The 63164-nt window shown below is 44.2% G+C and overlaps 1 long non-coding RNA gene across 1 annotated transcript; it reads left to right on the top strand.

Annotated features, from left to right (window-relative positions):
- Window positions 1–2556: 2556 nt before the first annotated feature.
- LOC147916691 (uncharacterized) lies at window positions 2557–18462 on the top strand. Its single transcript, XR_015552803.1, has 3 exons — window positions 2557–2696; window positions 5950–6105; window positions 14718–18462. It is a non-coding gene; the product is annotated as an uncharacterized LOC147916691 (long non-coding RNA).
- Window positions 18463–63164: the final 44702 nt, after the last annotated feature.

The raw sequence follows: 63164 nt of genomic DNA, 5'->3' as shown, positions 1-63164 counted from the left end.
GTGTCAATAGTGTAAAGGGAAAGACGTGGAGGTGAGCAGTGTTTGATGATGCAGGGGAAAGTGGGGGAGAATTGATGGAGTAAGATATCTGGAACACAAAAGAAGGACTGGCCTTGAACAGGTAGCAGAATGTTATTATTCACACAAAACTGCCGTCATTATTACTGTTATTGTTAATGTAACAACAATGACAACAACGGCAGCCTGGGGTGTGCCAATGGGGCTGCTATGATTAATGTAGGAGTATAGCTCAAAAAAACAAAAACAAAACAAAACAAACCTCTAGCCCATCCTTCTGGAAATAATCACTTAGCTGTTGGGTCTTGGACCTGGTAGCGTTTTTTGATTGGAGTAATTGCAACTTCTCTTTTGCAGAAAGAGGTCTCAAAGCTGCTTAGCAGCTCAGCAGCCCTACAGCCCCGGCACACCTCTGCAGCATGTCTGACAGAGTGGCCCCCTGGGCTTCTTATTGGGTAGCTTTATTGCAAGCTTATGGTGAATGTTTTATGAAGTCCCCATGAACAGAGAAGCTACATTTGCCTCTTTAGAGCCAATTAAGGGGGCTGGGCAGACCTCCTTCAACCTTTGCAGCAGGCGGGCTCTACCGCCAAAGAGATGAAGTGACTGGTCCAAGGTCACATAGCAAGTGGTGGAGCTGGATCTGAAATGCACGTCTCCAGGCCCCGTCTCTTTCTATTGCACCTCAAACAATAGCTCATGTACAGAATGTCACTAGAAAGTTTCTTTCTATAAACAAATACACCCTTCTATAGTCTTTTCTCAACACCTACTTCAGATTTCCCTTCTCAGTGGAGGATAAATGCTCAAAGCCATGTTTAGGATCTGACGCGGCATCCAGACATGGGCACAAAAATGTCTCTTGGTACTTTTAATCGTTTAATATTTTCCTGTCCCAGAGGGTATTAGTTTCCTATGGCTGCTGTAACAAGTTACCACAAACTTAATGGCTTAAAACAACACAAATTTATTCTCTTGCAGTTCTGGAGGCAGAAACTCTGAAACAAGTTTCACTGGGCTAAAGTCAAGCTGTCAGTAGGTCTGGTTGAGGTGTCAGCAGGCTCCAGGAAAGAATTTGTTTCATTGCCCTTTGCAGCTTCCAGAAGCAGCCTATATAGGCCCTTGGCTGATGGTCCTCTTCCTCCATCTTCAAAGCTAGTAGTGGGTCATCTTTAAATCACTTCTTCTCTGTCCTTTTGCTTCTGTCACCTGTCCGACTCTTCTGCTTCACTTTATAAGCACCCTTGTGATTACAAGGGGCCTACTCAGATCATCCAGGGTAATCTCGCCACTCAAGATCCTTAATTTAGTCACATAGCAAAGTCCCTATCATGATGTAAGGTAATATCCACAGGTTCCAGGGATTGGGACATGGACTTCTTGGGGGGCCATTATTCATCCTACCACACAGAGTAAGGAACAAATACACACTGTTGTAGACATATGTCAATAAATCAATTAGCAAGTATTTATTAAACACTTACTGCATGCCAAGCTGTAACAGGGGAAGTATAGGAAACATATAAAAAAATATAAGACATGTTCTCTTCCCTCAAGAACCTCACAATATTGTTGGGAAGAAGAAACTAATACTCATGAAACAATTATATTTTAAACTCTGGCGTATTAACTCTAAATTTGATCTACGCTCATTTGATCTGTGGCTGCTTTCATGCTACAATGGCAGAGACGAACAGCTGTGACTGAGAACATATAGCCTGCAAAGCCTAGAATATTCACAGTCTGGCCCTTTATAGAAAAAAGGGAAAATCTGCCAACCCTTTCCCTTGTTCGAAGAATACTCAGTAAGGCTTTTAAGCAGGAAAGATACTAGAAAGGACTCAAAGCAGAGACATGGCCATGAGGAGACTAATTCAGCCAAGGGCCCTCTTTAGTTCAGCTCAACACAATGTTTTCTGTTCTCAAAACTTCTACCTAGCACTAGAGTGTCCAGGCCCTATCATGAAGTTGCAATGGGTCTCCAGGCGTTACGGCCTTTGGCTAGTGGAGGCAAGCTCAGGAGAGTGGCAGGTGGAGGCAGGGACAATTGCAGGGCAGTGACTTAGGAGGCTAGTTCCTGGGGTTCCTGGGCAAATCATCCCTGGTTTGCATATCTCTGTTTCTCCTTATGGAATATGAAATGGGTCATCCCAGCCCTTATCTGCTACCCTGGGCTCTTGAGAAGAGCTCATGGATGACAGGTATCTCTGATACAATCTTTAAAGGAAGAGGACTGTGACAGCTCAGGATATATTTTCATAATTGTTTCAAGGGGACAGGTGTATTAGTGTTTGTTCAGAGTGTGAAAATGTGCCTCCCGTAAGGCTCAGCTCAGAGATTTTGTCCCTCAGTTAGTTTGCTCCAATCCACTCTTCTGCATGCAGCCCTGTACCAGCCACACTTTTCATAAAAGCCTCTTGCAGGTCAGAAGAGGGACTGGACAAGAGAAAGAGCATAGACCAATCATCAAAACCTCCTCACTCCAAACAGCTGAGCTTATTTGTATTTTTAACAAATATTTATTTTGTACATAGATTGTGGAGGAAACAGCGAAAAACAGCCTCTGCTCCCCAGGAGCTCTGAGCCTAATGAAAGAATCCACACGAACTCACAAGGAAGAGTTAAGTAAGAAGAGAAGGCAGAATGTGATAAAAATGTCAAAGTGAAGGAGACAGATGGTAAGTGTGATAGGAGGAATTTACAGAAGGAGGAGATGGATGTGAGTTAGATGTGCATAGAGCAGTTTGGGGAAGGCCTTGGGGAAAATGGGATTGGATCTGGTCTTGAGGAATGGATCACATTTGAATTGGGAAAGGGGAAATGGAATACATTTATGATGGAGAGAAGAGAATGGTCAAAGCTTGGAATTGTAATTATGAATAACAGTCCAGAAAATAACTAATACTGTTGGGAAGTTAGGATACTAAATCATGTCCAAAGTACACAAAACTGCAGGGATACCATCATATCTACAACAGAGTTTTCCAATGGAGGTAAGACCAATTCATCTTTAGACAAATACACATGAGGTGAAAAACAATGATAGAAGACAATGTGTGGTAATTGTCAAATGGGTAGTATGGACAGTAACTACCATAATCGAGTCTTTCCTGGTTGAGATGCTCATGGCTCTCTGATAGAACATCATTAAAGAAAAGTGAGGTGTACTCTGACAGGCCACTCCCTGATTTTTGCTCATTATTACTTCTTCTTGCTACCACCCAAAGGTGAAATGGAAGATGAGTGTTCTCTTACTATTTATAGCCTGGGAACCACAGAGCTTGCTACCCAATTCTTGCCAGAGTTCTTCCTCAGTAGGGCTGTTTTGGCTAGACCATAGACTCTGCTCCAAATTTGAGGATGGGCTAGAATGATTCCTTGGACTCAGTTCAAGGGTTTTTTTTACTTGGATTACTTCCAAAGCAGCAAAATAGTGCAAAGGATGGAGAGAAGATAGGCACAAAGATGAATGTATATGGCCCTCCATTGTTGCCTTTGATTGTGAACATATGTACCCAAAGCACAGTTGACTTAAAAGTGCACCGAAGTGAGATGTACTCTAAGTTGAAGAAAAATAGGGCTGTGAATTCATTGCCTTCTTTAAGCACAGCCATAGCAGCCCCCACAAAATATGAATGCTAATTATTTTAGTAAAAGAACTGTGTCTCCCTGACCTAATGACCGGAACCTAGAACCTGACACTCAAGCTTAACCAACACTGGAGCCATCTCACCTTATGTGCACCTGCCCGTCAAGGCTTAAGACTTTTTCACTTATGTGTACTTTGGGCTTTCTGTGGAGATGCCTAACCACAGCCTAACATATATGCTACCAGCAACATCACACTCATCATATCCTTTGGAGTGTAAGAAGCCATGCTGGTGTGAAAATTCTCTAGCTATAACCCACATATGGAGAACAGGGTCAAGTATATTACACATATAGAGTTACAGCTTTGTCCTACTGGAGGATGTCCTCTCTGGTAATTTCCTCAGTTCTTGGTTATTTTTGCTCAGTTATCTCATTGGACACTGTTGGCTTCTACTTTTCCAGACAGTGACAGATTATATTTTCCAAAGATGGCTGCAATAACATTCTCCCATCTCACATGCTTTTCTACAAGGTGACCTTGCAACTCACCTATCAAGAGGGAACCAAGAGAACGCAGTGGAAGTGATGTTTCGTGACCTCTGAGGTTGGGTCAGAAAAGGTCATGCAGTGTCCACCAGGTTCTCTTGGAAAGCTCACTTTGAGAACACTCCCTAATGAAGCTCAGCTGTCACTTGAGAAATCCAAGCCACATGGGTAGACCTTGGGCAAGTGTTTCAGTCGACAGTGCTGGCTGAGCCCAGCCATCAAACCAGCTACCAGACATGTGAGTGATGAGGCCTCCAGATTCCAGCCTCTAGATATTTCAGTCAGCCCAGCATTGGAGCCTTCCCAGCTGAGGACCCAGAAATGGTGGAGCAGAGACCATTGGCCCTTTCAAATTCCTGACTCACAGAATCTGTTATAATAAAATGTTGTTGATTTACACTACTAAGTTTGGGGCAGTTTGTTACACAGCAAGAATAACAAGAACATAGACCCAACCACAGGTTTGAGTGAAAATCACAATCCCTTTGCTGCTTCCTTTTTCACCTTTGTCCAAAGTCTAGTTTACTCTCAATTAATATTTTCCAATTCTTTCCTTGAATATCTTCATAAATTATTTTATCTCTTTTCTAGCTCCTTCACTTCTCCTACACTAGAGTTTTGTGTGTTTTTACCTGTCATTAAGTTTCTTGTCCTCTGATGAAGAAACTACTGGAAAACTAGGTCTTTTAAAAACTTTTCAGGGGGCTGGCCCAGTGGCATGGTGTTTGGGTTCATGCACTTTACTTTGGTGGCCTGGGGTTTGCAGGTTCAGATCCCAGGTGTGGACCTACACACCCTCATCGTGCCATGCTGTGGTGGAGTCCTACATATAAAATGGAGGACGATTAGCACAGATGTTAGCTCAGGGACCATCTTCCTCAAGCAAAAAGAGGAAGATTGGCAACAGATGTTAGCTCAGGGCCAATCTTCCTCAAAAAAAAAACAAAAACAAAACTGTTCAGCATATCCAATCTATTCTGTTCCTACTGGAATTACTAGGAATGCTGTATATGCTTCCAGGGATGCATTGTAAGATTATGTGTAACTTGGAATATGTTCAATAGAGAGTGAGAGAAATGTTTAGGGACTTTAAATTTTGTTATGGAATGAGTAAAAGAGTAAGGGTAGTTCAGGCTGAAGTAAAAAATCATAAACTATCCAGGAGGTGGGGACGGGGCGGTGAATTTGAAATCACTATTATTAGATGTGAGAATCTAAGAGCAATGAGTATTATTTTGTTTGGGCTCTGAATGTAAAACCAGGACTAGCGGATGGAGTGTCAGTCAGATTTTTTACTCTGTGTAAAGACCTTCCTAACACTAGAAATGTCAGAAGATAAAATGGACAGTTGTAAGAGGCAGTGTATTTCTCATCACTAGAGGTCTAAAGCAATGACTAAATGTCTGCTTGATAAGAATACTGTGGAGAAGGGGCCGGCCCTGTAGCGAAGCGGTTGGGTACGCGTGCTCCACTGCTGGCGGCCCGGGTTTGGACCCCGGGCGCGCACGGGTGCACCGCTTGTCAGGTCATGCTGTGGCGGTGTCCCATATAAAGTAGAGGAAGATGGGCACGGATGTTAGCCCAGGGCCAGGCTTCCTCAGGAAAAAAGAGGAGGATTGGCATGGATGTTAGCTCAGGGCTGATCTTCCTCACACACACAAAAAAGAAAAAGAATAGTGTGGAGAAAATTCATGCATTGAAGAGGGGGAAGCCCCGGGTGGGGAATGCGGGAAAAGATGGCCTTTATGATCCCACCCACACCTGGGATTCTATGAATACTTTATTTTCTTTTAGGTTCACTGGAAAAATGGCAACACATGTTTATAGAGCTGTTGACATCAACAGCAATTTCTGCCAGAGACGTCAGCAGAAACTTGTCATGCTTTGGCATGAGTAAACTGGCCAATTCAGTGAAGAGGACCCACTGATCAGGATGAAGACAAACAGAAGGTAATTTTAAGTGAGACACGTATTAGTAGGAGCATTGCAAGTGTAACTAAGTCAGGCTTTGATTTCAGTTGAGAAAGTGAGAAGAAAATAATCCTCTGGGGCAGTTTGAAATAAGGAAATATGGTGGGATGAGGAGGGATGGGATAAGAACCTGTGAGTCAACAAAGCTGCTCTGCCCAGGAGGGAGTACCAGGTCTTTCTTGGAGTAACTGTATCCTTAAGCTCATTAACAGAACTGAAAACTTTAAAGAGTGATGCTGGCGCTGATGGAAATAACCAGATAGTTTAAAAACTCCTATAGGGAAACCTATTTTTGTACAAGTCAAGAAACAGCACCACCCACCCAAGCAGAGCCTAAGAAATAGAGTAAGTTGTTGTATGAGTTTCCCAGGGCTCTCATAACAAAGTACCACAAACTGCATGGCTTAAAATAACAGAAATTTGTTGTCTCAGAGTCCTGGAGGCTAGAAGTCTGAAATCAAGGGGTTGGCAGGGCCACGCTCCCTCTCAGGGCTCTAAGGAAGAAGGCTTCCTTTATCTCTTTTAGCTTCTGGTGGTTCATGGCAATTCTTGGTGTTCCTTAACACGTAGCTGCATCACTCCAATTTCTGCCTCCATCTTCACACGACACACATAGACAGTGTGTGTCTATCTTTTCACATGGCCCTCTTATAAGGACCCCAGTCGTTGGATTTAAGACCCACTCTAATCCAGGATGATTTCATCTTTACTGATTACATCCTCAAAACACCCTATTTCCAAATAAGTTCAAGCGGTTCCAAGCGGACATGAATTTTGGAGGGACACTATTCAACCCGGTACAGTTGGGAACCCCAAATTTTGTCAAATAGTGCTTGAAACTAGTTGAAAAAAGAGAGAGAAGGGCACCAAACTGTGTCTACGTGTTAGTCTTACCTAAAATTTTTTGACTCACCATTTTTCTCTTTTCAGCAATAATGCTAGCTAACATTTGTCGAATACTTCTTTCGTGCCTCATACTATACTAAGTTCTTCATATGCATTCTCTTACTTAATCTTCACAAGATGAGTGTGATTATTAGCCCCATTTTTTTTTTTTTTTTTTTTGGTGAGGAAGATCAGCCTTGAGCTAACGTCCATGCCAATCTGCCTCTTTTTGCTGAGGAAGACTGGCCCTGAGCTAACATCTATTGCCAATCCTCCTCCTTTTTTTTCCCTTTTTCTCCCAAAGCCCCAGTAGATAGTTGTATGTCATAGTTGCACATCCTGCTAGTTGCTGTATGTGGGATGCCGCCTCAGCATGGCCCGACAAGCGGTGTGTCAGTGCACGCCCAGGATCCGAACCCAGGCCAACAGTAGCGGAGCGTGTGCACTTAACTGCTAAGCCACGGGGCCGGCCCCCTATTAGCTCCATTTTAAAGAGGAAGTAACTGAGGCTTAGAGAGGAAAAGTAACCTGTTGAAAGTCACTTCGGTAGTAAATGCCTGAGCGAGGCCTCCAGCCAAGGTCTGTGTGACGGAAAGACTGATAGAGATATGTAAGTGATTACTGATGAATACATATTTATATTGTTATCTTTCTGCACTCGTGTTTATATTAACATCATAATTGGGTGGAATATGTGCATCAATCTCAAGCTTCTCAGTTATCTCTGCTTGGGAAGGAGCGTATTCTTTTGAACATTTGTTATCCATCCACCTCAAGGCAACTGTGTTGAACTGGAGGCATTCTGCCTCGGAGAAACCAATCCGACTGTTCTGTAAGACGGTGTCTCACATTCTACAGAATGAAAGTATTTTCAAAGCATCGCTTTTACGTGCACCACATGTCAGATGCCTTTATGCCCACTTGAAAGGGAAATTGCTATTGATGAGAAGGCAGTTCCTCACACATGATTATTATTACTATCATTAAGTTTTTTTATCGTTATAGTTTAAGACAGTAGTTCTCAACCAGGGTGATTTTGTTTCCCAGGGGACACATGGCAACGTCTAGAGACATTGGTTGTCACAGTTAGGGGGAGGGTGCTGTTGCACATAGTGGATAGAGGCCAGGGATGCTGCTAAACACCCTGCACTGCACAGGACAGCCCCCCACAACAAAGAATGATCTGGCCCTACATATCGATCATGCTGAGGTTGAGAAACTCTGGTTTAACAGTTAGTGGTAAAAGAGGGTGCTCCTCAGGGGTCTCATTCCTGGGTATAGGGTCTCACTGCTTCCTTCCCAGCCTCAGGCACTTAGAATTTTTCTTGATCCCCAAACTAGTAAGTACTCTCTCAGTAGTGATGACAGATGATAATGATGATTAATATTGATTGAGCTCTTACTATATGCTAGGCACTGTTCTAGGTGCTTTTCATGTATTGAGTCAGTCAACCCTCATGGTGACTCTTTTAGTAAAGTGCCATTATTCTTTTCATTGTACAAATGAGGAAAGTAAGGCACAGCAAGTTTGAAAAAGTTGCCCTAGTCTACAAAGCCATGTGGGGCATAGGCAAGATGCTGCTCCTCTAACCGTCGTTCCCCTCTTCCCCTGTCCCCATTCCAGCAGTAGATCAGGCTGAGTACTGGTTATATATCTTGTGGAACAATACAATGGGTGGGACGAGGACTCCCATTTAACAGGTGGGGAAGTAAAGGCATTAACAAGAGAAGGAAACTGGCACACTGCCCATGGGCATTAACCAAAGCCACTCTCATAAGATGCTTAGCCTATTTTTCTGCCGATTCATATGCCACACGTGGATTTTTTTCCTTCCCAAGAAGTCTTCTCTGAGAGTGACATGTGCCTAGTGGAGTTTGAGTAACTCTAGTAGTGCCAAGTAAATACAGCTGACTGGATAAATGGATGGATAGATGGGTGGATGGATAGATGGATGGACAGATGAATGGGCTGACGGTCAGATGGCTGAATGGCTGAATACTGAGCTACCAGGTGGGCTCAAGGAATGGTATGTTAGGGGAGAGGGACTTCATTCCTACGACTGCAACTATGATCAAGAATCCCAAGTTCTCAAAGGTGACAGCAAAGTTGGGAGCCTGCAGAGCTGGAAAGAGCCGGAGACCAGAGAGAGAAGCAAGACCCACAATTTCCCTGAGCCCTAGTGCCACCGTACATATCAGACCCTTATTCCACATGGCCTGTAAGTCAGTCACCTTTCAATGTGTTTCTAGACCAAGGTTTCTCAGCCTCAGCACTATTGACATTTAGAACCAGATAATTCTGTGTTTGGGGGGCTTTCCTGTGTATTGTAGGATGTTTATCAGTATCCCTGGTCTCTACCCACTAATTCCAGTAGCACCCACTCCAAGCCATAACGATCAAAAACATTCTCAAATGTCTCCTGGAGAAGCAAAATTACCTCCATTTGAGAAAAACTGCTCTAGACTGTGAGTTCCTACAGGGCAGGCCTTGGGTTTCTTCACATTGTTGGCGGTTGCCGAGCTTGGCACAGTGATTAAATCTTTACAGATGTCTGCGGATTGATAGATTGCTTATGTCCTTTGGCAGGAGAAAGGTCAAATTTCAGGGGGGAAAAAACTGCAGGAGAAATGAGGGAGGGAGAGAGGAAGGGAGGGAGTCAAGGAGTGAAGGAGGAAGGAGGGAAGGAAGGGAGGGAGGGAGGGAGAGAGGGAGAGAGGGAGAGAGGGAGGGAAAGAAATGAGAATGGGGAGGGTGGGAAGGAAAAAGAAAAGGAGCTGCTCATAGATGCCAGCGAAACCCCACGTGTGGCCCATTCCTGTGCTGGTGGCTCAGCAACAGGTGTGAAGTGAACTCTCAAACCCAGCGAGGAGCCTCAGGTGACTTCACCTCTGCTTGAACCAGAAAACTCACACGGTTTTTGCATTCATGTTGCTTAGAGGGGACCAGGGTTATCTTTTTGTGTATATGGATGTGTGTGTGTGTGAAAGTATAATTACCCATCACTGATTACTCTTCAGACTGAGTCAAGCATTCATTGCAAATCCTTGAAACAAACAAGTCTATTTATATTTTAATTAATTTTTTTTTTCGGATTTCAGGTTGATTTGTCTTTCTTCTGCATATTTATGAAGCTGTTGATCCTATGGTAACCTTACCCTTACCTCCTGTGGAGCAGGAGGAAGAGAGAGCAAGAAAGAGAGAAAGACAGAGAAGTTGGCTTTACCCCTTCCCTTCCCCAGGATGCCACGGCATTCTGGCATTCCCTGTAGCTCTAGAGGACAATGAGGATGACACAAGAACAGAGACAGTTTTTAAAAAAATCAAGGTGTAATTAATTAATTGGGACCCCCTGCCCACGGCTGTCATTTTTATTGGAGGTGACCTCAGCTCTCTTGCTGGAGTCTGATTTTAGTCCTGCCTCCGTTTGCTTCCTTGTTACCATTATACTCAGTCCTCCTGCATCTTTATTATACCTACATATTCCAAATGACCCAAATCTGTTCGTAAATAGTGCAGATTTTTCTATGAAATTTCATCAATGAATTTGGGTTATTGGAGAGATTGTGCAGTTTTTCTTATCTGACAGTCCATTGCATCTGGACATGAAAAAATGGAAATGTGAGGTTAAGGGTAAACTGTTCACCAGACTGGCAAGTGGATGTACAGCCCCACTTCCAGTGATGGTCCACTAACAAATGTCGAAATGGCAGCATACTTAAAAAACTAGATCCAGTAGTTTGGGGCTACACTAGATACTCTTAGCTAGTGCTCTGGCTTCTGTTGTAGATTATATGTCTACAAATACTCACTCTCTCCAACAGGCCTCCATGGAGGAGTATGGTCCCCCACCTCATTGATGTTGGGCTTTGCCATTTGACTTGCCTTGGCCTCGTGGTGAGAAGAGTATGCTTTCCTGTTTCTTACTGTGGCCAATGGGGTATTAACAGATATGACGCAAGCAGAGGCTTAGGCTCATGTGTTCCTATCACTGTGAAAAGAATATGTCTTGAGAATCCGCTGGTCCAGAGAGGATGAGAGACACATCCTCCTTGACCTACAATTTGGATTAAAGCCTGGCAGAGTCTATTCTAGATCAGCTGAGCCTCAGCTGACTAGCAGATATGTCGACAAGAAATTAATGGTTGTTTTATGCCACTGGGTTTTGGGATGAGTGTTTTATAGTTTCAAAGTTTTATTGCCTTGGCAGACTCAGCTTTACCCAAAATGCCTGTAAGAGGTGTGATCTGTTAGAGCCAGGTCTCAGGAGACCAATGCCTGCACTTCCAGAGCACAGAAACACTGGCTTATCCAGGTCCATCTTGTGACTACATAAGAACTATTATAACTATTATATAATAACTGTTTGCATAAGAGCTATGCGGTTTTCAAAGTACTTTGACACACTTTGCTCATCTAACACATCAAGACTATAAAGTTATATTATTTCCATCTCCATTTTACAAGTGAGAAGACTGGAGCTCAGATAAGTTAAATGATTTTGCTAAGATTTGGTCAGCAAATGGAAGATCTTGGACCTAAGTCTTCTCCTTCCAAATCTCACCCTTACATCATACTGCCTTGTTTGTTGTACAGAAAAATTAAATCAGGTGATGACAATTGGTTAGGAGGCAGAGTGGGTCTTCAGTTCCGCTTTTAGCCCCGTGGACATGGGGCAGACACAGTGCATCTCATTCTCTCAGAACCCGTTCTCAGATGGAGAAGACAGAAGTTTAAGAGTTCACCCTCTTTCATCCCTCCCTCCTCCCCCTGCCGCACCACCTGCCCCCCTAAGAGGTACTTGTCTTGGCTTAAGGGTCTCTGAACATCATGCGGCTTGGAAGTTCTATACTGAAAAAGTCAGTCCCACTCAGCATGTCTTAAAATCAAATCAAGCAGGATGCCTGCTCTCAGTAGATGATAGCAGAGGTTGGAAAACTTTTTCGGTAAGGGCCACATAGTCAATTTTTAGGCTTTGGGGGCCATACAATCTCTGTTGCAGCTACTCGGATCTGCAGGTGTGGTGTGATAGCAGCTATAGACAACATGTAAATATACGGGCCCCAGAACCTTTATTTACAAAAGCAGATGGTGGGAGGGATTAAGCCCAGCGGCTATAGTTTGCCTGCCCCCGGTTTACTGACTAATAGTGAAGAGACTTGAATGCAAACGATAGCATTAACCCTCTCATTTTTGAGGTTATGTCTTACAGTAAGACAGTGAGAGTGCTTTCCTTCTTTCCTTTCCTTCTCTCTCTCTCTCCCTCTCTCCCTGTTCTTTTCTTCCTTCTTTCGTCTCTTTCTTTCCCTCTCTTCCTTCCTTCCTTCCTTCCCTCCCTCCCTCCCTCTCTTCCTTCCTTCCTTCCCTCCCTCCCTCCCTCCTTCCTTCCTTCCTCCCTCCCTCCCTCCCTTCCAGCAAATACTTACTGAGCATCCACTTTGTGCCAGGCACTGGGCTTACAAACCAGGAACCTCAGCCTCTGGCCCTCCCACTCCCAGCTCTCCTGGTTTCTTCTACCTCCACAAGCTCTAGGCACTTTGCTCCTAGGGGTGCCCTGGGGAGCAAGGAGGGAGGGGACAGGAGGGGAGAAGAGAGAGGGAGGACAATCCAGCAGGAAAAGGAGGGTTGCGACAGTGTCATCGCCCGGGGCACGCGGCATAAATGTGCAGAGTCTGCTCCTGAGAGTCTCTGTTCCAGCACTCCTTTCATCTGGAGTAAGACTCTTTAATTTGTAAACATTAATAACCATTATTATTATTAAAAAGGAAAGAAAGTGAGTAGCCCTGTAACTAATTACTTTAAGTGTTCTCAACAAGGCACAGTTCAACTCCTTTATAAAACCTCCTGCTGTGAGGACCAGATTGTCATTATGATCAGATCCTTCCTTAGACCTATTAATTTTACCCAGAATAACAGCAGAACAGATGCAAGAAGAAGGCTAGTCTGATTAACATAATTCTTTTCAAAGACCATTTCCTCCCTAAGGGCCACCGTACTGAGTCTTCTATCTTGTCTCAGATCTAATTACATTCAGGAGAATTCAGACACTGACGGGCCATCTCCGCAGATGTCACTTCTCAGATTTGAAGCACACTTCGGGATATGAAACCTTATCAGAAAATCAATTGAAATTAACAATTCGCGCTCTCTTTCTCTCCATCTCTTCCCTCTGCCAACGCTCCCTCTCCCTGTGTCTTTTCCTCCCTCTTTTCCTTTTCTTTGGCCAGATTAAAGTTGTTTCCAAACACTAACCTTTCTCAGGAGGAGAGACAGCATTTCTGGGAATTCAATAAACCTGAAACTCAAGCCTACGCTTAGCTTTTGAAGTGTTTCTCCGCTTCTCCCTGTCTCACATAATGAGTGTGTGTGTGTGTATTATGAGCAGCAGTTCTTGAGGGTCTCTATAGGGTACAAAAATAAGGTAAAAACAGGAGAAACAGAGGGGCTTTCTGCAGCACACTGAAAGGATACACACCACAAGCTGCCTCTTAAGTATCTGATCTCTGATTGAAACCAGAACCGATTTGGATCCCAGTGTCTGATCTTTGATGGGCAAGAGCCATGGGTTTACAATGGAGTCTCTTGCTGCTTTTAATGAAGTATTTGACTTTTCGCCTGCTGCTTTCAATTGAGCTCTGGGAGCTTTGGATAGAAGCTCTCGGGGGAGCAGCAAATGAGTGGGGGCTGGGGTTTTGGTGCCTGGTGCCTAGGTCAAGATTTGGCAGACCTGGAGATCCAACAGCACCAGAATTCCCTCTCTTTACTCAGCCTCACCCTTAGCGCCAGTGCCTTTTGCTCTGGGATCTCAGAATGTGGAAAATGAGGCCTGGAAAACCAATTACCCGAAAACCAAGCACGCTTTTTTCTGCTGCCATGCTTAAACTCCGTTGTGGTCTGCATTGCTCTGCCTCTCCGAAGTTGCCCGGGTATGGGAAAATAATGCCATAGACAGGAGTATTTGAGGACATGACTGTAGGCAGAAACCGTGGACAAGCCATCTATTTTACACATCCTGGGAGAATAATGAAGTAGGTAGAAAGTGGGAACATGCAGTTCTGCATTATGCATTTGCCTTTTGCGGTTCGCAGATGCTGTTCGGGGCCTTGCTGACACGGAGCACAAGCCGGCCTCTACTCCCCAAAGTCCCATTGCAGCAGCTGCTCTTGCCTGGCAGGCCTGGCTCTGCATCTCCGTGGTGGTGTTCCTCAGGGTGGCCAGCTGGGTGTTCTCCCCAGATAGCCGGCAGCCTTGGCACCTGCCCTCTGGGAAGCTGCCACAGCAAGAGCGTTGCAGCAGGATGGGCACGAGGCATCTCTTTGTGGGGGCCCTGAAGAATCTCCTGATCTTTACACTGGTGGGGATAGAGCTTGAGAGGAAAGCAGTAGAAGCAGGACAAGGGGTGGAGAGAATTATGGAAACCAGGGCATCTCTGTCATTTTCTGATTTGCATTGTGCATCTTCCTTACCATCTCATAGAGAGTCTGGGAGAATTTGACTTTTAGATACCTGTTCATGCCATATGGCCTTTCCATGGTCCAGCTGTGAGAAGGACACCAACACGTGCATAACTGATGAGTGAGGAGTCTATTGGCTCCTGAGAGATTGCTGTGTCTCAGCCTTTATACTCTGGGAATTCCTAAGAAGGTTTAGAGTTATGCAGTAGTTGAAACAATAAAACAAGAGGAAACCAATGCCTATTCTCTTCCAGGGTTCGCCTGTGTAATGTCATCATTACACAGTCTGCTCTTGTGGATGAGAGGAAGCTCGTCACGGTGGAAGGCAGGACCCTGGTATGTCGGTGGATCCTTAGCAGTGAGTGGTTTCTCATACCATCCGTGCTGTCACAAAGCCTGTAAACAAACAAATGCATTCAGGTTGGTGCCGCTCAAGCCTGCCTGGGCCTGTTAGGTGTCCCCACAGTGCTTATCTTGCTGCTGCCTTTGGGTAAGGGAGCCCATCTAGGGCTCAAATGGAAAGGATGGACGTGAGTCCCAGAAATCCTGCCTCCATCTTGCCTTCTCTGAGTTTAACGTTAAAAAGCCCTAAGCTCTAAATGGACAAAGGTGATGCTGTGTGATTGCAACATCCTTATGGCCAGTCTAATCCAAGATTCAATGAAAAAATAATTACTGAGTGTCTTCCATGTGTAAATATTTTCATTTACTCAGCATTTGTTAAGCAACTATTATATACACAGCAATGTGACAGATACTAGGGAGAGGTGATGAGAAATAAATCAGACATGGTCTCTGATGCTAAAATAGTTTACAGTATGGTGGACACACACACATACACACACACATACAGAGAAGCGAAAATAGAAGGGAATGTTAATATGGAGGTAATCAGTTTCAAGGTTTCGAAAGGAATTATAGTTTTTGTGATATACAGGGGCTGCTTTTATTTTAAAATTACGTTTTTTTTCCTTTAAAAACAAATACACTACTTGCTTACTAGTGAAAAATGTGGGAAAAAAGAAAAATTCCTCCTAATCTTACCACTCAGAAATAATCACTGTTAATGATGATACTTAGATGTCTCATGTAAATCTCAAGCATTACAAGCTTATAACTGAATTCTTAATTCTACACACACTCATGCACGCGCACGCTCGCACACACACACGGCACCTGACTCCTAGACAAGACCTGCACTGTCTGTTCTATTCTTCCCACCACAGCCCCCTCTCAATGGCACTACCATCCACATAACTGTTTAAGGCAGAAGCTGGGAGTCATCTTGGATGACTCCATCTCCTTCTCCACCACTATCCAATCATCCCCAAATCCTTTCTCTTCTAACCTACAAAATACACCTCAATCTATCTATTTCTCTCCCTCTTCACTGCCACACCCTAGCTCAAACCACCTTCTCATGTAGATTACTCAATAGTCTTTCATCAAGCATTCTGATTTCACTCTAGTCTCCTCCACTCCATTCTCCATATCATATGGTGATTTTTTTTTAAATGTAAATTGGATCAAGTCATAGCTTCAGCGGTTTTCAACTGCATTTAGAATAAACTTCTGTTTCTGAGAATAAGGCAGGCTAGGCTGTTTGCACAACCCTCATGTTGGGAAAACAAATAAAACTGATGAATAATTTTTTTGAAGATTCTTAAAAGCATCAAAAGACCGATGGCTATGGTAAGGAATTACTACCTCAAAATCAATGGGGAATTAGGAACTCAGAGAGTCAAGTAGGACATTTTTGCCCTTATGGCATTTATGAACTGGATACACTGCTTACAGCCTCATGGGTCAGTGAAGACAAAAATCAAATCCTTGAGCCTTTATAAAGGGGAACATGTAACAGGATGCCTCCTACCACAAAGCTGGTACACCAAAGGGCTGTATCGTCAGGTTAGCCACCCATCCCAGGGATTTCAGGGAAGAGTTCCTTACCCTTGAATAGATCAGGAGGAGAAAAAAATAACCTCTCTCCTAACGTCTTTGGAACAAAATGGTCCTTTAGTAAATTAGTGGGCTAAATTCACATGAACTGAAAGGTGCATAAAAAACTCTGGATTTGGTTTGCTGTGAGCAAATTCTAGGAGTATGAATAGGCAAAAACAAAACTAAAGAAAAACATAAATTCCCTTTGTATAAAATTATTCTAGGCTTCAAAAATGTTCCAGAAATAATTTTCCAAGGTCAATGAATAGCACAGTAGAAGATACAAAGATACAAAGGAAAAGCATCATGGGGGAGAATCAGCATAAACAACAGATAGCAAAAACAGACCCTCAAAAACTTTAGATTGAATTAGCAGAAACATTTTGTAATACATCATGTTTATTTATCTAGAGAAAAAATAAACTTAAAGATATCTTCACGGAACAGGAAACTATAAAGAGCAACCTAGAATATTTGAAATAGAAACAAATAGAACTTCCAGAAATGGAAAAATACAATAATAGACACTCAATTGGTGGGTTTAAGAACAAACATGCTAATAAAAAAGAATTAGTGACCTAGAACATAACTCAGACAGATATTACTCAGAGAGCAGTACACATAGAACAAGAAATGAAAGAGATTAAGAAGATATAATGAGATCTGGTATTCGCTTAACTCAAGTTCTAGATAGAGAGGAGATACCAAATAAGGCAAAGATAATGTTTGAAGAGATATTGGCTGAGAATTTTCCAGAACTGTTTAAAGACATATTCAAGAGTTTGTACAAAATTAAATAATATAAACAAAAAGAAATCCACCCTTAGATACATCATTGTAAATTTTAGGACATCAAAGACACTGAGAAAATCTTAAAAGCAATCAGAGGAAAAAGTATAGGTTACCTTCAAAGGAGAGGCAGTTATAATGACAACCGAACTCTCAAAACATTGCATTTATAATAAAATTGTATTTCTTTATTATGGCTCTTAGACTCTGTACGATCTGTGGTGCCCTCCTTTCCTACCTTCTCTTGTGCTGTTCTCTCCCTCTCTCCCTTGCTCTGACTCACTGGACTTCTCTCATATCCATGAACACACCACACTTTCCCCCACCTTTGCACATTCTGTTTCCATCTGCTTGGAATGCTCTTCTATCTCTTTCTATGCGACTGGCTCCTTATCATCTTTCAGATCTCAGCCTAAATGTTATTTCTTCAATGAAGCCTTCCCTAACCACCCGGTCTTGAGTAAGTAATTCTTCTTATTTTTTCTTGCATAATTTTATTTTTTTCATTCTTTATTTTGCATGTCTCCCACTAGACTGTGCTCCATGAATACCAGAACCACAACAATTTTGTTCACCCCTGTATTCCTAGCATCCTGAACAATTTCTCACTTACAGTAAGAATTCAGTAAATAACTGTGAAAGAATTTTTAGTATAGATACTTCTGGTCTTTTCCTGGGTACATTTGTTTGTATAGTTATACATCATTTTTGCTTTTTTTGTTTTTATAAATATGGCAACATTCTATTTTCTAGTCTACTTTTTAAATTTATCAATGTAATGTAAACATTCTCCATGCTGATAAACATGCTTCTACAACTCGATTTCTGATAGCTGCATGATAGTTCATCATAGAGATATCATCATTTATGTAAGCAATTCATTATTGTTGGAGGTTTAGATTGTTCATCTAAATCATGATGTGAATAAATCATCTTTTACTATATCCTTAACAATAGCACCTGGGCAATGCAGTGCAAAGGGAGACAAAAAACTATGTGTTGGAATTCTCTCTCATTTCTGTATCTCAGCCACATAATTTCCCTACGGAGGGACAGCCACTGTTACCCACAAAAATGGCAATTTTGTCAAATTTTCCTTTCCTTTCACACAAGTTGTACCTTAACAAATCCAATTTACTGCTTCTTTTTTTTGTCCCTTGACAGTATACTCTGGCTATTATTCTCTATTAGTTTATAAAGATTTGTCAGATTCTTTTTATTGTATAATATTCTACTGTATGTTATGTATATATTATATCATATGTATTTAATCAGTGTCTTATCATTGGTCACATCTAGATGTAGAATTGCATATGTAATTTAAATTTTATTGATCTTATTAAATAGCTCTCTTTAGAAGTTGTACCAAAACATGTGCCTACCGTCAAAATATGTGTGTATTTCCTTAGACTCTCAACACCAATGTCTTATGAAACTTTCAGATTTTTACATCAGATACATGAAAATGGTATCTTGTAGCTTTGTTTTGCATTTCTGTTATTAGGAACAAGGTTGATAACCTTTTCGTTCATCTAAGAGCCATTTGTATTTCCTTTTTTACGAACTGTTTATTTCATTGTCTATTTTGTAATGCGTTGTTGGTTTTTCTTTACTGATTTGTAAACACTCTTTATATATATGCCTTCCATGTCTTATCCACAACCCTCTGAAAACAAAAAGAGTTTTCATAAATTCAATGCCAAGACTCATTTGGTGGTAAAACTTAACCTGGACTAATGTGAGATTTTATCTATCTCATTTAGTGTGAATATTCATTTGTTTTCTGCAGAAATAATAATGTATTTGGTTATAGAATGCTGCCCCACACTCTACTGGTGGTGTTTCATAATATTCAATATATTACAATATTAGCATTCCAAAAAAACTATAAACCCAGTGGTTTCAAATAAGAAACTATGGAGAGTATTGAGAAAAATAATTTTTTTTTTCAGATTAATGCACTCCCCTAACATATTCAGAACCAGAAAATCTAGGAAAGGGGCAAAGTAAAAGTTTCTTCACATCCAGTATCTAATCTAGATTTTGCACCATTGGATCATAATCTTCCTATATAATTGTCGTGTTTCTATGTGAAAGGCATTTCAAAACACCTGATGGAATCAAAGTAGCCCATTGAAAGTTCTTTATTTGCAAATTCAAAGTTGGCAGATGAGTCTGCTTACAGAAATGTTAGTCACAGTATCACAAATGTGGGCTCTATTTCACACAATATTTTTCTCATCTTCTATTACCTAATAAATCATATATTTATGGGAACAAATTTTGAGACAACTTAGTAGAAAGGCTTTCCTCATGTGGAGATTATAAATGATTGCTCCCCTGTTTTCTCATAGTATTTTTGTGGATTCCTTTTTCATATTTTACATTTGATCCATTTATTTTGGCATAAGCAGTGAGGTAGGGCTCTAACTTAATATTTTACTGGATGGTTACCCACTGTCCCAACCAGATTCATTGATAATCCATCTTTACTCCATTAATTTGAAATGTCATTCTCATGTGTATTTGAGCCTGTTTCTGGGTGTTTCTGTCTGTTCCTTTCATAAGCTTATTTAGTCCAAAGGGTGAGCTATTGCTTCATATTGTTATATTTCTCTCCAGAAAGTTTCTATCAATTTACACTACCATCAACAGTGTATGAGTATCTTGCGCCTCTACGCCCTTGACAACACTCATGTCATCGTATTTTAAATCCTTTTCATTTTGGAAGATAAAGAGTATAATTTAATTGTTTTTTATTTGCATTTTTATTACTACCAAAGCTGAAGTGGGTTTTTTTTCCATTTATTGAACACTTATGTTTCTTCTCTTGTAAATTAGCTGTTCGTATCTTTTTGCCCATATTTCTAAGGGGACGTTCAGCTTTTTCTTGAGGCTAAGGGCATCCTTTAAATATCTTCGTCAGAGGGGCAGTTGATGTCAAGAACTGAGGTCAGAAGAGCAGGCTGGATGGAGGAGATCATCCTAAAATATAGAGCAGGCTGGATGGAGGAGATCATCCTAAAATATATCTTCAACAGTATGTCCAAAGGCAGAGAGTCTTTTAGATGGAGAGGGGGGAGGAGATAGATTATAACAATACCTGCTATGAACTGAAAGTTTGTGTCCCCCTAAAATTCATATGTTAAAGCCTAATCCCCAATGCAATGACATTTGGAGGTGGGCCTACAGGGGTTAATTAGGTCATGAGAGTGGAGCCCTCAGGAATGGGATTAGTGTCCTTAAAAGAAGAGACAAAAGAGAGCTTGCTTCTTCTCTCTCTGATCTCTGCCATATGAGGACACGGCAAGAAGATGACCATCTGCAAATCAGAATGAGGGCCCTCACCAGACCCTGACCATGCTGGCACCATGATCTTGAACATCCCAGCCTCCAGAACCATGAGAAATAAATTTCTGTTGTTCAAGCCACCCAGTCTATGGTACTGTGTTACGATAGCCTGAAATGACTAAGACAATACCTAACATTTACTAACCACTTATGTACCAGTATTTTCAAGTGTCTGTTCATTGTATCATCAGAATAACCTTACAAGGTAGGTATTATCCTTATTACCATTTCTCAGATAGAGAAGCGATGGCTTGGTGATTAAATAACAAACTCAATGTCACATAGCTAGAACATTACAGAATTGCAACTAAAATCCAGCTCTCTGACACCAAAGCGGGTCCTCTTAATGTTGGTGTATACTGAATTCCAGTACCTCTAGGCTAGTGGAAAAGTCAGATCTATTCATACACAAAATCATAAGATAGAGAAAGTTTGTCTTCAACTGACTGGTTTCTGCATCTTTCACAAGATGGACAGGTGTCTTACACACTGCGCCTTCCTGTCCCATCAGCACCCCCTGTCCTGCTGCCTCCAGGTGACCAGAGTTCTTGACCACAGCACCCACTGGGCCTGACCCCCACTGGGGGCGTTCCAAGCTGTGACATGTCCCTGAACCCTTCCCTTTTTTCTCATCAAAATATCCCTGGCCTTTGCACTAAAAGCCATAGTTTCTGCTAATTTGCTCAACCAAATTGGGCTGAGTTTTTCATGAATGCTAATGAATTAATATATTTTTCACGTAGAAGGCAGGAAGGAGAGAGGTACAGAGAAAGGGAGAAGAAAAAACTGAGCAAAGTTTACCAAGCGACAAAGATAAATTTGACTTTCTAGGTAGTGTGGGATCTCTTTCCTTAGGAACTCTTCTGAGGAGGAACGAAAGATGGCCCAAGGCTAAACTGCAGGAGGAAGACAGTTCGGAGGACCAGATGGGGCCTAGCTGCCAGGTGCACTGGCTTCATGGCAGACCTTGGTCTCCAAGGCTTACAGCCCACCTCGTCACAGCAGCTATTCCACCCCAAGAGTCCAGCTGGGCGAATAGACTGGTGGCTATGAGGGCAATGTGAGGGAGGCTGTCCCTGGAGAGCTGGGCCTTCCACAGGGGCAAGGCTCCAATAGGCAAACCAGAGAAGACTCAGCTCGGATCCAGGGAAAGACTTCTCTAGCCCCTCCAACTTTCCCCCAATTGATCCAGAGCTAAATAAAGAGTAAGAAAAGACTTGAATAACCCTGCATTTATATCCAACTCTTAGAACCTTTTAAACTTGAAGGTGGTTCCCATTTGCAGAAGATCTACCTTATTTGCTTTCCTGAGGATTGTTCCTGCTGCTCCAACATGAAAGACCTAGGAGAGGAGGCTAGACACAGAACGAGGGAGCCCCTTTGTATTTCCCACCTCGGGTTGTACAAATAGCTCTGTTTCTGTAGCAGGACAAGGGCTGGGCAAATGGGAGGCGATCTATATATTTTGCAATTAACAAGGATAATGAAATATTTTCAGAAATGTTTGCTTGAGGCTCCAGGTTTTCTCTCTCGACTTTTTTCCTTTGATAATGAGAGACGCTTGTGAGGGATGCATGATACAAAGACCTGAATCCATCACTGTTATCCAGTCTTAAAGCGAGGGTCTGAATGAGATGAGCTCTCAGGTCCTCTCCAGCCAGATGCTTCTGTGATTGTGTCTGGCTTTATCTGAAGTGATGAACTGCTTTCAGAATAGGGAATGAGAAAGGATTAATTATACTCAATTGAATAGAAACATTATTAAGAGTAACCCCTTACATTTTTCTTATTACTGTGCCTTTTTACTCTCTTGAGGCACTATGATATTTCAAGGCTAGCATGAGTTTAAAATAACCTCACCACCAGCACTTTGAAATAGATAAGGTGTATATAATCCTCCCCTTTTCATGGAAGAGGAAACTGAGGCCTAGGGAGGTCCAGGGGCTTGCCTAGAATCCCAGCGGGAGCCCAGGTTGCCAGCCAGAGCTGTTTCCACTGGATGTGCTGCCTCTCCCTGCAAGACGTGGTCTGCTGATTAGAGTGGTTTCTTTTTCCCAAGCCCCATTGCATTGGACAGACGCATTAAAAGCATCCCTGGGTAGACAAATCCTGGGACCGACAGGTAGCTTTCCATTAATAAAGTAAAAATACAAATTAAGCCGTCCTCTTGGTGATGTTGGAACAGGACTCACCCCCACCTCCCCTCTCCCCCAGGAATCCACAAACATATTTTTAAATAACAAAAGAAAATTGAGTACCTGATGCAGTTAGCAGTGGCCCCATGGGGGCTGGGGATACCAGAAAAAGAGTCTATTATTTTGCACCTGTCCTGCCCAATAGCTCATTGTGCAGCAGTATTTACTTAAAAAGCAGAGGAGGAAATCATTATTTGCTCTTAGTCCTGCGATTCCCGTGGCTACACTCTTTGGAGGAAGTGTTTTATTTTATTTCTTTTTTCCCCTTCTCCTATGCCTGAGTTGCAAGGGGTAAAAGTGGCAGTGCCTGGCGCATGCGATATGGAGCCAGGACGGGAGCTTAGCAGACACGGGCCTGCTTCCTTTCATGTCTGGACAGCGATGAAGAGAAATGAGCTCAAAGGGAGGCTCCTCTCTCTCTCTCCTTTCTCTCTCTTTTCCTCTCCTTTTATTCTCTCATTCTCTGCCCCCATTTACAAAAGCTGCATATACATTATATATGCACACTATATGTGAATGCATACATGTACATAAACATATACACTGTTTTTCTATACAGATATATTTTATACATATGTGTGTATCATGCATATATTATCTAAACATATTTACATTATATATATGTGTATTAAATACACACACACAAATACTTTCCACTTCCCTCTTCCCAAATAGAAATGATGGTGGAACACAAAAAATAAAAAATATACAACCTTGAGCAGAAAAAAGGAAAAGCAAAGCCCCCGTTTTAAATGTTATAGGTATCTTCTGGTTACTAATGTCTCCCCCTCTTAATGGCTGTGTTTCTCCAGCTGGAAATTGGCAGCAATCAGCTTTACAAGTGTTGGGGAAAGATTTACTTGAACAGATGAAGGAAAATCATTTCCTCCTAAATGCGGCACCCACCACAGATAATGGGGCACTCCCCTGCCTGGCAGAGGGCAGCACATTTGGAAGGAGCTTGTTTTCTTGGAAAATATAGTCATTGGGCAGGGAAGACAAAAATATGACCGGGCTGGTAAAAATGCTATTGTTAGAGGTAATAAGGTGTTAAGGGCAGTGCTTTACAAGTGGAGAGCATTTTGTAAAGCTTTGAGAGCAGGGTGGCAGAGGGATAAATGGCATCGGGGGAGAGAGAGGCCCAGCAGGACTGGCTGACCTATCTTTAGCAGTTTCTATGCCTTTTGCATTCCTGTGGAATGTTAGCGCCGAAAGGGACCAGCGAGACCATCTTGTCCCACCCTCTCATCTCTTAGGCCCAGGGAGGAGAGAAAGCAACGTGCTCATGTCACAAAGTAGTTCGAGGTGGGACTGGAGCTGGCCGTCCCAAGTCTTCCAGCTGCATGCACTTCATGTCTCATTAACTGCGTGAAGTCCAGTGTTCTTTACAGACACAGCAGTTTTCAATATCTCTGTGTTTCAGGGGCTTTCAGTGGAGGAGAGAAACTAGGAGCTGGCTCTTAAGTTCGGGCTCAAACCTTCAATCAGAGCAGCTCTACTTGTTTTCATGATTAGTCTTCAATGAGATAAAATTGTAAGAAGAGATTGAGGGGCTGAAAAGAGTAAGAAAACCAATGTTGGGCAAGCCCTGGTGGCCTAGTGGGTAAGTTCGGCACGCTCCGCTTCGGCGGCCTGGGTTAGGTTCCCGGGCACAGACCTACACCACTTGTCTATCGGTGGCCATGCTGTGGTGGCAGCTCACGTACAAAATTGAGGAAGATTGGCAACACATGTTACCTCAGGGCGCATCTTCCTCAACAAAAAAAAAAACACAAAAAAACAATGTTTCCTCATTGATCCACCCCTGGGCAGCTCTCTCAGGCTACCACATCCTTTCTCGGTCTTCACCCTATTGCCGCTCGTGGCCCTAGACCTGAGTCTCTCTCCTTGACTTACTTTTTGTACCAGATTGCTAATTTATCAGATTTTGACCTTTCTGCTAGTTCTTGCTTTCCTGCCCCAATCGTCCATCTTCCCTTTGCCCTTTGGACATCAAGTTCAAGGCTGTGCCCCTCAAGGTGACAATTCCTCTAGTGTTCTAATCTGCTCCCCACTCACGGAATAAGCTGTCATAGGCTGCCCTGTGTGACTGTCCCTGCACTCGACTCACACGGGCACCTCTTTAATCTCTATGCTGCTGAAACCCAAATCAATTTCTCCCACCAGATCACTGGCCCAGGTTTCAGACTTATATGTTCCAATACAACCTAAGTATCTTCCCATGAATGTTCTATGTCATAACCTTTCTACACAAACCCATTCCTACGTCTGGGTTTGCAGTCTCACGCAGCAGGACCAGCACCTAAACCAGAGGGGAGGATCAGAGAGGCAGCCTTCTTCCAAACCAATCAATTGTCAAATCTTGCCAATTTTACCTTTCTTTCAACAATTCCATCTCCTCTCCATTTCCACTACCCTCACCCTGGTGTGGGCCCTGATTGTCTCACACCTGGCCAACCACGGTAACCTTAACTCCTGTTTTTGCTTCCCCTGTGCCTTCCCCACATTTGTTCTCTGCACAAACACAAGAACCACTCACTTGGAAAGCAGGTCCCGCCGTGCCTGGGACCAGCCCCTCACCACGGCCTGCCAGCTAACGCTCTCTGTGCTCTCACCCCTGCCTACCCCTCCAGCCTCATCTCTCCTCCCTCTCCGCCTGGCGCTTTCACTCCAGCAAATGAAACTGCATGCAGTTGCACATGTCTAGGTGTGTCTTCCCTCCTAGTCTTTGCGTTTGCTGACCCTCTCTGCTTGTCATGCCCTCCCCACCACCTCCTCTTCCCCTGGCCAATTTGAACTTGTAAGTCTCAGTCGGGGATCTCCTCTGCCACGAGCCTTCCCTGTGTCCCCCATACACAAGCTGGCTTATGCCCTTTCCTATGAATCTCTTGGCACTTTGTGCCTGCCCATCCCTATTTGTTCATTCCACCAGTGTTCATCGATTGCCTGCTTTGTACCAGACACAGCGCTAGGGCCATCGCAGTGACTTCCACAAAGAAAAACCTTGCCTCTTGGATGTTAAATTCTACTGGGTGAAAAAGAACGGAGCAGGATACATAAGTGACATGTTCACTATGTTAGAGAGTGATAAATACTAAGAAGGAAAATAAAACAGAGAAGGGGTAAAAGCAGTGAAGTGACTGGGGTTTCAGTCTAGATAAGGTGACTGAGGAAAGTCTCATGGAGAGGGTGACGTTTGAGAAAGATCTGAAGCCTGTGAGGGGGTGAACTGTGCAGACATTCGGGGAAACAGCATTTCAGGCAGAGGCAACAGCAAGTGCTAAGGCCCTGAGGTGGTGGTGTGCCTGGCACATATGAAAAATAGCAAAATGTCTGTGTAGATGGGGGAGAGTGAACAAGCAGGAGCTGATGTCAGAGAGGTCATGGGGGCAGGGAGGGCAGGCCATGTCCAGTCCTATGTGTCACTGTCAGCTCTTGTAGAAACAGTGGCTTTTACTCTGAGGGAGATGGGAGCCATTAGGCAGAGGAGTGACATAGGCTTTACATTTTAACCAGATCTCTCTCTGTTGTGTTGAAAATAGACCATAGGGAGGCACAGGCAGAAGCAGGGAGACAAATTAGGAGGCGATAGCAGTAATCTAGGCGAGACGTAATGTTGGCTTGGCTCAGGGATTTGGCAGGAGAAGTGGTGAAAAGCGATCATATTATGGGTGTATTTTGAGATAGACATGAGAAGATTTGTTGAATTAGTAAATTAATTGATTATTGAATTAATCATTGATTATCTAAAAGGCAAAGCATTGTGTTTGGGGAAAGGAGAGATAGAAAGCTAAGTCAAACACAATCCACAGTTCCTTGTCTTCTAAAACCCTACAATTTAAGCGAGGCAATATGGCAAGTACACATAAGTGTTAAATAACCATAAACAAATAGTGGGGTAAGATTGGAGCGATAGCCTCCTCATGAGTCGGGATCAGCTAACTGCTGTAACAAGTAACCCCCAGCTCTCAGGGTTCACTTACTCAAATGGATTTCTCCCTTGCGTCGCTGTCCATGAGGGTTGGCAGGTGATGGGGAACTTGGTGCTCTCTTCATCATGATCAGTCAGCCTCCTACATTGCGTGGCTTTACCATCCTCAAAAGTCTCTGGGTTCTTTTCTGCATCCTCTTCTTACATTGCCATTTATTTTAATAATTGAAAAATCCTTTTTTATTTTTCTCCAGTTTCCTGACTACTGATCAATTCCAACAGAATATGAGTGGAAGAGAACGCATCAGGTCTGGGCTAAAACTGTTAAGAATGCTAATGACTTTCCTAAACTCTCTTTTCTCAACTCCTGATCGAAAGCATAAGATGCGAGGGAGGCTGAGCGATGCAGCTGATCAGTGTGTCGCGGCAGGATATGGGTACGCACCCTCAGTTTCTATCACAGCCTTTCAACTGGCCCCCTGGCGTCCTTCTTACATCACGCCCAGCCCATTCTCCACCTAGTTGCCAAGATCATCTTCCTAAATCACAGAGAGGATTACACGATTTTCCTGGTTAAACGCTTTCACTGCTCCTTATTTCTTTCAGGTTCCATGGGAGGACACATGAGGCCTCCTTTCCAAGCTCACTTAAGCCATTCCTTACCACGCTCTCTACTTTGTACCATCCTGTGTTTCTATGAACACACCATACTCTTTCTTCCTCTGTGCTTTTCCTTGGGTTTTTCCTTTCGGCTATCTAGAATGCACTTCCTTTCTCCACCAGATGAGCTCCACTCATCTGTGAAGACCCTGTGAAGACTTTGTGATAGCCTAGGCTGAGTGTGTACTTCCTTCCCTGTGGTCTCTTCACAGTTATATATGCTTTGTCTCTATCTGTGCCATCCAATATGGTAGCCACTAGCCACATGTGGCTCTTGTGTACTTGAAATGTGTCTAGTGCCACTTGTTGAAATGATATTTTGGATTTATGGAGTTAAATAAAATTTCTTTCACCAGTTTCTTTTTACCTTTTTTTTGTGTGTGTGTGTGAGGAGGACCAGCCCTGAGTTAACATCCAATGCCAATCTTCCTCTCTTTTGCTGAGGAAGACTGGCCCTGGGCTAACATCCGTGCCCATCTTCCTCTACTTTATATGGGACGCCGCCACAGCATGGCTTGACAAGCGGTGCATCGGTGCGCGCCCGGGATCCGAACCTGTGAACCCTGGGCCGCCGCAGTGGAGTGCGTGCACTTAACCGCTGGCGCTACCGGGCTGGCCCCTCTTTTTACCTTTTTTAAATGTGGCTACCAGAAAATTTTAAATTACATTTGTGGCTCATATTATACTTCCAGACAGCATTGGCTATAGTATTTTTCATACTGTAAGGTAACTATCTGAATACATGCCTGTCTCCTGAGCTCGAGTATGAGCTTCTCTGCTGTAGGGAAAATTCTTACTCATCTTTGTGTCCAAAGGCCTTTGAATGGAGCCTTGTCCGTAATAGAATCCCTACCCCCAAGGTGTGCTGAATAAATGATTGAGCTCTATAAAAGAGACACAAACAGAGTTGGTGGCGGACAGGGAGGATTTTGGCTGATGGAAAAGAGAAACATGGAAGGAAGTAGTTTCACAGGAAAAGCAAGTGTGAATATGCAGGGATTTCTGAAAGCACGGGAAGTAGGTAGAGAGTGAAGTGAAGGATTTGTCTGGAATGCAGGGCTGGGGACAATAAGGATGGAAAGATGTGTGATGGGCAAATTGTGAAGGGCCTTCGAATGCCAGAAGGAAGGGTCTGGACTTCCTTCTATAAGCAAGGGGGAGTCACTGAAGAATTGTGAGCAGGAAGTTGCTGCCATCATCATATATAACACAATGGTCATCAATAGCTGTAGCTTGTAGTTTCATAGGCTGTCACACTATTTGCCAGTACAAATTATTTGTATTTATGCACTTGGTTTGTTTTTTTCACCTGCATGCTTGTGGTTTACAGCCCCAATTTCAGAATCCCCAGGGCAAACCCCCTGCTTGAATTCCCTTGCTCCATCTCAAATCCCCTAGGCCCAAAGGTTTTTCAGGGAAGGGAGAAAACCCAGTTCCCAGGAGGCTCTTCCCTGCTGAAGTTTACTTTTTGTTCCCTGGGAGGTGACTGGTGGAGCCCTAGGGAACAAGGCTGGAGGATTCCAGAGGTTTTTCAGGCTGTGGACCCAGAGCTTTTGTTCCTTTGAACACAACTGCTTTGGAAACAAGCGAGAAGATGGCCATAGCACCCAGCTCCTGGCTTTGATCTGGGACTGCCGGGCCTTTGATGAGTGCGTAACCAGAGCCAGCCTTGGGGATAATTAAGACTTTTCTTCATAATGAAGTCCAATCGACTCCTTAATTATATTTTTCCCCACCTTATATTAAAAAAAGTGAACCACCTAGGTTGGTTGATCAAAACGTGTGTAATATGTGATGGGAAGAAGGAAAGAATCAGATTTAAATCTGAGCTCTCGTTCTTTATTAGTAGATGAAAGCAGAAGCCTGGGGAGTGAGGCTGAATCCAGAGATGGGATCAGGGCAGCAGCTTGACAGAAGACTGTGACAGCTCATAAGCAAGTCTCCTTGGGGACACACAGAGCCTTGGATCAGAACATCAAATCCCAGGAAGGAAACACTGGAAGGGATTTGAGATATTTTGGCACCAAACCGTCATTCTGTAGATGAGAAGTCTCAGGTTGAGAGAGGAGAAGTGACTTGTCCAAGATCACACTTTCCATTGTGCCAAGCAATGAGTTTCCAAAGACTCCAGCCAAAATTGTGATGTAATAACAGTTCCCCCTTACATATTATTTTATGCTTCAAATGGCTCTTTTCTAGCCGTTCTCTTGTTTGATCCTCATGACAATCCTGTGAGCTAAGTCAAACAGTATGAAGTGTTGCCTTTTTTTAAGAATCTGAATTTCAGAGTGGCTCAGTGTTTGCCTGAAGCCACACAGTAAATGCTAGAGTTGGGAAAGGCATGTAAGTCCATGTTCTTTCCATTTTGCTGTGCAGCCCTTGTGTACTCTCATCCCTGATTTATTTACTTGTCAAACACTAAGACCCCAGGGCCAGGGCCCGTGCTAGGCAGTCTTCTTTGGCATCTCCCAGCCCCTTTCTTCTAAGCCCGATCTGCCTTCACGGAGTAATTAGGTTTTTAGCCATAGGAAGAACATGATCTGGTTTGAGTTGTAGGAAAATCTCTCCCGTAGAGTATGAAAGATGGCTGGTGAGAGTAGAGCCTGGAGGCGGAGAGAGTAGCAGGCCTGCGGAGGGATGAGGAGGCCTGGAACGCAGAACTGCAATGAGACCTGAGAGATAGAAGGGAGGCTTTGAGACAGATTTCAAAGTAGAATGTGGTTGCCAAGGAAAGAGAGCAACTGAAAGAAGTCTGAGATTTTATAGTTTAGTTGCTTGGTAGGTCCAAATAGTGTTAACCAGTTTTAGGAGATAAAATAAAGAGCCTGGGTGTCTGAGGGTATTTGGGTAGAAATGTCTCACAATGCATTATGTTCATTTATGAGTCTGGGGTTGAGGAGAGAAGGGAGTCATCAGAGTGTTGGTTGATAGTGGCCTATAGGAGTCGATGTGACCACCTAGGAAAGCGTGAAAAGCAAAAAGAAGGCTTGGGGTGAATTCTGAGCCAGGCTCTGCTTCTAATGGACTCACCTGGGCTAAGTCATTAACCTCAGTTCTCTCATCTGGAAAAGCTGGAGCAGATGACCCACACTCTGCCTTCCAGCACCGGCATCCATCATGTCTGTGATTAGATTCACATAACGATGCAAGGATATTGCAGGAATTCAGAGTCTGGCCCCATCTCCCAGCCAGCTGGATCCCCTGGCTGGTGTTAAGGAAGTCTGGTGGCCACATACAGCCACAGTGCGCTGTGCCCTTCTTTCATTGGCTTCCCTCACACCTGCATGTGGCGTGTTGTTGAGTAACAGCCACCTCGCCAGCCTCTACTTCTCTACATCGCTCTGTCCTCTGCCCCAGGTTTTATTACTCAGTGAGCGATGTTTGCTGGAAACACTGTCTTTATGACCTATTAATAAAAAGCGAGAAGGGAGAAACAGAAGAAACACAAGGTAAGAGAGCAGGATTGTATCCAAGTAAAACACTTTTCAAAGTGTCAAAAGGTCTTTGGGGAAATAGGAAAAATAAATGAGTCAAAGTGAGAAGTGAGTGAGAGGCAGGAAACTGGCTTCAGGAAATAAGTCCTCAGCCACAGCAATTTGAACTGAAAGCAAAACAAAACAAAATAAAACTTGACAAAACAAAAACTAATAATAATCATTGCCATATTCCTCATCATGGTCACCCTCACTACAACAACTCGTGTTGACATATTATTTCGAGACTGAACTGATCTGAAAAATGACCGGGTCACAAGGGAGTAATACAACATAGTTGACGATGGTGGCACGTGGATCCAGGAAGAACAGAGTGATTGGACCTGGCCCTACCCCTCCATGGGCTCCAGCAAATGATGGTCCTGAGTCCAATGGGGCTGGGGAATGTCTCCACGGATGGGGCAATACCTTGGATCAGGCTTCATTTCAGAATCCAGGGGATCCAGGGTCTCCAAACCTCCCCTGAAACTGTCTTCTTGGAAAGTAGAAGGTAACCACCAAGATTGCAAATGCACGCCCTGTAGGTGAAGTGGCGGGCAGACGAGGGGAAGGAAGCTGCATGCTTTGGGAACTTTTGAGATTCTTTGTGAGCTGTGAGAGAGAAGGTGCAGCCTGTCAGAAGCCTTGCAAAACCCGTCATGCTTCAGTGATGGCTCCTAGGCTGAGCCTTCCAAAAAGGTTTTTGTGCAAAGAAAATGATGCTGCTCTCCTATCCTCACTTCTCCACTTCTGAAAGTTCCCGATTTCAGGAGGTTTCCCCTTCTTTCCAACCACCCCACGGCCTTAGCGTCCAGGACACTGGCTGACCTAAAGGGTATTTCTTGAGTTCCTTTGCTTCATGAACGTTCACTCCCATGGTTTTGTCCACGTTGATTCTACCTAGAGCCCCTCTCCACGTTCCATCTTAATTCTCCCTTTTGAAATCCTATCCATCTCCACAAGGCACAACTTGATGCCTCCAAACAGAAGTAATTTCTCTTCCTTTGCTCTACTTTTTATTGTGCATATCATATTCATGCATATTTTATGAATACCTGTACACATTCAGGACTTATCTTCCGAACTAGACCACAAATTCCCACAGAGAGGGGACCTTGTCTTCTTTTTCTGAATAACATTCAGAACAGGGAGCCTAGGAAGTTTTCCAGCTACAGGGATAGCGAGTAAAAATGGAGAAGGCTAGATGCTTTCCCAGCATGTAGAATCAGTTCAGCAAACTGGACTGAGTGGCCTAAACCCAACTCATCCTTCAAGCCCCAAGTCAAATGCCACTTTGCTCTTAAAGCCTTATCAGTTATTTTCATTTGGAAGTGCACTCTCTCTTCCTGGATTTCCTGTGAAGGGCGTTAATGCTGTTCACCAAATATTTCCAGTTCTCCTTCTGGACACATGGTCAGATTGTATTTCTCTGGCCCTTTTGAAGTTCATTGTGGTCATGTGACTTGCTTTGGCCATCAAATAAGAGCAGAACCTATTTGTGTCACTTCCGAGTGGAAACTTGCAGAGCCAGTGGAAGATTCATTGTGTCCTCTTTCTCCTGCCTCAGCAATTGTGGAAGCACAGAGATGGAGCTTCACTTTAGCTGGAGGTCTTAACTGAGGACCTCATAGAGCAGAATATCTCTGGTGACCCATGATAGAAATACAGGAGGAGCAGAAATAAACCTTTATGTTTTATAAGCTACTGAGAATTGGGGTTGCTTATTACTGTAGCATAACATAACCAATCCTGTTTGATACACAGCATAATACTTTCCAATATTATATCATTTGTGGAAATGTCATCTCCCTAATAATTGTTGAGCATTTATTCATCTGTTCATTCATCTATTCTGTATTTCGCTTATTCAACAGTTATTTACGGAGCACCGCCGTGTGTTAGGCACTGTGCTAGTTGCCTGAGATAGTACAATAAGCAAAGCCTGGTACCTGTTTGATCTGGGCGGGAGGGTAGGTAAGTAACTAGGCAGTGTCAGTGAAGTATGGTGCGTACCATAGGGGGAAATTCAGAATGCTATGGGAGCACAGAGGCAGGGCATCTAAACTCTTAGGAGTTTCGGAGGATTAGGAAAGGATCACTGGAGAAATTCCCATGTAGGCTGAGACCTGAGACAATTAGGAATTATTCAGGTGAAGGGGTGAAGCGAAGAGGAAGGTAGAATAATCCAGGCAAACGAGGTGACATGTATGAAGGCAAGATGGGCAAGAAGGAACAGGAGAGGTTCAGAGAAGTGCAAGTCATACAGTGTGGCTGGAGCACAGAGTCTGAGACGGGTGGGATGATGAGGCTGGGCGAGGCAAGCTGGGTTTAGATCTAGAAGAGCCCTGGATGCTAAGTTCAAGACTTTAGTTTGGACTTTATGGTAAAGGAATAGGGAGCCACTGTAGGGTTTAAAAGTGAATGAGTGACATAATCATATTTGTGTTTTAGATTTTAAAGGTCATCCTGGCTGCTATAAGGAGAAGGGATTGGAGTGGGGCGGCATCATAAGCCTGTGAGGGTAGAGTTTGTGTCTGATGCACCTTGATGGCCCTTCCTCCTCATCTCACACCAAGCTCAGAGTACTGCATCCACATTCCAGAAACACTAATTGGATGAAGAGATGACAACAGGCATGCAAGTCCTCAGCCCTGCTGAGTCTCTGTCAGTAACACCTCCAGGCTCTGAGCAGTCACTCACGAATGGCAGCCACTTGGAGTTTGGAGGTGTGATGGTTTTAGATGCCAGTATTCTGTCACGAGCAAACCTGAGCAAGCTCCAACCTCTCAATAATACAAGCCTATGCTGGGCAGAGCAGGCCTGCCCTCTTCTCTAGGAGAAAGAAGCAGCTAGGCACTCCCAGAGGGAAACAATTGATTGCTGAGTGGGGTGGGGCATTATAAGTGCACCACACGGGGGCTTTGCCACATCACATCCCAATCTGGCTGCAGGCTCTGCTGGATCCGTGCTTTCCTTGGACCTCCGAACCTTGGAGGCAGGTGGGGCAAATAGAGGCTCCTACGGGTCACGAGAGAAAGAGAGGTATTATAACCCTTTGTAGGCCAGAGGTGCGGTGGGGAGGCACCAAAGCACCACTAATTCAGGCAGGAGAGTTGTGCTTTTCCCCGGGAGCTGGGCTGTGGGCCGAGCCAGGTACCGCGGAGCAGGAGGGCTGCTCACACTCCAAGAGCCAGGCCGGCAATTCCAGAAGGCAAAACTTCAGTGTATTCCAATTTTCCAAAATAGAAAGAATAAAACAAATCAGAGCAGATGTTCCAACATGTAATTATCAACTAATCAGTTTGGACTTTTTTTAAAAAAGGGAAATTTCAAAATAGCTCTCAGATTTCATCAACTGCAGCCCTGGTGGAGGGCTGGCTGGTTGGAAAGGAGTTACTGCAGAGGGCTGCAGGTGCCCAGGTTGGGGGCTGGGGGGCAGGTGCCGCTGCTGCGGGGTACAGCAAGGGAGGAGCAGGGCCAGGCTGCAGGTGCCAGGTTGAGGCAGCTGGGCCTCAAGACAAGCAGTTTCCCTCGTAGGAAGACTATGAGCTGGGATGAGTCAGCTCCATGCCTCAGCCTGCCCTAGATCTTGTCTCGGGCAGACTTGTGAAATGGCTGGCCTGGAACAATGTAAGTTGACCACTTTATGCTCAAGCTTAAGGCCCTGGCCACTCCCTAATACCATCTCTTTCCTTTTAAGTCAATAAGATGCAGGGAAGAAACAGGACATGTATTTGGGTGGTCAGCAATCCTCGAGCTGTGGGAGCCCTGAGCCCCTGAATTCAGTTCTGGAGTTGGGTTTGAAATCTGCGAGTCTGAAGTTTCCGTTTACATGCTGTCAGGGCCTTTGAGTGATTCCCTAGCAGCAAATAATAAGTAGGAGGCAGCAGAGGAAAGGAGGGAAGGGAGAAGGAGAGAGAAAGAAAGGAGGGTGGCGAGAGGATGGTGAAGAGAGGCAGAGAGCCCTACAGGACTGAGACCCCATGGTGGAATTGATAATTTTATGAGAAATTTACACTAGAATTCTAAGATGTTAGACATTGTTTAGAAATGGACACAGTCTGTCTGCTGATCGATGCATTTATATGTGTAACTAGAGCTCTACAGATAATCTGCACCTTAAGCATATTAGGTTTGCTAAAATGAGCACTCTGCAATCCCTAGAAACCTTCAGGAACAGGGTATTATTAACACACGAACACACTTCACGGCTTCCCGCAGTAGGTGTTGAATCCCAGGTTTCCTAACCCGGCAGGCAGCCCAGGGCCACTTCCTTACTGCTATCATTTAACTGCAACCTAGTTCCCAGGTGAGGACGGGACTGAACCCCCCTCCTGAGTGCCTGCTCTCTGGGAACCAGTTTCCAACGACCACACCGATGGCACAATGGCACAGTGGTCTCGAGAGTGGGCTCTGTCAGGCTGCCTGGAGCAAGTCCCAGCCTCACCCCTTGCTAGCTGTGTGTATTTGCTAAGCTGCTTAACCTTTCTGGCTTCCATCTCTTTGTCTGTAAAGTGAAGATAATGATAGTACTTATTGCACAGGGTGGCTGCGAAGTTTACAGGAGGGAACGCACATGAAGTGTTGGCACACGCTTGGTAAAACGCTGACCCTTCTGAGCAGAGCATGCCTCCCAACGGCCTGTTTGTGCAGGGTCCTGGAACCGAGAGGTCGTCTGACTAAGAGCAAGTGGGAAATGTCCTGTGGTGCTGGCTGTTCCCTTCCAGGAGAAATTCTGCCCATCCCTGGAAGCTGCCTGATATTCTCTCTACTTTCTTTGATTCTGAGCCTTTGCACTGGCATTCCTTCTACTGTGAATGCCATTTTATCTCCTTCCCATCTTTGCACAGCCAAATTCTCTTGGCTTGTTGAGGCCCAGCTCAATGCTCACCACCTGCATGAAGTCCTCCAGGTTCTGTATCCCAAAGCCATCTCTTGCTCCCCGAAATTCTCTGAGCACTGCATCAGTGTATTTCTTGGTGTTACGCTCTCTAGCTTGTGGTTCAGTGTTTTGTGTACATACTTAGCTCCCCTCAGAGGCTAAGAGATCCTTGAGGAGACGGTCTCTACTGGGTCCATCTCAATGAGGAACCCACCCCCCTCAGTGCCTGCTACAGGGTAGGTGGTCAATCCACGCTTTTGAGTGTGTTCATGAAGACAACTCATACCCTGCATGAGGCCTGACTTGTCAACAGTACAATGGAGAAGGAAGCCACAGATCAACCTTCCAGCTGAACAATAGTGAGGGCCTATAATCTAGGGGGAGGCAAATGAGCCAGGAGAAGTTTTCTCTACTTTCGTACTTTAGGGGCTCTGGCATGCTGGAAAGAGAATGGTCTATCCGGGGCCTTTTGATGAGAATAACTGCATGGACTTTGCTTATCTTCCTTTTAATTTATTATTGAGAGGTGGCTTAGCAGAATGGTTAAAAATAAGCCCTTGAATCAGATTGCCTGGCTTTGCATTCCAGCACCACCACTTACCTGCTGTGCAACCTTGTGCAGTTTACTTGACCCCTCTGTGCTTTTTCCTCAACTCTGAAATGTGGATAATAATAGTACCTGCCTTTTAGGGTTGTTGTCAAGATAAAAAAGAGATAACATACGTAAAGTACTTGGGCAGTACTCTGCACACAGAAAGCATTTGGTGATAGTTACTATTACATACCCACAAGTCAAACTACAGTAACGTTTGTGCTGGGCTCTGAGGACACAGAAAAGAATGTCAAGAGATCTAGGTTCAAATCCTAACCTTTACCTGCATCTTCTGTAATGGAAAGTGAGGTACTTAACTTCCTTGAGCAGCTATAAAATGAGAGTTGAATTTGTTGATTTCTAAAGGCTTCTTTCAAGCTCTATATAGTGTGTTTGTGAATATTTAGGAGACAAGGTACAGGAAACAAACATTGTGCACACTCAAAGGCTAACTTTGCGTCCCCTCTTCTCACCCTCTGTATCTCATTTCTTATCATCTTTTTCCCTTCTCCTCTCCACCATTCCTCACATAACCTCTAATCTGTAATCTCTCTCTCTCACGCACGCGCACACAAGCACACTGTTCCTTTTTCTTATGACCTCATTTAATCTCGTTCCGTCTCCCCGTTTCTCAGGAAATCTCGGGGTTAAGGGCCCAGGTAGAGTGGAGGCAGGGGGGACTGTGCCCACGGCTACACTGGTTACCTGTAAAGCTGACAAGTCTGCGGGAGGATTACGCTTTATTAGATATATATGCCCTGGCTTTCCATGCACTGAGTGTTCCACGATGCCTCAAGAACCGTGGGCTTGACAAGTAGTCAGGGCACCAGAGAAAAATGAAAAAGGATTTTTTTTTTTTTTTTACTTTTTTAATAAATGATAAAGAAGGAAGAGAAAATTAATAAACTCCAGACCCGTCCTCTTGCTCATTTCTCGCCCTGGGACAGAGAGGTGTGCACCCACGTGGAGGGGGCCACCCCATTCTGTGTGGTGGCCTCTCTGCCCCTGGTCCAGCCAGTAGCCTGACCTGGGAGCAGAGGCTCTGAGAAGCTGATTGGAACTGCTTGAGGGTTTTTCCTTCTGCGTAAGATCTCTTTTCTGTTGCTTTTTCTCGCTCTGAGGTGTGTCTCTTTCTCAGTTGCTGACTCTTTCTCCCTCTCCCTCTCTCCACCACCCGGCCCTCCCTTGCATCCCTTCCCCAACCTTCACAGAGAGGCTCCAATTAAAACAGAAATGGCAGTTTGGCTCCTGAGCTGACATCTCCGTTGCTGCAGAAGCTCTTGCAATTGACAGAAATCCTTGGCTTTCTTACCTCCTATCTTCTATGTGAAAAAGAAAAAAAAAATTACCTCAACCCCACTAACCCCTTCCTGTTCTCCTGTATTTCTTTTTCTGGCTCCTTCCCCAGCAACCCCCAGCCCCCCAAACTAGGGGCAGAATGCCTTTGGACTGGAGGGTATCGGTGCTGCTGTTCTGAACTCTCTCCTCAGCTCTTCCCTGGCATCCCGGCTCCTCCACGGGGTGGAAGTACCTTCGACGTCGCGTTTCAATTAGGGTTTGAAGGAAGCAGCAGAAGCCCCAGCCTGTTTCTGGGATCGCCTTCGCCTGCCTGCCTGCTACTCAGAAATGTCAGGTTTTGTAGTTTGGTGTTTCCCAACACTGTTCACTAACGATTACGTTTTATGAACATTACCCCAAAAGGCTGGGGCAGAGAGCCGTCAGTTTGCCGGCGTCCCCTCCTAGCCCCGCGTCCTCCACCGCATCCCTTCCCTGAGACGCAAGCACCAGGCTCCGGGGCCATCCTTCACTGCTCTCTGCAGCTTCACCAACCCGGCGCCTCCCTCTGGAGCCTGGTTTCCAGCCGCCTGCCACACGGTACTCCATCCCCATACTCCGTCTGAAGCTGCTCATCCCCCGCCCCAATGCTGCATCCGAGGGCGAGCTCATTACCTGCTCCCCAACAGCACATCCAAACGTCCCCTCCGCCACCATCAACCTGCTCTTCCTAAGTGACCACGTGGCCATCCTCTCAGTCCCCAAGATTAGACCCAAGCCGTCGCCAGACTTGCCGCCCTTACTTGCCTCCCGGTGCCCAGCATTCACATAGCCCTGAAGCTCCACTCTGCAGCACGCTCAAGTCCCCCTCCCTCCTTCCCCATTTTCACATGGTCTGTCTGTAGCTGCCGCCACGGCCTCTGCCTGGTCTCCCTGCCTGAAATCCCACACCACTTCAAGCCACTCTTCTCTCTACTTTTGGGGTTTCTATTCCTAAACCTAGCCTGTTTCTTGCCTATGCCATCCTCAAGAACTTGTGATGGCTCCCTATTGCTTATGGATTGGAGTCCAAGTCCCTTTTCAATCTTATGTCTCGCCCCACCCGCCTTAACTGCCTTCCCACCATCCCCACGACGCTCCATGCTCTTTTATAGCTCCCCATCTGTCTCCATGCTGTTTCTCAGCCTGGAATTTCCTTTCCCACAGCCTGTCATTGTGTCTTGTCTGGCAATTTATGCTAATAGGTTATCTTGCCTGGGAAAGGCACATAATAAATATTTGTGGATCAATAGATGCAGATTTAAAAATCTAAAAGTCATTCATTTATTCAAAAAATATGCATTGAATGTCTACTGTGGGTCTGGCTGTGCTAGACACTGGAGATACAAAAGTAAGTAGGAAGAAATCGTGGTTCCTACCCTTGATGTACTCACAGTCTAGAGGAAGGGCGGAAATGGAAATAAAGGAATTACAGTGCAACATTAATTTGATAAACTCATCATTTGCTAAATGTCTAGTCTATATCCAGAACTGTTATGGATACTGAAAACAGGAAAATGAACAAGGAACAGTCTTTGCCATCGGAGAGTTTCAATTTTAGTGGAAGAGACCGACAAAGGAAAGAGAAATAGGGAAATAGGGGTAAGGGGAGTTTACCCATGTGTGCTCCAGGAATGTGCAGCAGCGACACTGGATACAGCCTTGGGGATTCAGGAGGCCATGTCCAAGTTCACTTACGGAGATGAGCAGGGGATGCAGGAATAGGGAGGGATGGGGAAGCAGGGAGAGGGAGCCGCCTGTGAGCAAAGACCCAAGGGGGAGAAAGCAGTTCTGACAAGAGTGACAGAGGGGCAAGGCTGGAAGGGGGAGCTGGGCCATGTAGGCAGAGAAGCTAGTAGTGAGAGGGAAGTTTAAGAACTGAGCGGAGGCCAGATCAAGAAGACCTCAGTTAAGGAGTTTGGAGTTCCTCCTGAGTGCTGAGGAGTTTCAGCAGCAAAGAGGGAGGTGGTCTGATTTGTACTTTAGAACCATCACTCTACTGCTCTCCTTCATTCATCATTCATTCATTCATTGACTCATTCAACATATATTGAGCACCGACTACATGCCAGGAGTGGTGCTAGGCATGGTGGGGAGGGAGAGATTAGAGCTTGGGGCTCAGTTCAGAGGCTGCAGCAGAATTCAGGAGAGAGAAGACGGTGGCCTGGAATAAAGTGATGGCAGTGGGAATGGAGCAGTTCCAGAGGTAGAGTCTTTAGGACTTAATAATAGATTAGACGGGCTATGTGGGGGTGAGAGCTGGTAATAACAACCATTATGAACATTTATTGCGCTTTTACTATGTGGTAGGCACGATTCCAACTATTTTATATGTGTTAACTTCTTTAATTATCACAACAACCTTATGAGGTAGGCTCTATTATTATCCTCATTTTCTGAATAAGGAAACTGCAGCACAGAGAGGTTGAGTGACTTGCCCAAAGTCACACAGCTAGTAAATTTAAAAGCCACGATTTAAATACGAGCAGAAGAGAAAAAGAGACACATTCCTAAGATGGAAACAGCCCGAGTAGAAGGCAGGGGGCATAAAGGTGACCGTGTCCGGCGGAAAGGAGCAGAAACATGCATGTATTTCCTCCATTTTGACAATCTTAGAGAGGTGTTGACGAACCTTTGGGGCTTGGAGGCCCACTTTCCTAAGCCAAGATTCCTAATAGTTTCGGACAAGCACACTTAGCCTGTGACACTAGGGGCCCAGCCTGCTCAGAGGGCCCGGTATTTCTTGGATCCAGGACTTTGTAAAGCAGAAGGGCCCTTTTCTTTGTTGGGTTAAAACAGTCGTGAGAAATGTTGTTTGGGATTATTTTTGAGTCCTTCGATTCCTTGCCTTCCTATTCTGCTCAATTGCAGGAAAACGTCTTTGACATTGTATTCCATCAGCATTCCAGTGCATCCTTGGGTTAAGCTGACAAGACATTTCCATGTATGTTCTTGAAGTGCGTCATGCACGTGTATATCCAGGACTAGCTATATAACTCGTGGGGCCCAGTGCATAGGTAAAACGAGGGTCTTCTTGCTCAAAAGTTATTAAGAATTTCAAGACAGGAACAGCACAGCATTAACCCACACACGGGGCCCTTCTGAGCTCAGGACCCTGTGTGACTACACAGGTTGCAGAGACCCATGAAGCTGGCTCTGTGTGGATCACTCATCCAATTGCATTACAAATTTCTTAAGTGTAAGGACTATGTTTTCTGTCCAAAAAGTACTTTGGAGTGAAAAAAAAAGACTCATCAAACTTTGAGAAAACAGTGTAGGAAAAGGAATCTCATGTTACTACGTCAAGGCCTGCAGTGGGTGTGTTTTATAGCTGATTAAGCAAAGGCTCAATGATTTGCCTAAGGTGAATTATTGCTAATAATGGACGGAGTCTAGGTGGGCATGCACACTTTTCTGCTCCAAAGCCTATACATTTTGCAATATATCCTCCAGGAGAGGGATGATTTGAATGAAAGGGACCTAAGCTAGATCCCTGGAAACTTCTGTCTCCCTCATCCAATCATTAAGACGATTGAAATGCTCGGAAGGATGGGGAGCTCGGGGCAAGATTTGGTTCTTGCCGAAGCCCCGCTTGATCTTACCTGGGTGGCTTCTAGTGTTTACAGGAATCAGAAAACTGAAGGTAGAGATGGCCCAAGGATCTGGGATGGGCTGAGGGTCAGGGAGAGGGTGAGTCAACAGGTATTAACTGAATACCTACTCTGTGCCCAGCCCTGTACTGGGGGCTGGAAATGGAAAGCATGTCAGGGATAGACCGAGTTGTGGAAACGGAGCAAGGATCTCTTTGCACACTTTATTTGTTAATTTTGCAAGCTGCAAGTTTATTTTTAAATCAAGTTCCTGAAATGTCCACAGCATAAAATAGCTCCATTATAATGGTTTCATGTGATCTTTTGCTTAGTAAAGCAGTGGTTCCCAATGTTTTTGCTCCTCTTGACTGCTAAAAATACTTTGAAATCTCCTACATCAAAGTAGTTTGTCTTCGAGTTATCTGTTCATCAAAAAACTGTGTAATGACAAAAAGCCATACTTGAAAATGTGTTTTATTCATCACCACATTGATAACACTTGACAAATCATTGCACATATGTATGTGTGAGATACATTATGAGTGGAGCCCAGGGACCAAGCTAGGTGCACGAAAGGATTCACTCCCCCAAACACACCTCACTCCACAGGTGCACGTGCATCAACACAGACACACAGGTGAGAAACCCACTGAGCCGTGCAAAAGACCCAGAGCACGGAGCCTTGGCTGGAGCTGCAGCTCGCAGATGCCATCAGGTGATGAGTCTGTTCCAAGGCGTGTGTATTTGGAGACTCTCAAACATCTGTTTGCAAACCCAGTCTGGCCTGGTCCCTCCTCGGGCTTCCTGGGGAAGCAGCAGAGAGAGGACCTGTCTGATTTGCCGGGAGGAAGCTGGGAACAGCTACCTGAAGAGCCACCCAGCAAAAACTCCAAGAATGAGGGAGATGCTGGAGGGCGGGTCTCCGGCAGCTCCTGGGCGGACCCTTCATTACACCTTTTTGATTCTAACCACTGGGTGGATACAGCAGCTTTGTCTAGTGCAGTTTTCTTCCTGCAGCTGGCTTTCCTGGGATGCGTGCAGCAATTAGAGTTGAGCTGGGCATAAATAGCTATCCAGATGCTCCACCATCCTGAGAGTTGGCATTAATAAGGATGAGTTGAGGGAGGGAGGGTGGCCCTGGCCCCCAGGGCCCCAACAGGGTACCTCCCTGCAGGCCCCTCTCCCCAGGGTGCAGCCGTAAGGTCGGGAGCTTGGCTATTTATAGTGAGGCTCTGATATCTCAGATGATTACCTTTCAGATCGCAAGTGTGAGGTCTACTTTATGGAAATAGCACGGTACAAACTAATTGCGGGTTTCGTGTGGCATCTATTTTTTCCCATCTCCTCTTCTCTTGCCACCTCTCCCCATCCCCCCAATTCCCAGCACCACCACTACCCCATTTTTCGCAAAGATCAGAAGCAGCACAGTGTTACTGGGAAGCCAACAGCCCTGCAAAAGTGCCACCATCTCCATTAACCCCTGGAAAATGTGATTCTCTCAAGGGAGCCAAAATATACCGGACTAGATTTAATTCCTGAAACTTTGCTGGCAATTTCCTAGCTTTTTGCTCAAATGTTGGCATAATTCCAACAGAGCATGGTATCTTAGTGTCTCCAACTTCAACAGTACCTTGGAAGTGAACTAGTCCAATCTTCTAACCCAGGTGTCTCCTGTTAGAACATCTGTCTGTCCATCTTCTGCTTGCCTGCTTCTGAAAAGATGAGCTCACTCCTTTCCAGTGCTACCTGCTCCATATTTAAAATAATTCTAATTATTAGAAAACTCTTATTTTGAACTATAATTTGTCTCTTTACTTAGGCTCTTAGAAAAAAGTGAGAACACGTTTTATCCCTTTTCCACGTGATATCTTGTTACCTACTCAAAGACAGCTGAGTTACTGTCAGGCCCGGCCTGGCTCGCAGCCTCTGCTGTCCTCCGTCATCCCTAGCTGGGGCCACTTGATCCTCACCTCTGGACTCAGTTCTCCTCGGGGGTGCTAGGACTAATCTTGGCCTTGGGCAGGAGGGATTTAAGGAGCTCAAGCCCAACTGTGTGGGATTAAAAATCAATTTTCTCTCAATGCTAATCTGGATAATATGGTTCTTTTGTTGTGTCCTTTTTCTGATTAAACTGGCTTCTACTTATTTTTGTGATAATCACAGCTATCATTTGTCAAGTGTTTGCTATACGCCTGATACTGTGCTAAGCATGTTATAGTTTATTTTATTCCAATAGCAGTTCTCTAAAGTTGATATTATTACCCTCAGTTTACAGATGAGGAAACTGAAGCCTAGGGAGGCAGAGTGCCTTTCCCAAGGTCACGGAGGCAATAAGGAAAGAGCTGCACTCTGCAGCCTTGCGGTTAGCCACTCAAATGCAATGCCTTCTAGCCTGGCCTTTCTTTGTGGGCTCAGTTTGGGTGCCTGTTGCCCTGTGTCCGTTTCAGCACCTCTAGGTGGGGGGCATACCCTTGTCGGTCCCCAGTGCCCAGACTGGAGTGCTGCCTGAATCCCAGCCCAGGGGTAGGATCTGTTAGAGATTCCCCAACACTGCCTGTCTGCTTGCTTGCCTCCATCCACCTTGCGTGCCTGGTTCTGGTATTTGCATATTTTCTTCTCTTCATGATCACACTGGTGGGAATTTTGGAGAAGAGGTCTCTCCCTTTTTATTAACTCCTGGTGGTCCCCAAAAGTAACCCAAGGATTCTGATTTGGCCTGTGGAAGAGATCCCTGGGAATCATATTGAGAAAGCCTTGTCTCTTCTTATATCTAAGAAGACAATTCTGATTGTACCTAATCCCATCATCTCCTCAGCAGCAAGGAGAGAGACATGTTACTCAGATCCCCATTCCAAAGGGGAAGAAGGTAGAGATATATTCTAGAGTGAAAACAACCCTTGAGAGTTTCTTAAGGGAGATCACATTTTTAAATTTCTTTGGCATCCATGGATCTTACCAGTCAGGTCTTGAGATTGTGGACTAAAGGGTGTGGACTTTGCCAAGGTCTGTGGTTCTCTCTACTTGAAGCCTTTGCTCAGGAAGCAATGTCCCAGGGTTTGGAGTATTTTCTTACAAGGACACAACAATATCAAACTCTCTGCGAAGGAAGGAGAAAGAGCCACATAGCACCTTACTCAGTAATTGCCTTGCTGATCCCGATCTGAGCTGGTTCCTATTCTTCAGCCTGATTCTACTATGTAGACAAAAATGAAGATTTCTTTCTAAGATCAACTGTTTTAAAGGGCAAAGAAAAAGTGACAACCCAAATGTGCTAACTAAAAACAAAAGAAAAGAGAGAACATCAAAAACCAAACCAAACAAACAAACAAAACAAAACCAGCCTCTGGGCTCATCCTAAACATGATTATGAGGGACAGCCAGCCCACAGTGAATGGGAAGTTAATTCTCCCTATTAACGTTGCCCTCTTCAGCCACTTAGTAGGGAAGGATATGATGTTGTAGTCTTTTAAGACAAGGCTCCAGACCCTAGGATCTCGCTGGACCTGATAACGTGGCTTCCGGTATGAAGGTTATAAAGGGGCAAAACCACAGACCTTGGCAAATCCCAGAGCAAATCTCTTAACTTTGAGGCCAGACTCTCCACACCAGATCATGTGGGTATAGAGCATAGGAACTGGAGAGTTCAGAAATCTTCTCTGGCATTATGAGTTTCCTTTGGTGATATACTTGGGGTCACTTAGGGGGTCCCTTTTAACAACCTGACTGAAGAGTCTTACAGACTGCGGACTGCAATCAGGTGCATTGCATGGATAGCCTTTCAGATACCCCTGAAATTGCCCTCTCGTATAGTAGCTATAAAGAGGGACTGAAACGTGCATCTTAAATAGGCCAACTAAGTCACCATTATGGAATGTGCTATTCACATCATCATTTCTCAGTTAGCAAATTTGGGTTGTCACTTTTTCTTAGTCCTCTGAAATGTCTGGGTTTAGAAATAAATTCTTCCATTTTTTCCTGCACAGTGAATCAAAACAAAATTGGGAACAGGCCCAGACTAGAGTCAGAAAGGCAATTACTGAGTGTGCTGCAAGGTAGCCAATCCAGAATAATTGGCAAGGGCCAGCTGGCCCCTGCCTCTGGCTTTAAGTCAGCCTATTATAGGAGGGAGAACCCTGGGGAGGCAGGATGGTGTGGAAGTGGTCATCTGATCTTCCCTGTGATATGCTGATCTACAGGGAAGAACCTCTGGTCCAGGAGGCCCAACTTCACCACGGCCTCTCTGTGACCACATCACCCCTGGAATCAGATGGTTCAGTGTCTGCAGAAGGTTCCTATCTTCTGGTTTTCTTTTTCTTTCTTTTTTTCACGGCCCACTTTACTTTCCAGTATAATGTTGAGCACATCAGTCTCAACTTTAGATAAGAGCTAATTTATTTATTTAAACTTGATTAAAGATATCAAACAAGAAGGAGAATTAAAACCCAGGCCATCATGTCACACTATATTTGGAGATATAGACAGATACATCAAGTTTACAGTGAAGAGGCAGATCCAAATTGAAAAGGCTGCCTAGCTCAGTGATTCCATCAGTAAGCGCAAATGTGCTACGCTCTTCTAGGAAACAAGTCCATAGCAGACTCCAGGGAGCACATAACCAGGATGGGCTCGTCAACAAAGTGACTCTGCTCTCCTGGCCTGTGATTGGTTCAAGGGGTGGGCTTGTGACCCATGCCACACCAATCACAGATCTTCCTTAGGATGTTTCAAACTCGCGTTGGGAGGAAGATTTTTCCTTTTCTCTTGCATTGCAAAGATGGAATTCAGAGCTGCCTGTAGCTATGTTTCCTTCAAATAGAAAAGTTCTCTAACGAAGACTACAGATAGAAATGGACTGAGTTGAAAGATTGAGGGAGGGAGGGAATGAGAGAGAGAGAGATCCCAGAATGGCAAAGAAAGACAGAGCCCTGATGGCGTTGCCGACCTTGAGTCCTGTTGTCCCTGAGGTTTGTCCCACTCTTGCCAGACTGGCTTGATTATCAAACTAATGAATTTATTTTACTCTTGGATCTTCCTCTTGTAATTGACTTCTAAATCATGGCATCTCCAAGGTTCAGCTCCAAACCATTTTCTTATCTTTATCTACACTCACTCTCTTGGTGATCTCATCTAGTCTCATGGCTTTGAGCATCATTTATGCTGACATTGTCATTTATGACTCTAGCCCTCATCTCTACACCTATATGTATCTATATCTCTGGCTGCCTATTCAACAATGCCTCTTGGTTGCCTGGTAGTCATTTTGATTGGACACATTCAACACAACACCCTCCCCCCCTCACCCACTCTTCCTCATCTTGTTAATGGCACCACCAATTTCATTTTTCAATTGTTCAGATGAGAAATCTAAGCATCATCTTTGACTCCTCCTTATCTTGCATCTCTGACATCCAATCCATCACCAAATTCTGCTGGTTCTACTCCTAAAATAAATTTCTTCTCTGTCTACTTCTTTCCATCTCCTCTCTTCCCAGCCCAGTCTATCACAACAGCCTCCTAACTGGTTTCATTGCCTTTACTCTTGACCACCTATAATATATTCTCCATCTCCACACAGCACATAGAGCACTCTTTTTAGAATTGGAATGACATAATGTCACTCCCATGCTTAATTTTGTTCAGCTATGTCCACAATAATTGACAAAATCTAAACTTCTCATGGTCCACAAAACTATATGATCAGGCTCCTGTCCATCTCTTCAACTCATCTTCTTAATTAAGTCTTCTTTCCTTGAAACTGTCAAATTTGTTCTCTGCCTCAGGGCCTTTGCGTTTGCTCATCTCTACCCAGAATGTTTGCATGACTGGTTTTTTTTCATCATTCAAATGCCTCAGAGAAGCCTTCTGTGTCCCCCAACTCTAAGTGATCTTTGATTCCTCCATAATACTCTATACACTATGTTATTTAATATTTTATCACCATCTGTTATTCTCATCTTATTCATTCTTTGTATTTTGTCTCTCTGTACTAGAATGTAAGCACCATAAAACCTGAGACTTTGTCTTTTCACCACTATAACCTCAGCACATAAAACAGGTCCTGGCAAAGAGAAGTGCTCAATATTTGTTGAATGAATGAATAAAAGCCGTTTAGTTGGGTTTCTCTCACTTGCAAGTAAAGGAGATTTTGAGAGATACAAAATATTTCCTTATAATTCCATACAAAAATCAATGATCACAAGCTTGATAGTTATGGAACTTGGTTATAAAGCTGTATTGAATGTATAACAGCAACAGCAGCAACAATAATTCTTACTATTTATTGAGCATTTACTATATACTAGACACAGAATTTTATATTAGTATAATTTAATCCTATCTTACAGAAACCCTGTAAGATAGATTGTACAGTGTTGGAAACTGAGACCCAGAGAGATTACATGACTTGTCCCAAATTACATAGCAGTAAAATTGGTGGATCTTGAACTTGAACTTGAGAGTTCTGAGTCCAATGTTACTATTTACCCATGACATCACGCTACCTCTTTAAAGTAAACATAATAAAAGAGTACAAAAGATAAATATTTAACAAAGTCAACTCCTCACTTCTTACCAAGTATGAAGGTTTTAGATATTTTGCTGGATAGAAGCTTCACTGCTGAAAACAATAGAATAAAATATGAGACAAAAAGTATTTCATGGGGGAACCTAGGAAAATTAACTTAATGAACAGTTTGAATAATCAAAGAGTGTCAAAAGTCTAAAGTTTATTACCAGTCTCATGTTTTAATGTAGTGTAGCTTTATAGGAGATAAAATAATATCTACCTGAACATCTCATAGTGATGTTGAGATATTGTGAAAGTATTTTGAGTAAGAAAAATTGTATCATGCACACATGAGGCTTAACTATTTTTTGGTTGGTTAACATTTTAATCCCTGGGAAAAATGTTTGCTCCTCCAAGGAGCTTGTAATTTTTTTGGTAAAGATGCTATATACCAAGGGACTCTTGTTTTTCTTTAGAAATGAGAGAGAGACAGAGAAAAGGACAGAGAGAGAAGAAAAAGAGAGACAGAGGGAGGGAGGGAGCGAGGAAGGAAAGAAGGAAGGAAGCAAGGAAGGAAGAAAGGAAGAGAGAGAGGGCGGGAGAGGAGGGAGAGAATGAAAGATGAGGAGAGACAGAAAGAAAGTAGGGTGGAAGGTAGAAAGGAAGAAAAAAAGAGGCGCTGTCAACCTCGTCTGCCATGAGATAAACTCTCTGGGCTTGGCTTATCACTGCAGATCCCTCTGTCCTCTCAGTGTTTATAGATGCTCCCTCGGGTTGCTGATTCCTTTGCCCCAGCTTTGGGATTCTCAGGCTCGCCTCACATCTTCTTGTTCCTGTTTACTTAGGTGCAGCCTCTCCAATCCCCCTCCTGCCTCAGAGCCAGCACACACTGACTAATTTCCTTCCCACCCAGGGAGTCCCATCACTGGACTGCTGCTCCATCCTGATTTGGAATCTCAACATTTTCTCCTTGGCTCTCTATCCCCGCAAGGTGTCCATTAGTTTATAATGGTCACACTTCATCACCGTCTCATTTATCCACAGCCTACCTCCTCAGGACCACTCTATCGTCTGATATACTTGATGAAACTCTTATTTTCCTTAACTCTCTTCCAAACTATAACTCAGCCAGGATTTTTGCCAACCTTATCTTCTCCCAGCAGTCTTAAGTGATACAGCCAATTTTTTTGCCCTATTCCCTCTCATCTTTTCCATTTCTAGGACAGATGTTTCCTTCTCTTCTTATTAATTATCACAAATACCCAAATAAAACCTAAATATAGACTAACTTATTTTCTCTTCTCTATCAATAGGAATTAAAGTACTGTTATCTGTTCCTTCCCGTTACTAAGAAAATCCCTGGGTAGAAAAATAAAAATAAAAACACTGAAATTACCCATTTATTTAATTACAAGGCACTTGCTTTCATAAGCCACATTTTCACTGCTGAGAAGATTCTGATTTGGCAACAAAAGGCAAAAGCTATTTCTAGTGAGAGCTGCAAGGAGTCAACGTTAGCAAGGCGACAGTGTGAAGAAAGCGTGTGGAGCAGCTTTAATGGCTTTCTCCCTTTGAGGGAGGGGCAACCAGGAGGTGGGGAACACAGGCCTGGGAAGGCACAGGTAGAGAGAGACAGATAAAGTAGAAGCAGGAAGATCAAGGGATGGAGCAAAATGTTAGAAAGGGATAGAGCAACAAAAAGAAACATATATACAGAGACAGGGACAGATGGAGAGCTAAGAAAGAGATGTAGGAAATAAATGATGGAAAATAGTGAAGGGCAGAAAAAATAAGAGACCTAGAGAAAGAAAGAGATGAAGGTTATAAGGCAAGGTCATTAAAAGTTGGTCAGATGTTCCTGGGGACAATGGCTGCGATTCAGGTCATTGTCACCTAATGCTGTGGGGAATTTTAGGGTTTATATGTTGCCATTTGTCATTAAAAGTCTCAGAGATAAATACACGTGATTCAAGTATTGCTTGATATTTTTCTATTGAAATAGGTTTTTGTTAAGCTAGGAACATGTATGGGAGCAGTATTCTCTTTCAAAGATAATAAGAGTAGTATCAACCGAAGCAAAACTTAAAGAAATTGAATGATCTAGGCACAGTTGAGATGTTATAGCCAGTTTAACTTTAGTTTTGCTTATTCTTCAGTTTTACTGTGGTTACTGCACAGATAGTTAGACCCAAAATTGACTTTTTCAGACATCGAAGAGCAGATCTAGGACCTGGCCCGGAAGCAGTCACTTTAAGTGAGCTGTCTAGTTCTGACGCTAGCTACTCAAGGCTGTGGGCCTCAGAACTTCACATGACACTTGATTGTTTTAGTATGAAAATCTATAATAACAGTACTATAATATGAGCATTATCCATACCAAAGTTCATGGACTCTATCTACTATAGTAGCTGGAATAAAATGTCTTCTCTGTCTTACAGCTCACTTGAAAGATTCACAGAATTCATTTAGCTCTGGAATGGCAAATAGATTTCATCTCAAGAGCCAACTCTGGTTAATAGATGGTAGCTGCCAAGGACGCTTTGCTGAGAAGGGACGTGTTGAGAATGAGTGCATGCTGGGAGGGAAAAGATGCTGAGCCTGACTAGCTCTGTGTGCCATAAATATGAGAGGAGGAAGTGATGCTTGCTGTGAACTAACTGAGGACCTCATGGCCTGGCAAGAGCTATCTTACTAACCGTTATTTAAGTATCAACTTGAGAAGTTGATACTTAACAGTGAGACTGTTTGTTTCTTCTTAGGCCCAGGAGAGCAAATAGAAGAATGTTAGAACTGGTGAAAAGTGACAAGGTAGGCCACCTCCTAGTTTCCACTGAACCCTTATTTCATCTTTCTAATTTCATGCCAGTTTATTTCTAGTAGCACTTAACAGAAGGGAAAGAAGGAGCAATAAGTTTCATTCATTTCTATTAACATTAAGATAGTGACTACTGTATGCCAAGCCTTTGGGATTAATACAACATTATCCAGTTCCCATGGAACTCACAGCCAAGTTGGGGTGGGCAGGGAAATCAGTCAAATTAAGAACTATTTTAATATACTATGAGTCACACAATAGTGAATGCCAGTCTCCTACACAAAACCTTTCTGTGATCTATTGCTTCCCGCCTAAAGGGCAAATTTCTTACTATGGCGCACAGACCCCTGTTAACACCGATTCCATTTACCTCTCCAACTTTGTCTCCTCTGTACTCTGTGCTTCATTTGCATTGAACTATTTTCACCTTCTCAAACAAATTGTATTTCAATCTCCATCAGATTCTCACCATACTATTCACTCCATCTAAAAAACTCTCATCCCCTTTCCCACCCCACCTCTTGCTTGCCCCGCTCACTAACTCTTAGCCTTCCTTCAACAAATCTTCTCTGACCTCACCTGTCTGGGTTATGCACTCCACTATATGTTCCCATATCACGTTGCATTTTGCTCATTGGAGCACTTACACACTATGTGGTAATTGGCTCATTACCTCTCTGCTTCTGCCTACAGACTGTTTGCTCTCTGAGGGCAGGCACCAGGCATACTTGTTCATCATTGCATTCCCAGCAAGTAGCACAAAGCCTGGCACAAATTAGCCTCTTATGGGATACTTGTTAGATAAGTAAATAAACAGAAGTTGTATATAAGTGGGTGGTTCACTGTGTCTTCAGTTTACCCTTGCTGGATACCGGACACAGAAGGGGCTCACAAGAGATTTATTTGAATCTCAGAGGAAAGAGCTGATGACTTCTTTATCTCAGTAGCTTCTAAATTTTTCTAAGAATATCACTCTAGGTCATTCTCTGATACTTATTTTCAGTTTTTAAGCTACAAGATATTAGCTAATATACATAAAATTTTACCCCTCCCATGGATATTTGAAATTAAAACTTGGTTCTGGAAGGCAAAAATTCTTCAAGGACTGAATAAATGAAGAGCAATGATAATTAACAGGTGCACAGAGCTTTAGGATTTTCAAAAACCTTCCAAATTGTTTTTATTTACTTCCTGCAGTAAACAGAGGCCCAGAAAGCTTAACGACCTGCCCAACATCACAAAGACCAAAAGAACAGAGCCAGGCATCAAAGATGGATGGATCTTTAAAATCCAAATCCTATGTTCTTTCTTCCATTACACCATGACTCCCTGTGGCTGATGGAGAAATTCCAGGCGCTGAACAGAAGTATGAGAAAGCTATTTGCAGATAAGGTGGGTCTGCCTGGTACCAAGTCACACCATGTAAGTTGTCCCTGGGGAGAAGATATGGCAGTGACCCCTTTTAAAAACCCATTATTGAACCCCAGGCTGGATCTGGTACTAAGCTGGTTGAGTGGGTTCTGGGGCTGTCACTGGGGTGTGTCACTTTAATACCCTAAGGTGAGTGTAAGACCTGCCCAGTACATGATGGCCAGAGATAGAACAATTTACATGCCAGGGTGCCATCCTAATTAGAAAAGAGTGGTTTCTCTCAAAGGCTGCATTGGATGCCAACTTTTGGTGGATGTGAACTCATGTCCTGGCGGTGTAGATTCCCTTCAGGAAAGTAAGTCTGTCGTGGGAGTGCCAAAGCTAAGATGGGCAACGGGGCCTGAAGAAATGAGGAGAGATGGATAAAGGGTGAATCTCAGGTTGGCATAGTTGAATCTAAGAGGCATAGTTGAATCTAAGAGACCAGGGCCAGTGAGTTAAAGGGAACTATGAAATATACATGCAAGGACCAAACGAAGTCATACAGGCAGGATTCTGTTGTGCTAGGATTCTTTTGGAAAGTTTAAACCTTGTAACCCCGAAAGGGATCGGCTCTGAGTGGCGCCTTGGACAGCTGACTGGGAAACCTGTTGAGGGATTGGGAAGCTGAAAACAGAAGGAAGGGAGCCATCAATACTGATAAATGAATCCCATCTCTAAAAGTCCTGGAGTCTTTTCTTGTCCTCCCCTGCACAGTCTAGATCCAGCCTTCCTCCACTGCCCATTTCCATCCTTATGCAACCAGGAAGCTTTCTCCCCCTTCCTTCAGCTCCCAGGATTGGCAACACACAGGAACTTGCTATTTTCTCTGTCACTCAGCCTTCCCCTACCTCAGGGAGAAAACTGCCATTGATTACAGACCCACCAAATTAAAGCTTCAGGAGAATTAAGTGAGCAATTATTATCAGCTACAAAATGCTGGAAATTGTTTACTAGGCATTACCTTGTTGTTTACTCTGACAGCTTCCTGTTGAGCTTTCTCTCAACTACTCTGTGAAGCAGGACTGTTCCAAAGCAGTCTGATTGGCTTCCTGAGTTTTCAGAGTTCCCGGCTGAGACAGGGTTACTCCTCAGGGTTGAGGAGAGTCAATCCATCCATCCCACTGCCTCAAGGCAGGCTTTAACTACATCAATGTAAATTAAGAAAGTAGGACACTAGAGAAGAATAGAAGATAGTGATCCCTAATTTAAAATGCCCTGTGGGGGCCAGCAGCGCATTCCGCTGCGGTGGCCCAGGGGTTCGCAAGTTCAGATCCTGGGCGCGCACCGGCGCACCGCTTGTCAAGCCACGCTGTGGCGGCGTCCCATATAAAGTAGAGGAAGATGGGCGTGGGTGTTAGCGCAGGGCCAATCTTCCTCGGCAAAAAGAGGAGGATTGGCATCAGATGTTAGCTCAGGGCTGATCTTCCTTACACAAAAAAATATAATGAAATAAAATAAAATAAAATTGCCTTGTGAATGGGAATTCCTCAATATCCCTGTATCACGTGGGAACATTCGGAGGTCCGTCCCCGCAGTCATGGCTGCACACAGAACAGATTGCGTCTACAGTATGACTTTTTCTGTGGTTCCTGCAGCCAAACTTCTGGATTTCCCTGGATTCCCGCTTACTTTTCAAGCCTGGTTCTCCAGGTTGGATTCTGTGAGTCTCTGATAGCTTTCCAATATAGATAAGATAGCCTAGTTGGTTTCTATTGCTTCTTGTGCAGCATGGTAGGTACACATTCACACCCAGTGTCCTCTGAGTGTTCATGAAATGCCACAAGATGCTCTGGAAGTAGAGGGTCACCTAATTCAGCTCCCATGGGGCAAGGAAGTGTCTCCAGAGGCCACACTAAACTGAATCTTGAGGATATCATTGCGAGGTGAGTAAGGAGGGAAGGGTGCTCCCTGAGGAATGAGCAACAAATGCAAAGGCCAAGAGAGTGAGAGAGATTATGGTATGATCAAGCAATTACGAGGTTTCTGGTACTCCTGGGCATGGGGTTCATAGGGGAAGCAGCTGGAAATGAGGCTGGAAAAGTAGGCAGGAAATGTAAACTTTGTCATGAAGATGAGGGAGAGCCAACAGGAGAGACTAAGCTGGAAGTGCTAAATGAGACGTGTGCTGTAGCTGGCAGCTGGGTGGCGGGAGCACTGGAGGAGGAGAGGCAAGAGGCGGGCAGGTATCTCAGAGCAGTAGTCCAGGTAGGAAATGAGGAATCTAAATGTAGGAAGACAGCACTTTTCAGGTAAAGTGGGATTCAGCAAAAGCGAAGAAAAGGAACTGGCTCTGATTGAGATCAACAGAGACAGAGAAGCCAGCTGGGGGTAAATTGGAATGGTGATAGAAATTAGCATAGGTGCCCCGCGGAGAAATATTGGGCCTGTGAAAATGAGATATATGAAAGGCCAGACTGAATGAAGTGCCCTTAAAATAACCTCTTTCTCACTGATTTCATGTTCACATACATTTAAATCCTTTAGCTTAATATTCAGAATTTCTCCACCCCGATCCTCACCCCCATCTAACTTTTTGCTCTTCCCATCCTCGTTTCCCAAATCTCTCTACACTGAGACATTCTCCTCTTTACCTTCGACATGCAACCTGTGATTTGTCCCTGCATTTTACACCAGAAATCCCCTCGGTGCTGCTGTTCCTATAGCTGTCCACCACTGAAGCCCAGGGTAAGCCACAAATCTTCCAGGAAGTCTTCCCTATGGCTCCTGCCAACTCCTCTCCCTCTTCCTGGATTTTCTGTCATATCTATAGTCAGAGCCACACAAGAAACAGTTTACTAAATATACTGCCTTACTGTTTCTTATCCAAGAAAACAATAAAATTTTAGCTTGAGGGCAAGGACTTTGTCTTATACATCTTTTGTTTAGCCTGTAAAATTCAGCACAAGGGAGAAAGAAATGGTAGTAATCCAGAAAACACAGTAGAGTATATCATTAGTATTTATAACACAACTATTATGGCCCTACCCAGGGTACCACAACTGAAGGAAAATTGGAGCAACCAGGTATCATCAAAAACAGTCAAATGAGAAAAAGTTGAACCTGGAGGTGTTTTGCAAATTTCAAGAAAACCATGTCGGATGTGGTATTTAGAGAGCTGTCGTGTGGTGGAGAGATTTAGACTTGCTCTGTCTTACTAAAGTGTAAAACCAGGGCAATGGGTAAAAATTATAGGGAAAGGGTTTTCAGCTCAACACAAGGAGGTGCTTTCTCAAGGTCAGAGCTGTACAAAGATGGAGCAGGATGTCCCAAGACGCCATGAGTTCCTGTCTACTGGAGACATCCAAGCAGAAGCTTCAAGACCAATGGTAAGGGGTGTCAATGTGGGATAGTGGTTAAGGGCATGGGCTTTGTTTCCTAAACTACACAATGAGGATGACAAGATTTTCCTCACCAAATTGATGTCAGGATTAAATGAGATAATATATGTAAAGTGTTGAGCAGAGTCCAATAATCGTAGCTCTTATTATTTTGAAATAATTAATGTTATAAGGGAATTTTCACACCAAATAGGGGAGAGGCATCAAATCAGATGTCTTTGAAGTCTCTTTCAAATCCAAGTGTCTATCATTGTAAGATAATGGGTACTTACTGGTGAACTTGGATTTATAAAGATGGCATATTTTCAATGGATGGTTAGTACCACATGGCTTCCACTTCCCTAGTAAATTACAATGATCTTTTTGGGCCCAGAGTAGTAAGGCAAGAATCACCAGAAATATACTGGGTCTAGAAGAGCTGATTTGTAGCTAGGAGCAGAGAGTTATTAAAAGATGGATACAAGCAAGAAATCAGAAATCAAGGCTACCAAGTCAAAACCTAACTTCAGGAATAGATAGGTGGTCAGAATCCAGAATCCCTAGCATCTACAAATAAGAGTTTACAGGAGACCAAATGTAAAAACCAGGGGGGTGGGTATGCTGGAGTCAGCAATGATTACTATGATAAAAACTCCATTATGGGCAAGAGCTTCTTCACCCAGGGTCCGATGACATACTCCCTGGTGAAACAGGGCTCTGGGTACCCCTCTTTAAATCTACTGTAGGCATACCCATGGGGATGGGGGCCGTGAGACTTTAAAAAGGCCGTCATCTCCCAATACCGTTCCTGCATATGGAACTGCTGATCAAGAGTCTGAGTTCCCTCACCCTTACTTCTTCATCCCAGGCTGCTAGCAACCAATGAGGATTCTCCTCCCACCACTATTTCTCCATCTCATCCTTAGTGGCAACTCATCAGCTGTTTCAATCCTGGTCTCAATTCTGGTCTCATCCATTCTTTCATTCATACTAGCTTTGGTGACCTGCTTACTCCCCTTAGGGAGTCTGACCTTGACTCAGCCTCTGATTTTTGTTTCTCCACTCCCATAGCAGCACTGACACCTTGAAAGAGGGTGACACCTGTGACTCTGCCTGAATTACAACCACCAGTCCCCGAGCACAGAGAGCTCTGTGCCCACCCTGTGACGAGGTAAGGGGCAGCACGGACTGGGAAGCCAGAGACAGCTGTAGTGGACCACCACTTCCGACAATTCTACTGGCATCACATAGTTCCTGGGTGGCCTGACTTCCTCTAGGCAGCTTCCCCAGAGGGGTCTCATTTCAGCTGGAAGAGGAGCTTGGACATACATACAACCTGGACCGTTCTCTCCCACAGCTGCAAACAGCAAAATATTTGGAAGAATACATAAGAACATGGGAACCTGCATTAGCTCAGTGACATGGGAACCCTGTTAATAGCCCAGAGTTTAGTCCCCCCTTCTTTCACTTTTTTTTTTGAAGTGAAATCATTCTGTTGTCAGCGTTGGTGAGGGTTAGCCTGTTTGACTGAAGCAGTAATTTGACAAGATGTGTCTTCACTGTCATTCAAATTGTAGAATACAGCTCTTAGCATATGCAGGGTTCATTCTCTCTGCCACCTCCATCTCCTCCCTGTGAAACTTTGCCTTCCCCTTGGAGATACGCCTCCTTAAATATTAGGAAAAAAAAAACATATAATCCTGGGGGTCAAGAGGGCACGTGCTTAAATCTACAATGAGTCCTCTCAAGATTCAAGATGAGCTTCAATGCTAGTGGGGGCTCTTCGGGAACAGGGAGGGGCAAGACATCCAGAGAGAGAGAGAGACAGAGAGAGACAGAGACAGAGAGACAGAGAGTAGCACAGGGTCTGCTGGCGGAGGCTCCTGCCTATCTCCATAAATCAGCCCCAATGAGCTAATTCCTCATTGAGAATGATGAATGAAAGGCTCCAAAACCTGGCACGAGGCTGGGCTTGGTGAGGGGCCAAGATTGCTAAAATGTCTGTCTGACTTGTCCCAAAGCTTGGGGGCACAGGATCAAAACTAGAGAAGACTCCTGCGTGTACTTCTCAGTGCTACCCTGGTTACCAGAGACCCTGAACAAGCACGGTGAATTCCAGACACTCTGGGAAATTGGGGCCAGCCAAAATCGAGATTTTGTACTAATAAAGTTTAGTGATTAAGAGTATGAATTTTAAAACCAGAGCCACCTGGAATTCTAGCTTGTAAACTTTGGCAAGGCATATGACATCCCCATCTAGAGAATGGGGGTGATACCACCCATCCTGGGGTGCTCAGTAAATGGTAGCTGTAATTATGAATATATCACGCATCTTCCCAACTGCATCTCTGGTCCCTACAGGGGCAACTAACTATATGTTCTGGAATTGGAGTTTATGTAAGAATTGTGCTGACCAGTCAGGGAAACAGGAAATGGAAAAGGGGTGTGTCTATTGACCTTGATTTGGAATTGTGATCCCCTCCCGGGTATTGTCCTCCTTTCTGCTTGGCTCAGCCATATTGGGCCCTATACTTCTGAGCCACAGTTGCAAGCTCACAAGTCCCCTGGTGGGGACGCTGAAGAGCCTATGCATGTCTGCCTCTGAGAAATCCTTGAGTTCTTTATTGGAATTCGCCGCCTGATTTTCTTTGTATACATTCCCAGCAAACATTTGAGTAAGTGGTGTGCCAGACATCACTCTGGGCAGAGGGATGCAAAGATGAAGGAGATGTGACCCCTGCCTCTGAGGGAGCTACCCAGAGTGTAGGATGGAAACAGACAAGTAAATGAATAGCAAGGAAGCTGTGTGAGGAATGCTATATTGGAGGTAAGCACAATGAGCGTGCCACAGGAGAAAGGAGAGGGACACCTAACGTGACCAAGGCTACCCTGAGGAGCCTGCCCTTCAGGAGTGGAGGAAGCTCACCTTCATTATGAAGCCTTCATCGGCCACATAATTCTCTTTTCCCGTCCCACCGTCCCATAGTACCACCCATCTCAGCATTTAAATATTTTGTTTCTTTCATGGTTATTTTTTCTCCTGAACCAAAATTAAATGAGGATTAAACTAAAACAGATGATGTTCATAAAGTACCCGGCACACAGTTGATGCAGAACAAATGTTAGTTTCCTTTTATTCCTTCTCTCCTTGAGGGTGGTGTCTGTGTCGTAGATTTTGGTTGAACCATATGAAATTACCATTTTTGTAGGTCTAAAATGGTTGAATATAAATAATTTCATATGGTTCAAGTTAATGTTTTATTTTGTGACTCAAAGCTGCTTGATGGATTAATTGATTTAGCTTAGAAGAAAACTTCTCTTCCCCGCAACGACTGAGGGAAGATGAGCGGGCTTGTTCTGCATATCCAACATGTTTTGAACATCAACTACATGCTAGGCACCATACAAAGACCCAGGGGTGTAGGGATAGAAGGCCCCTGCCCTTAAGGAGTAGCTGACTATCCAAGGAAGAGACGGGTGAGAAAAGTTACAATTCAATGTGGTGGTTAATGTAGCAAAAATCCAAACCATGTGCTATGGAAATGCAAGAAGGAGCATGAGGAGCTGTCTGGAGAGGGTCAGGCAACATCTAACAGAAGGGGTGACATTGGATCTGAACCTGAAAGGTTGCAGAGCATTCTTTACAAAGCTGGGCATTCTGGGCAAAGGGAATCACAAAGACATGTGAGAGCAGCACACAGCTGTTTTAAGGAACCAATGGATCAATGTCTCCAAAACAAATATGAAATCTTTAAGGCAGGCATCCTCATACAGATCTTTAAAAAGAAACCAGTGCTTCTAACTGGAGAGATACTCGCAGTCCTGCTTGCCAGGAAGATGAACAGGATTTTCTTCTGGGGGCCTTCTCCCCAAAAGAGTGGGTGTTCTGGCTGCTGCGTTGGGCCCCAAGCACATGCCCTCCCTCTAGTGTCTGTGGCAGCTGGTCCCACCGCAAGCCTCAGGTTCCACTTTGCTCCTCTCACCACGGTCTAGCCTGTCAGTGACCAGAATTTCTCAGCCTTCCATGGGGCTGACCTTCCCCTCTACCTGCTCATTAACTGCAAGCAATAAGCTCTGCTCCACCAGGAAAGAGTTTGTTTCTTTGTCCTTCTTCTCATGGCCACGTTGCAAGCCCATGCTGGGGGCAGTGGCTCTATCGATGTTATTGATGCTTCCATGGGTGGGGGAGGCAGAGGGCTGATGTTCTGTCAGATGCATGTGCTGGATAAATTGCCCCGTAGTGTACCGGCTTCTGTCCTCCCCCCATCCCGCCTCCAAGGCCTTCATGAGTACAGGAGAGCCTGGCCCTTGTTCTGAATGTCCTGATGCCCGGCCACATTCCTCAAATGGGACTGAGGTTGCAGAACCTCCAGGAGGTGACTGGAAAGGCTTTGATATGCGGGAAATGTAGAGCAGGGGAGGGGCCAAGTCCTAGGGAAGAGAAGTCCCAGCCAACTGCTGGAGAATGTTCAGTATCTGGATGGGGTCAGAGTTGGGGTGGGGCCTGAGAAAGGAGACAGCTCTCTTTATAACTTCCTCATATGTTGCTGACTCTTGGAATTTTTATAGAGAATAGAATAAATACCTATATACAAAATAGCATCTGTATTTCTCTAATTAAACTGATTTTGTCAAAGGATTTTTAGGAAGAGCTGGGGCAGTCTAGTGCTTCTCAGCCCCTCCCCTTCCCCACTGCCCCCATCCTGGATTAATATTTCAGCAGGGTGCCCGTCCTCTCAGTAAATATACCAGGATCAATTGTTTGCTATAGCCCCTGCTCAAATCCGCCTTAGATGGTAATATTTTAAAGTTGATATGGATCTTAAAATTGTAAGAGGTCCCTGGTGTCATGACTTTGCTGGCATTATCAGCTCAGCCATTGTCTTACCAAGCAGTCTCTTACTGAAGCACAATGTTCCCCCGCCCCCCATCCCACACCAAGGCAACTGGAGGGAGCTACACCCACTGGGGGAGCCTCCCTTAAGAATCAAGCGATGGTGCAGGATGAGGATTCCTCTCTTAGCTCACCCGGATGACCTTGGGAGTGCCAGAACGTTTCCTTGCAGCACGAAGGGAGGCTCCAGGCTTTTTTCCCTCCTCTCCCTTCTTTTTTCCTTTTTTTTTTTAATGCCCGTTGACAGTGTCATCTCTCAACTTGATAAACTTGTCAGAGGGAGCTCCAGGAAAGTGTGACACAGAGGTTGGAGTGATTGCTGAGTATGCAGAGAGAAGAGGCTGGGGAGTTGTGGGAGGCACTGGGACATTAGCCTGGGGGCAGGCAGCTGTTTTGGGGTGTTCCGTGGCTCACGGGCAATGCACACCATCCCCATGCTGCAGTCTTAGCAGACCAGACCCTGGAGGAGGGAACGGGAGCTTCAGGGACCAGAACGTGTTGGGAAGGAACTAAGGGAGATTAGGAGGGACAGTGCCAGCTAGGGAGTGTGCGAGGCTGTGTGTGCACACTGGTGTATGACATTGTGTGTAACATGTGCGGGGCATGCATGGGACAGGCCGTCGAGGCTATGTGTGGGTAGCTAGGCATGAATGCAGGATGGCAGTGAAGGATAAAGATCATTAGAGCTCTCTTCATGAAGCAGACTGGAAACTATGACTTGGATGTTTTTCTGAACCCTTCTACCAATTCCTCCCTGAAAGATCTTTTCAGATACCCACTTGAAATCCATAATCAAGGAAGTTTACACTAAAAATTCTTCTTTGAGCATAGAGGGTAAGTAATCCAGGGATCACTGTACTTTTGAGCCTGACACAATGCTTTATGTCACTGGCATTCTATTGATATTAATCGAAAAAATGTTGGATCAATGAATGAAACTGGTGGATCAATGAATGAAACTAAGAACCTCACTTTTGACAGACCTAATTTGCTGGAGTGTGGGGAAAATCCATGTTAAACGAGTAATGGGGAGAGGGATGTAGACAGATCTGAATCTGAATACCAGCTCTTCCCAAATTATCTCGTCTCTTCACTCCTCAGTTTCCTCATCTGTACAATGGGAGATCTGAAAATTCATTACAGAGGACAGCATCCAACAGTCTAACTTCTAGAAAAAAATCTCAAATACCATCGTGGGGATCAGTGCAACAATGCAAATGAAAGACTTTTGTAAATTGCATAGCACTGTACAAATTCGGGAAGACTGTCCAATCTCCTCCACTGGGATAGACACCCTCCCTTGTTATGGGCTCTTACAGCACCCTGTACTTACCTTCTCATTGCACTCACAACCCACCCCACCTTCAATTTTCTCTCTGGAGGGAAGGGTCTGGCGATCTGCCAAAGGAACAAGTGTCCTCTTTTTCCTGTAGTATTTAATAGTATAATAAACTTGTGCCCCATGCCTCTGAGTGACGGGAACACATCTCAGGTGCTGCCTTGAAGAGTCGAGGCCAAGAAATTCACCTCGCCTGGGAAGTGCAATAATTGCTCTATGGTGCCCTGCCCTAGAGTGTGATATTTATATTATAAGATAGGATTTAGGTCTAAAAATAAGGAACGTTGTCAGAGCTCAGGATTATTGACACAAGTGTGAATGACAACACTGACAGCTAATGTGAAGAGTTGTGTCCAGGTTTCTAAACGGAGAGAGAGGTAAAATTAATGAATGAGGTCATTGACAACACCCAGGGAGGAAGGGGATCATCATCCCAGCTCACTAGCTTGCCTTTTTGGCCTTTACCTAAAGAGAACTGCATTTTGGAAGCACAGTGTAACTAAAGACACACACCAAAGACACAGGGATGAAATTGCTAATGTAATTGATAGATTAAAAAGTCATTGATGAGCTCTACTCAATCAAATAATATGGTAAAAAAAAAAAAAAGTAACCCCATTATTATCCAGAGATTACTCATGTTCAAATAATTGTAACACAACAGAGTTTGGGTTGTCGGTGTGGTGTAATAGGAAAGAGCAGTCGGAATGCAGAGGTTTGGGATCTTGTTCCCAGCTCTGCATCAACCAGCCTCATGACCTCTGGGCCTCAGTTTCCTCAACTGCAAAATGAGGGGGTTGGACCAGAAGACTTCTAAGGTCCCATCCAGTTTTGACATTCTGAGGTTCAATATTGAGTATAATTTCATTGGTCTTTGTTGATGCACAAAGCACTTGAGGAGCCTGCAGTGCCTGTGGTCGCCATTTTGAACATCAGTGGCCTTTGTCTGAGAGAGTGTCAGTGGATGGAAAGGCTGGATTAATAGGATAGGAGATAACAGGGCCTACTGTTGTCACTTTCTTCTTTTCTGCAGCACGTCTATCCTTGGGGAGCTTAATAAGACTGGTCAGTTTTGCTTTCATTTTTTTTTATTTTCTGGTTTTTATCCATACCTCCAGCAGAGATTTTGGTTTTTCAGTTACTTTCACTGCAGGTTGCAATCTTTCCCACCCCCAAAACAATGTCCTCTACCCTGTTGCATTAAAAAAAAAATCTTCAAATTGGCTTTGTCTCCTTAAGCTTTTGGAAACTTTTATTGTGTGGGGCTGCAAAACCTAAATTTGGGGCCTGCACTATTTGGTGGTGTCTCTTTGACTCAGAGGAATCTTCTAGCTTTTTTCCATTTCAAAGCCCTTGGGTCCACACAAATGCTCTTGGAGAGAGAGCCTTTTTCCCCCCTTAGCAAAAATTCAGGTTTGTCACTAGGAAAGAAGAGATTTTTCTGTGGAAATCTTCCTCATGCTGGTTATAAAGCCACTCATATCTCAGTGTGAACCCTGCTAACTCACGTGGTCTTTGTGAGTGAGAAGCGAAACCCACACAAAGGTATAAAGAGCTGATCCATATAAAGATTGCTCTCTGGATTTCTACTGGGCAGCAGCTTTCTGATGACTGCATCTTTGCTGTAGACAGCTGTGCAATTGAGACAACAGCAGGACTCCAGATGTGCTGAGACTTGCTAGGCAACAGACTTAGAAGTT

This window comes from Ceratotherium simum, chromosome 7 (genome assembly GCF_057802395.1).
Source record: "Ceratotherium simum simum isolate JZ-2026a chromosome 7, ASM5780239v1, whole genome shotgun sequence".
NCBI lineage: Eukaryota > Metazoa > Chordata > Mammalia > Perissodactyla > Rhinocerotidae > Ceratotherium > Ceratotherium simum.
Note: the sequence above shows the minus strand (reverse complement) of the source record. Positions and strands in the feature narration are given on the sequence as shown.